The 69,841-nt window shown below is 56.4% G+C and overlaps 2 protein-coding genes across 3 annotated transcripts in view; one reads left to right on the top strand and one right to left on the bottom strand.

Annotated features, from left to right (window-relative positions):
• The window catches only part of PPP2R2C (protein phosphatase 2, regulatory subunit B, gamma), a 139,896-nt gene extending 133,408 nt beyond the window's left edge, over positions 1-6,488 (top strand). For both annotated transcript variants that reach the window (XM_012665112.1, XM_012665113.1), the window contains exon 9: positions 5,868-6,488. In XM_012665112.1, coding sequence (XP_012520566.1) covers positions 5,868-6,159 — 292 coding nt within the window. In that variant the 3' untranslated portion in view covers positions 6,160-6,488. The remainder of the gene's footprint in view (positions 1-5,867) is intronic.
• A 17,556-nt stretch (positions 6,489-24,044) lies between these two features.
• On the bottom strand, positions 24,045-53,422 carry WFS1 (Wolfram syndrome 1 (wolframin)). Its single transcript, XM_012665117.1, has 8 exons — positions 53,276-53,422; positions 46,657-46,883; positions 38,257-38,339; positions 36,003-36,147; positions 33,941-34,111; positions 33,407-33,487; positions 31,155-31,300; positions 24,045-26,649 (listed from the first exon to the last, which is right to left on the bottom strand). Exons 2-8 carry the CDS (start codon positions 46,880-46,882, stop codon positions 24,838-24,840), a joined length of 2,664 nt encoding a protein of 887 aa, XP_012520571.1. The 5' UTR covers position 46,883; positions 53,276-53,422; the 3' UTR covers positions 24,045-24,837.
• Between the last annotated feature and the right edge of the window lie 16,419 nt (positions 53,423-69,841).

Here is a 69,841-nt window from a genome sequence, read left to right as displayed (position 1 = left end):
GGGCTCTGGGAGGGACGACTTCATAAGGCCATCGTAGAGCCGTCCCCAGGCAGAGGTCACAAGAGAAGTCCGGAGGGGAGAGGCCTGCTTGCCCTGCTCTCTCTGGGGCTGTCCACTCTGCCGCTGCCGCACGCAGTTGCGAAACTCCAGCACGTGTCCCGGGCCTGGCCCTCCACAGACACAGGAGTCCCCTGCTGACAAAACGGGGCTGCAAGCCTCTGGCCCCGGCAGCATACCACCCGTGCATGGTTTCCCGTGGGATCCTGGCAGGTGTCCCCCCACGCCCCACCACCCTGGACAGAGCCTGAGCCCAGTGGATGCCGTTGAGAAGCGAAGTTGGGGCCGGGGGCATCTGGCAGCCTCCAGACAGGTCCCCGCGTGGTAAGCTGCTGAGCCAGGCAGGCCTGAGTGGGTTGTGCTGGGGTCAGGAGGCCTGAGCTCATCCCAGCAGGTGGCCCCTGGGCCGTCAGCTGCCTGGGGTCTGCAGATTTAGGTCCCAGCATCCCTCAGCAGAGATGGGACCTGGCGCCTGCCCAGGAGGACCTGTGTTTGTGGGGTGCAGTCCTGTGAGGCTGGGCAAAGGGAGCTGGCACAGAGGGCAGCCCTGGGAGGAGGGGAGTAGGTGGGGCCAGCCATGGAGGGGCTTGGGGACAGCCTCCTGGAAGAATTTGCCCATAGGGTGGAAGGGCATTCAGACAGAGGGAACAGCATGTCGGAAGGCTCTGAAGTGAGGAAAAGTGAGTGATGTGGCCATAGCTTTGTGTTGAGGCAGAGGCAAAGTTACAGGGTTAGTAAGTCCTCCTGGCCTCCCCAGGAGGGTGTTGTGAGAGAGTCCAGTGTGGGGAGTACTAGGCTGAGGGAGTCAGAGTAGGGAGGCCAGTGAGCAGGCGAGATGGTGGCAGTGTGGACAGAGAGGGTGCAGGGAAGGGCTGGACAGGAGGAGGGCCGTCATACCTCGGGGTGGAGCTCCCTGCACTCTGTACCCCACATCATTGCCCACGAGAGCCTCGAGCCTTAGAGGAAACAGGAACCCTGTCCCAGGAAACAAACGATGCCACTTAGGGTTCCTTCTAAATGGCTGAGACGTGGCCAAGCAGGAAGGCGCTTGTACCCTGGGAAGACAGGGGCAGGTTTCCGGGGCTTTCTGCCTTGGCTCCCTACCCACAGGCTGTGGGATCGCAGGAAGTCAGCCCCACCTGCGCCCGTCTGCAGACTGGGGACACTGGCAACACCCCTCCATCGAACTGTGAGTCCCCAGCCTGGCCCCCCTGCACCACCCTCTCACCTTCCTCTCCTGTCTTCAGGACCCCAGGGTGCAGGCAAGGCACCAGGGTGGGAGGGGACTCCCTAAGGCCGGGGGCCCCAACCGCGTGCCTATCCCAGGCAGCTGCTGGTCGGACCTTCCCTGCGGCCCGCCCCCGCCCCCGCACACTCCCCCTCCCCCTCTCCAGCTCTCTCCATCTGTCTCTCACTGTCCCCTCTCATCCTCGTCCCTCTCTGCCTCTATCTCCCTGTCTCTTTGCCGCTCTCATTCTCTGTCCATTCTCACACACGCTGCTTCGGCCTCTCCTGTGCACCTCACCCAATGAACCGCAAGAGCACCCTGAGCCCCTGTCCCCCTCCCCCACCTCCCCCTCCTCTCTCGTCACTCAGCTCGGGGAGATGCCTGGGCTGCGCGGGCGTCTGCTGCCGCCTGCCTGGGTCTGCGCCCATGGACCCGTTTCCTCCCGGGGTCGTGCCTCCCGTTACCTTGAGCACAGGAACGGGGAGGCCTGAAGGCCTCTCGTGGTCTCTGGGTCCTGACCGGGGGCATATTGTTTAACCCTCCGAGCCTCAGCTTCCTGCCCTGCCCGCCTCCCTGCAGGCGTGTCAGATCCACGTGAACACACACAGCGCTGGGCCACATGTGTCCAATGTCCACTCCAGATTGCAGGGCTGACCCGAGGAGCCCTGAGCCTGCAGCCTCTGCTCCCCCGGCTCCGCCTTGCCCAGCCCTGGGACGCTGTGGGACACGGGGCGGCCTGGGCACCAGCAGCAGTACCAGCCCGCAGCTCTTTCCTCTTACAGAGCCTCGTACGGGGCGAGCGCACTGGCAGCTGCCAGGATGGTGCCGTCGGTCCAGTGGGCTCTGAACAGGATGCAGGCGCCCTCGTGCTGGGTCGTGTCGTTCTGCCATGAGAACAGCTCTCGTGCTTCCGTGTTTGCTGCAGGCTCCTTCCTTTTCGAGGCCTGGCCTTGGTCCCGAGCTGCCGATAAAGGTGTAGGGCGCTCGACCTGGCAAGAGTCACACGAGCCCGGGTGGCAGCCGCTGGGTGCACACCAGCCCTGGGGACGCGCCCGTGAGACTGGATTTGGGCTCATCCCTGGGTCCTCCCTGGGTCCTCCCTGGGACAATGACTTCAAGATGCCAGAGTGCTGGTTCTGGGGCGTTTGTGGGCTCAGCCCATCCCTGCTTCTGTGCCGGGGGTCACGTTGTAGTGAGGTCCCCAGGTCATAACGTAGGTGGCATTAGACCCAACCCCAGCCTGCCCCAGGATGAGCCAACTTCCAAGGACAGGAGAGGGCTCCACAGGGCCGAGTGGGAAGGCAGGACGCAGGAGGGCGCTCTCCCCCTCCCCCTGCTCCTGAGCACCCGCCAGGCCAGGCTCGGCCGGCCGTGGGTGTCTCCCCACCTGTCACTTAACTGTCTCTGCAGCAAACAGATCTGTTCACAGGAATTAAGGTTTTAGAGGCGGAATTTTAGAACAGAAAAGAATAGAGCCAGAAAGTACCTTTGAATTCTCCACCCACCCTCCCTTCACCTCCAGGGATTAGACAAATCTCTTCAGAAGGCAGAACCATCGGATTGACCCCTGAGGGCCGCCGCCACCGCTCTCCTGGGTGGCTTCAGAGAAGTCCCCGACTCCTGTCTCTGGTCCGCCTCACGTCAGCGTGCACAGGAGTGGCTGCACAAGCTCATCTTGTGCCTCGCTGAGATGTCGGGGTGGCTGTGTGTGACCCTCCCACGGCACCTGTCCCCTCACTCATTACTCCTGCACCTAGTGAGCACCTGCTGGGAACAGGCTCCTCTGAACCTGCAGGTCCAGCAGTGAGTGAGAGGAGGCTCCACCCTGCAGTCGACCCATTTCAAAACCATCTATTGCGACGTTCCGTGAGCCAGGAGCAGCCCTGGCCTGGCCGGTGGCTCTGCCCGGGTTCGGGTCTGTGCGGCTGCTGCTGGGGGTCCTAGTCCACTCACAGAGCATCGGGCCCGTTGGAGGCCGAGCCAGGCATGGGGGACACAGAGATGCGACACGCCCCGCCAGACGCCTGCCCCCCGCGGTGGGGGCTCAGGCTTGGTGAGCCCTGTGTGGGAACAGCCACAGTGGTGGCATCTCCTGCCTCCTGTACACTCTTCCCACGAGGGCTGCGTCTGTGGCCTCACGCCCCCGCGGCTTCTGGCTGGGCCCACCCAGTGGGGGCTGCAAAGGAGCTGGGGTGCGAGGAGGGAGGCCAGGCGCTCGTTCCTCACTCTGCTGACGCGGGCTGACTGCGGCCTTTGGTAGCAGCTCCCGACAGGCGCCTCTTCACACAGATGTCTCCCCGCTTTCTCTCCCCACCTCTCTCTGACCCTCAGTCTCTCTCTATCTCTGTCTTTCTTCCCGTGTCTCCCTCTGTCTCTGTCTCTCTCTGGGGACGCCTCCTTCCCCTCACCCCTCAGGCCTGGGGTTGGCAGGTGACAGAATCCCCAAACTTACCAGCCCCAGGGCATTGCTCTTTCCCTTGTGGTTCCCTTAGAACCTTCCAGAACTTTGGTAAGTAGCCTTTTCATGGAGCTCTTCAGCCCGCCGCCGGTGTGCGCTCCCTGCCCTGCGGGCCCTGATGGACTCCCCTGCCTAGGTGAGCCTGGGTGCCTCAGACGCCGCCTAAGAGCCCCTGATGGAAGGTGTCTGCCTGTTGGCACCCCCCGTCCTCCCTCGCAGAGGGGCCAGCGTTGCAGACCCTGGGCTCCAGGAACCACACGGGGCGGGTAGGAAGCCACCAGAGCCACTCTGGGCCAAGCTGAAACCCTCAAATCACCTCAAGGGACTCTCGGCCAAAATTTGCCGGTCCCTGAGCTGAGGAGAAGGTTCCCTCCGTAAGGAAGTGAGCAGGCCAGAACTCCGAGCACAGACCTGCCAGGGAGCAGGGGGATTGGGCAGGGTCCCTTTCTTTTCACGGTGCTGTGCCTTCAGCCTTAGGAGATCGTTGGCCGTCACCCCGCCCTCTGCCCTCCGCCGGGGAGACGGCCCTTCCGGAGCAGCTCCGTGAGCCGGACGGCAGAGGGGCCTTTCCCCGGCACGCCACCGTCCAGAGGGCAGATGGGAAGAACCGGCCCACAGGCAAGATGAGGGGGCACCTTCTCGATAGCCTGCCATCCTCACACTCCCGGGAGGCCGACCTCCCCCGAGAGACGTCATAGGCGGGGCGTCGGGTACCCTGCTCTCCAGACGTCACTTCCCCCACAGGGAGGAAGCGCTGGCTGATGACACAAACATGCAGCTAGGGGAGCAGTAAGCTCCGCGCTCCATGGCACGGCAGGGGCTACAGTGAACTCTAATGTTGTGTATATTTCAAAATGGCTAGAAGAGATTTGAAATGTTCCCAACACAAATGATGAATGTTCGAGGTGATGGGTGTCCTACATACCCTGATTTGATATTGCACATCACGTGCCACGTGTCAAAATATCTCATGTGCCCATGAATACGTATAATTATTATGTGTCAATTTTAAAAGGAAACATCGTTACAAGGGGATGTGTCCCCTTCAGCCTGTGACAGGGCATCCTGCAGGGTCCCCTGAGCTGGTCCTGGAGCATCTGACCCCTGTGGGCCCAGATGCCTGATAAGACGCCCTCTACTGTCCTGTCCAGGGGGCCACGGCCTGCTTTCCCCTCCTCCTCCTCTGTGCGGTGTGGCTCCTGTGTCACTTGGGCGGCGCCGAAGCCTCGCCAGCAGTGACCCTCATCTGTGCATAACCCTTGTCAACCTGGGGATCCACGTGGTCCTGCCTCGAGCAGTGTCACCCTCAAGAAGCACAGCTCGGCTCCAAAAGGAAAAAAAGGATTTCCGCTTTCTGGGGACCTCCGTGAAGGACCTTAAACAGAACCACTTCTTAACCTTCATTTTTGCTTTCTGGACCCCTCTTCTTCAGCCCCCCCAGCTGCCTTGCACCCCACAGCTGCTCAGGGCCTCACGGGGGTCACACCCCAAGACCCTCCGGGCGCAGGCCACGTGGCTGCACGTCCTCCCCCACCCTTGTGATGCACATTCGCTTACCCTTTCTCCTCAGGAGAGGAGTGAGAGGCGGCGCAGGGACAAGTGGGAGACCCTCAGTGGGACGGGAGGTCTGCGAACACCTGCACGGGAGCGGTGTCTCCCTCTCCCGCGGGTCATGCGCATCCACTCGTCTGTTCAGGGGACAGGCGAGTCCTGAGTTCCTGGAGGGAAGGATGGGTCCTGCTGACGCCAAGGCCTGCCCTTTGTCTGCCCCGGAGCTTCTGTCCCAGCGACTTCTGTGTTTCCTTCCCTCTGAGGTTGCGCAGTCTCTTTGAAAGCCTAGGGCCATCTCTCCTGGGCTAACAGGGAAGTACAAGAGGGTCTTTTTATGATTTTATTAGAGGCAGAGCACTAAAGGGGTCTTAGCTCCTGGCCCCCAAATCTGTGTGGTGATGGCAGCTGGAAGGTGAGGGACACAAAAGACTGAGAGGAAGGGGCAACCGAGGCAGGTGTGGGCTCCCTTTCCAGGGAACGACGGCCCTGCGGGCTCTGGGGTTGTTTCCTGAGAAGAGACAGGTGTCTCGCTTTCTTGGTCCTCCTGCCTGATGCCTCTCCTTCTCCCGCCAGCGTCATCATGACAGGAGCCTACAACAACTTCTTCCGCATGTTCGACCGCAACACCAAGCGGGACGTGACCCTGGAGGCCTCTCGGGAGAGCAGCAAGCCCCGGGCTGTGCTCAAGCCACGGCGCGTGTGTGTGGGTGGCAAGCGCCGGCGCGATGACATCAGCGTGGACAGCTTGGACTTCACCAAGAAGATCCTGCACACGGCCTGGCACCCGACCGAGAACATCATCGCCATCGCGGCCACCAACAACCTGTACATCTTCCAGGACAAGGTGAACTCCGACATGCACTAGGTGTGCAGAGGCCCCGGCCCCAGCGTCAGCCTTGTGCACTTGTCCCGACACAACCTTCACAACCACAACACGAGGAGGGGAAGAAAATCCAGTGGCAGTAAGGACAGTGGCAGAGGTGGCAGTGTGCAGGCATGGGAAGCTTGGGCCCTGGCCCTGGCCAGCTTCTCTGGGCCAGCATTGCCTTTGGCAGTGATTGTTTAGCAAAAAGGAAAGGAAGGGTCCACGGCCACGAATCATAAAATGGACTGTCGAGGCTCACAGTTCAGGGTTCCTTCATTCACGTGCCCTCCAACTCGGTCTGCGGTCTTTCCCACATGAGCGGGATTTTTACGTGCCCTGGTTAATTTTTCACTCCGGCCGTCCTTGCGCGGCGGGGTTGCAGGGTGGGTGTGGAGCTGCTGGAGTCGCTTCCCCCGCACGCCTCGCTGGTCCCAGATCAGGGCTCCGGGGACGGATAAGGAAGCTCAGCCAGCCAGGGGTTCTTTGGATTATAAATGGAGCTATTCGCCCTGTCTCTGAGTGGATTTCGTCACCTTTGTTTTTTGGATGGAGAATTCACGCTGAGAAGTTGCAGAGGGGATGCAGGCTTCTCGCTTAGGTTTCTGAATGTCTTTCAACGTCCCAGGGCCCAGGTCTGGTACAGTTTCCTGAGAGGAAGGGGTAGGGAATGGCTCGGCCAGCGTGGCTGTGGTCCTCACCTGGTTTCACCACTGTTCGCTGAGCCTCTGCCAGGTGCCGGGCGGGGCTCAGCCTAGAGCGGGTTCACTCCATCCCTGATGCTCTCTGCAGGAGCTCGCCCGCCATCCTCGGCGCTCACTGGGCACCTTCCGGGAGCTGACCCTGGCTCCCGTCCACGACCTCTGCGAAGCCCTCTCACGACCGTGTGATGGGTGTCCACGCATCTCCATACACACCAACTGCTCGCTCCTGCCGGGCTCTGGGCGAGCGCCGGGGTAAGAGGTGAACAATTCTTATCCCCCTGTCCGTGTGCGGAAACCAAGGCTCTGAGTGGACAGACAAGTTGGTGGGCAGGCACCAGCCTGGAGTCTGGAGTCCTGCCCAGGTCTTCACACAAGGCTCTTCCCAATCCAGCACGTTGGTGGCTCATATTAAAGCAACATTATAATGGAGGGTTCTGGAAGGGAAACGTTTCTTTGTCTTGTGAAGTGCAAGGGTCCTGGGAGAATGGGAAGATGGAGAAGACCCCCAGGTGGCTCCTCTCTCAGCTTGGTGACCTCAGGAGCTCAGCCCTCTCTGGGACTCCTGGCTTCACCCTGTGTCTGCACCTGGCGCTCCTTTCTCAGATGCACTGAACTGCCCCCGAGAGGAAATTGCATGTTGTGATGATTTTAGGATACGTTTTCTTTAAGGACCACGTAGTCCCAGAGGATGTCGTCGTGTGGGAGCTCTCCCCTCTGACACCGAGGGCCGCAGAGAATGTGGTATTTCCACAGTAGATCTTCTTGTCCTGGTAAGACCAGGCCGCCCACCCCGTGTCGTCTTTGCTCGTGGAATCGCGGCAGAACCACCTGGCTTGGCACTTTGATTTGGAAAGCAGAGTGCGGAGGCCCGGCCGAATCCAGCTTATTTTATTTTTTTTTTTTTACAAGATGAAACATAACCCAGGAAATAGACCCAACTGAGAATTTTCTCAGTGGATTACAGTATACTTTGTGTGTGTAAAAGCACAAAACGCATGTGCACTCACTTCTGGCCATACAACACTCACACAGGGAAGTGGATCCATTTTTTTTTTTAATCAACATGAATGAAGAATGTTTATATGTCACTGTAAAATCCAGGTGACCTGGACAGTATTATATGTACATATCTATTCTAATTAAATTTAACAATCAAAGGATTGGATCACTTTTTCCCCCTTGTAAAGAGGTTCAAGAATGTGGTAAACTGTATAGAAATCTGTTGAAGCCAAAATCCAGCTCTGAGGGCCTTACACAATTTCTTGGATATTTGGCACGGTCTCTCTTTGTGAGTCAAATTTGTTAAGAGAGGAAACCTGCATTTGCAGCTAGAGGTTACTGTCAAATTGTAGCTTTAACATTTATCATCTTCAAAGTACAAAGCTCACACGGTCTTCAAAAGGAGTTCCTAGTTCCTTACTTCAGTTTTAAACTTTGGGTACCAAACCAAAAAGGGAAATGAAAAGAAAGAAAGGAAGAGATCTTCTCTGAAGAAAAGTATGTCTTTGGACTTTGGACTCCTGGAAAATAACGGCGTCCAAAGCAAGCTGTGAATAGCAAAACGTGTGTCGAGAAAAGGTGTAGCAGGGAGGGCAGGACTGGAACCGCGGAAGGGCCAGGATGTGGTCGCAGGCTCTGCGTCCGTGCTCTGCTTAAACTTTCTGGTCTTCTTGAATGTGCGGGCATTCACACAGTCATTGTGAGCTTGTTGGGGTTTTCTCGTTTCTGTTTTAACTTAGCTTACCGCGAGGATGACGAGGATGATGCTGTCGGTGGTGGCGGTAGGGGGCGTGGCGGTAAAGTTGTCAGAGCCGATGGTTCCCTCCTAGGTGCATTCTTTTTTCTTTGGTGTCTCACAAGTTATTCAACTGTTGAATAAAACTATAAATATGTTAATACCAGCTTTTTCCAATAAAATAACAAATGTTACATCTACAGTGAGGCTCCGAATGCTGTTTGTGTTCAGGGAGGTGGCGCCCTCGGAGGCAGCGGGGTGCATGGGGACGCACATGGCCTTTGTCACTGAGAAGCGGGGCTCACATCTAGGCTTTGCTGCCTGTAGCTCCTGGTGCAACTCACAGCCTTTCTGAGCTCTGAACTCTTGCCTGAAGAAGTGGAACTGATGGTCCCTCCCACTGCCAGGTTTGGGGTGCAGGGAGTGGCAGATGCACACGCCAAGCACAGCACCTGGCACACAACACTCAGCAAGCAAGAGCTGTGTTGCTTTGACACGGTGTGAGAGTCCCTGTGATTTCCCAACACTCACACTGTCCACGGGAGCGTGGCCCCGATGAGGATGCCGAGGTTCAGAGAGGGTAGAGAAATAGCTCAAGATCACACAGGTAGGACTACTCAGAAGTGGGGCGTTTCCACCTTGGGCCAGCTCACACCTAATCCAGTGTCCCCACCCAGCAGCACCACCACGTCATGCCTGAGGTCCCAAGAGGTCTGGGAGGGGACACAGGCCCCGATTCTCCAGACGCCAGAGAGGGTCCACCACTGCTCCGAGTCACAGGGTGACTAACGACGTCACGAAACCCACTTGGCTGGACCACAGCGCCACCGTGCTGGAGGTAACAAGGCATGTGCGTGGAAAGCACCGCCTCGTCCAGGCTTCATGTTGTCTTTTCTGCAGGACGCGGGGGTAGTACTATTATTATACCTATTCCACCTACGGAGAAACTGAGGCTCAGAGAGGTTAATTTAATTTATGCAAAAGCTCCAAGCACATGGCAGATGCTTGGGACCGTGATAGATACTGTGGCCTGAGCCCCACCAAAGCCAGCTGCAGCAGCGCCGGTGGAGAACAGCCCTGGGGTTTGCACGTGTCATGGAACTGTGGACTAGACACGGGGAGACAGAGTACCCCGACTCTCCGGGTGGGACCCACCTAGTCACATGAGTACTTGACTGTGGAGAGCCATTCCTGGCTGTATTTGGAGGGAGATGGCACAAAGGAAAAAGGATCAGAGAGACGTGATGTGGGGATGTGGGGACCTGACCGGCCACTGCTGGCTTTGCAGATGGAGGGCGAGGCCGAGAGCCGAGGAGTTCAGGGCCTCTGCAAGCGGGAAACAAGGGAACGGTTCCCCCGGCGCCGCCAGAAGGAGCTCAGCTGCCAACGCCTTGTGTGTCCCAGTGAATGAGACCCATGTGGGACTTCCAGCCCATAGGCTGTAAGGGAATAAATATGTGTTCTTTCAGGTCACTAAGTTTGTGGTCATTTGTCATGGCAGCCTTAGGACCCAGTGTCCCTGAATACCCGCATTCTGATCACAGAGGAGCAGCAGCCAAATGGTGGCCAAGGGGGCGGGCAGGGCTCCTGGAGGGCAAGATGCAGAGCGCGAGGGGCAGTGGGGAGCAGGCCTCCGGGCGGGGGTGGCCAGACCTGCTCCGGCCAGGTCCACATGTGGCCGGGGCCCCTGCTGCGTGCCAGACCCTAGGCCTGTAGCTGCGACAGGCCCCAGAGGGGGCGTCCAGGTACCCGGGTGGGCTGCACGAGATGCTGCTTAGGCTCTGCCTGCCCCACCCCTGGGTCTGTCGGGCTCTCACTTCTCCCCGGTCCTGCGAGTTCTGAGGCTCCGACACCTACCGGGATTTTACAGCGAGGCCTCGTCCTGGCACGGGGCCCCTCGGTGATGGCCCACCTGTCCCTCCACGCGCCGCATCATTATTAGCATCAGCAGGGGACGCTCCTGAGCTGTGGCCCACACAGGCACTGTGCCTAGCTCTGGGCATCCTCTCCTTCATCCACAGTCACCCTCTGAGAGGGTGCTGCGAGTCCTCCCAGTTTATCAATAAGGAAACTGAGGCACAGAGAGGAAAGTGACTCACCCAGGGCCACACCTGTCAGTGCTGGGGCCAGGATCTGAGCGCAGACATCGTGTCCCCCGAGCCCACCATGTCCTGGACTCCCTGGCCACCTGCACGCTCCGGGTCCCGCAGGCAGTGTTCTGGTGGGTGTTTCCTGGCCGCTGCTCATGCGCTTCCCCGCCTGGAGCCACTTCCCCACCCCGTTTCCCCAAGAGACTCCTGAGTGAGTCTGGCCTCCCCTCCTCCCACCCTCAGCCCTTGCTCCCGCTGCAGCACTGGCCCCTGGTGCTGACACTGACAGGAGCACAGGGACCATCGTTCACTCGCAGCCATGTCCCCAGGGTCCAGCACAGACCTGGCACTGACTCCGTCCTTGGGAAGCACTCGCAGAGTGTAGCCTATTTGGACTACATACTGGGTTCTGTGTAGGAGCCCAGAGAACCGTGTTAAACATCGTAGACTGAACACCCCTCACACCCATCAGCCTGCTGAAGTGTCAGTTAAAAGGATGAAACAGAAACCCACGGAGGCAGAGAGAACAGGACGTGGACTGTGGCCTTTGAGATTTTGGAAGTCAGAAGGCAGGAGGGGGCGGGAACGGCTAGAGGCTAAGGAAGCAGAGCCCAGGCCAACAGGGCGGGCATCCAAAGGAAACTGGTGTGCACCGTGGGACCCAGGGCGGCTCTGCAGCTGGAGGCACCAAGGCCTCTGAAGAGGGGGTGCAGACAGGGAGCAGACTGCGGTTGTCTGAAAGTCTGTCTCAGATGCCACTGGGAGCAGGTGACCCCTACCCGTCCACACCAGCTAGACGATCAAAGGCTGCCTCACTAGGAACTGACCAGCCCCAGAGAAAAGACCGAGATCTGACGCTTGGAGGTCCTCCAGGACACGGACGGAGCAAGGCGTCTTACTGGGAAGCTCGCCATTTGCCAAGCAGCCCCTCGCCATCACACACAGCTTCCGGCAGCCACGCTCTGCGCTGAGACACCAGCAGGTAGCAAGGACCCTGGACGCTGGAGGATGATCAAGATAAAAACAAGCATAACAGCAGAAAAAGAAGCTGGAATCTTCAGATGCAGTGCAAAAATGGAATGAAGTTTTTAAAAAGTATTTTAATGAATATCTGCATAGAGATAAGAGAATATGGGAAACAGAAAGGAGAGCCCTCAGAGAGTAAAAAGAAACCACGGAAATGAGAAGCGTGATTGCAGATACAAGGATTTCTGCAGAGATTGGAAGATAAAGTTGAAGTTTCCCAGGAAGTAGAACAAAAAAAGTCAAAGAGAACCTCAGAGAAAATAGGTAAGAAACAAAGGTGAGCTGGCACAGAGGTCTCCGCGTGCAAATACGAGGGCTTGAGGGGCCACAGCAGAGGAAATCGCTAAGGAAAATGTTCTGGGCCTGAAGAATCGAACTTTCCAGATTAAAAGAAACCATAGTGAGTGGGATACCCATTTCAAGGGCACCCCATGAACATCAGAGTCCTGGGGACAATGAGGATGTTGTAAAAGATCGCCCAGGAGACCCGGGATGCCACCAGCCTCCCAGCAGCTACAGGGGAAGTGAGGAAACGAGGGAGCCCTGCTCCCCGATTCTGAGCAGAAATCATTCTGACCTTGAGTCTATACCCTTTCAAACCGTTAGTCATAAGTGAGGGGGAAATAAGACACTTTGACACACGGAAGGTCGAGGTCTTGTGTCAGTTAGCTTTTGCTGTGTAACAAGCCACCCCAAAGTTTGGTGGCTCGAAAACAGTTTACTATTTCCTACAATTCTGTGAGTGAGCTGGGAGGCTCGCTGACACTGTGTATCCTAGAACGGCGTCACTCACGTGTCTGGCGGCCGACTTGATGTCAGGTGGGGCGGCACAGATGCCCCCAGCATGCATCCCTCTCATCCAGCGTCTCTACCAGCCATTCCTGTGACGGCCTCAGGGTTCCCAAGAGCAGCAAGGCAAGTCCCAAGGCACAAACTTCCCAAGTCTCTGCTGGTGGCACATTTGCTATTGTCTCATTGGCCTCAACGAGTAACATGGCCAAGGCCAGGTCAGTGTGGGAGCAGACCACCTGCGGGATGATTTCTCAGGAAGCTACGGGGAAGCACTCCACCACGGACACGGAGGGCGTGCCGGGAAAGGAGGATGTGCACCGAGGCCGGCACTCCTAGTTGCCCTGGTGTCTGACCTTCCTTCTCACGTGGCGCACTGTTGTCTGGGCACAGGGCCATCCCTGCAGCTGGCGTGGCCACCGGAGAGGAAGCAGAAGTGACGTGTTCTGGGCACTGCTCTGGGAGGAAAGCGGCAGCCTTCCCTGCCCTTCACCCTCGACGCCGCTGGGTTGCAGAGGGTGGCGGAAGCTGGAATGACTATTCTAGATCTCCAGATAGCAAATGTGGGTCATGAGAGAAAGAGCAGCAAGACAGAAGGGAGCTGGCGTTCAGCCAGCACACCAGCCTTGGAACACCCTCTCAGATGTTGACCTGAGAGAGAAACAAAATTCTGTTTTGCATGAGCCACTGTACCGGGCGTCTCTTGTTATGGCACCCTAACCTGTTTTCTAGCTAATCCCATGGGGTCCCAGAAACGGGGATCCCACACAGGACAGAGGCCAAAGGAAGTCCGGGGGAGGGTGAAGGAGACCCCAGGCAATAGCGGTGCGGTGGGCCGGCGGGGAAACAGTTCAGCTCGAGGTGGGAAGAGGGAAAGGTGCAGCGGGGGCAGGGAAGCAGAAATCGAGCTTCTCTGATGATTTCAGCACATTCAGAGGAGTTTTCCACTTTTGGCAAATGAATTAGTGATCAGTATAGAAAAACAAAACTAGACAAACAAAAAACTTACTAAACCCAGGGTAAACAAAAAGTTCACTAGAAAAAAAAGAAAATGTAATCACAGTGCCTTACATGTCCCTGCGGTGAACGCTATTTGCACAGCACAAAAATGCAAACGAGGAACTTGGTTTAAGGAGATCTAGGAGACAGTCCCTGGAGACAGGGAGTGAACTGATGTCTGGCTGGGGGGCGAGGCGGGCGGGGGTTGTTGAGAGCTGGAGATCTTTCTTCCCTGGGATCCATGGACATTAGTCACTCAAACTGGAAAATCAGAAATAGCACATGGATGTGTTATTCTGAAATAGAATAGAAGAATAATTAGAAGAAACAGCAGTTGCCTCTGAGGTGTGGCAGTTGGGGTGCGAGTGACAGGACAGGATTTGGAAAACATAAACATTTAATTTGACTTTAAAAGAAAGTCGTGCTGCCCTACATCCCCTGACGGGTGGGGTGGGGAGTGCGAGGGGCCCAGGGGCTGGCAGGCAGGCCGGCAGGGAGACGGAGGAGCCCCTACAAGTAAGGGGTCCTGGATCCTGACGTGGGGGAAAGGACACGTTTGCTGATGGCAGCCCCTGCGCTTCCCCAGGGCCCCACTTCCCTACCCCCACGGACACGGAGCGGGTTCCAGCCACGCCCAGCACAGGGCTGTAGAACTGGAGAATGCGTGACTGACTGAACCCATGAGTGAAGGAATGAATGAATAAATGATTGAAAGGTGAACGAGCCCACAAACGAATGACTGTGTGAACGGTGGCGTGTGGATACCTTACTTCGCACGGACTCGCGGCAGCCCTGAGAAGCAAGCCTTTCTGCTCCCGATTGCACAGAGGACGTTGGGAGACGGGCCCAAGGCCTGCCCGTGGCAACTACAGTATGGCCACAGATTGAGACCTGCCGTGTGCCAGGCATCGTGTCGCACGACCCGCACTCCAGTTCATTTTACAATGAACCCACGAGGGAGGTCCTCTGACTGCTCCTGGTCTAGAGGTGAGGAACTTGAGGCTCAGAGAGGTTAGGGAACCTGCCCAGGGCCACACAGCAAAGGGAAAGGCCAGACTGGCAGTCGGGTCTCAGCCTGTGCGGTCACGGGTTCTAGAGCTGGGGACTGACCCCAGCCTGCCTTGAGTGAGCACTCCTGTTCTTGCTGCATTGCCACCCTGGAGGCAAGTGGTGGTCAACGTCATGCAGCCTGCCCCATCCAGGCCTGGTTTTCTGGTTTCTCCTGGTGCCTGTGGGATTTTTTACTCCCCTGTGAGAAGGGGCTGTCTGGAAACTGCTGCTGCCTCGGGAAGGGGACTTACCGTAAACAGAAACCCTCCCAGGTTGCAAATCCCTGGAGAAGGAGCCTGGCGGTCAGAGCAGGGGAGTGGGGGAGGCACCAGCTGAGAGGGAGGTGTATCACCTGCTCTGTTCCCAGGAGGAATTGAGACTCAGGTTATCTGACAAGCCTTCCAAAGTCCGGTGACTGATGGCTGCTGGAGCCAAGGCTCAGGTGGCACCCAGACTGCCTCTCCAGCGCCCCAAGCAGGGATCAAGGAGCTTCAGCCCAGGGGGACAGACAAGGACGAGAGTACACACAAGGTCAGGCCAACAAGGTAACAACACCACAGGGCTGTTCAGCTTGGCTTCGCTTTGGGGTGACTTTGAAAATTGTTGCAGCCCTGGAGGCAGAAAGTGGGCACCTCCCTGAAGGCAAAAGCAAGTCAGGAGGGATTGAAACATCTGCACGAGCAGACTGATTCGAACCGTGGTGTGTCCCCCACAAGTGTGACAGCCTTGGAGATGTCGCGAGCACGTTCCAAGGCTCCTGGGGACTTTCAGAGGGGTTGGGGAAAGAATTCACAAGGGCCACGATGGCTGGCCTGGCGTGGGCCAGGAGCAGACCTGGGCTTAATCCCAGCCTGTCCGTCGCCCGTGTTAGGATTGCATCACTTATCCAGTTAGCAGCTTAAAGCAGTACCGCTGTCCCCCATGGTTCCTGGGTGTCGGGAACCCAGGCCCAGAGCAGCCTGGTGGCTCCAGTATGGGGTCTCCCGTGAGCTGCAGTGAGACTATGGCTGTGGCTGCCACCTGCCATCTCACCATGTGGCCGTGGGCTTGTGGCCCCTCCAGGGGGCTGTTCATGGTGTCACTGCCGACAGGAGAGAGGGCAGCCAAGCCAAAGCCCCGAGCCTCGGAAGTGACACAGCAGCACTTCTGCCGCTTTCTGTTGGTCACACAGACAGATCCTGCTTCAGTGGGAAGGAGCAGCAGGAGGCGGCGGGGACCCCTGGGGGCTACCGTGGAGGCCACCTACCACAGGCACCGTAGGCAGCACACCGCCCTGCCCTGTGCCCAGGGTCCCCGTGTGCAATATCAGCCTCATGAGGTTGTCGTGAGCCTGAAGTGTGAGGACATCCACAAAGCAGCCCCCACAGTGTCGGGCATGGGGTAGGTGCTCTGCGGGAGGCAGGCAACAGGCCCGCCTTTCCTAGGGCCCCAGCTGCCTGCTGTGGCAGAGCTGGTCTCCTCAGGGCCCGTGCAGCTCCTGCAGGTCCGGGGCTGGGGATGGACCTGGCCACCTCGGCGCTGGTCTTGCCGGCTCCGTTCCTGGTTCTCAGCTCTTGGTGCACGTTGGACTCGCCAGGGGAGCTTGCGAACACCGAACACCGCAGCGCCCAGGCCCCATGGGGGTCAGCACAGGAGTTCTAAAGCTCCCCACGGGGCTCCACTGTCCTAAAAGGGCAGGTTATTCTGTGAATTAAATGGGAAGAAAAGGGCCTTTCTGGCTATTTGCAGAAAAAGTGAATTATCCAGTTAGTTGGAGAAAAGTTAGAAACAGTGAGTTTGGTCAATTGATCTTATCACTTCTGGAAGGAAGAAGAGGGAGGCTGAATCTTTCTTTCTTTGGTTTTGTTTCACCCAGATGACTTTCCAAAGCCACACTGCAGGAGTTCAACCACTTGATGAGAAACTTTAACAAAGGTCTGCCAACCTCCGAGGACTGGTTTCCTAGCAACAGGGAAGCTTTTAGAGCTGGAAATAATTGCCGAAATCCTGAGTGATTCACACAGCCCAAGGTCCTTTTTAAAAACACAAAGCACCTTTATCTTTACCTGGATGCTGTTAGAATTACGCAGGGGCTCACTCAGTCAAGTGACGTGATGACTTTCAGAGAGGGACTGAAAATCTGCAAAAGACAGCAACATTAGGGGGAAAAGTAAAAATGAAAACTCTAAAGACCCCATTACTAAATCTATGTCCCCCAAAAGTCCAAACATGCAAAATAGAGACGGATATTTGGAGAAGTGAAATTTTCATTTACTGTATTTGCAAAGCCTCGGAAAGATCACCATTTACCTTTGCAAATCTGCTCATCTATTCAGTCAACAGAAGTTTTCTGAGCACCTACTGTGTGAATGGCAACACCCAGATTCAAACCCTGGCTTTGATACTGTGGATCTTGGGGGTCAAGGTTACCTGACATTGTTGTGCCCCAGTTTACTCATCTGCAGAACGTGGGGAATAACAGTACCGTTCTCGTGTTGTTGTGCGGATTAAACAAGATAATCCTGTACCCTCTTGATTTGGCCATTGTGACACAGTCTGCTTCTGGTTTGGTGGTGAAACGCCTGACAGATGGTTCTCCCATGGATAACAACTACACGCTCAGGACAGAATGCCAAGCCATGGCTTCCTGCAGGCACTGGGCAGGGGACAAGAGTGGACACTTGGGGATGTCCAGGCTCAGCCCGATGGGAGGCACAGCTGCGGCCACAGGGGCAGCTCAAACTCCAATCAAAGACTGCCCAGGGGGAGCAGGGCCCGAAGTGTTGACCCGGCTTGAGCTAGAGGGCCACACACGTGGGAACCATTGCCTTGGGGCCTGTGGGTGTCAATGACCCGCCCAGAGGGGCCCTTCAGACCTCGTGCTGTGGCAGGACCTCCAAGGGGGCAGCCCCTCCCTGGGTGGGGCAGTGGCAGATTTTGATAAGAACCCCACTTTCAGGGATGATAGGCAGAGAGCAGGAATCCAAGGGTTTTCCAGGAGGCACCTCCCAGAGGGCCTTAGCAGCCACACAGCAGGGCCATGGTGTGGGGATCTGGGGATCTGGGACTCTGGGCCTGGCATTGGCCCAGTCTGACACCGAGTCACTCTGGCTGTGATACTGCGATATAATAGGAACTATATATTGGGTCTCTGTCCCTGGTTCCTGGCAAACAACTCCTAAGACCCTTGGAATCTGTAGAGTAATAAGAGAGTCTTGTTTGGTAGTGAGACAGCTGGTGACGGGTGACCCCTAGACAGCATCAGGATGGGCTGGTCACCAAGAAAGACCAAGGCAGGACCAGAGGGCTCAGACTTGCAGCCCCACCCCCAGTCTCCAGGGAGGAGAGAAGGGAGAGGGGCTGAAGGTGGAGTTGATCACCAATGGCCAGGTGGTTTAATCCACCGTGGTATTACGTTAAAGCCACAGTAATGGCTTTAACATGTGGAGGTTCCTGACTGGTGGTACACCCAGAGAGGGCGGGGGAGCCCCACACACCATCCCATATACCCTGCCATATGCGTCTCTTCATCTGTAGCCTTTGTAACAGCCTTGTAATAAACAGGTAAATATAGGTACGGTGTTTCCCTGAGCTGTGAGGCATTCTAGCAAATTGATGGAACCAGAGCGGGGTCAGGGGAACCCTGGCTTAAAGCCAGTCAGGCAGGAGCACAGGGCTCCTGGACTTGCGACTGGCATCCACAGTGGGGGGTTCCTGGGGACGGATTCCTCAGTCTGGGGGAGCTGAGGTCAAGGGCTGCAGACAGTGTCAGAACTGAATTAAACAGTAGGACGCCCAGCTGGCGACCGCTGGAGACCTGCTGGGCTGGTGTGCAGGGAACCGCAGGCGACGCCTCTGTGCTGTGCTGCCCGCCTGAGAGGAGGAAAACACTTTCCTTTTCCTGTCTCTGTGACCTGCTTGGGGACGGGGCCTGGGCCTGTCTCATCAGAGCAACAGGGCGGGGGAGGCGGGAGGCAACAGGGATGGAGAGGTCTCAGGGACAGCTCAGAAGTCAAAAGAAAAGCAGCAGGAGTTCGGGCCAGGTCAGGGGAAACAGGTGAGAAGTGGGCCCAGGCAGGGAGGCGGAAGAACCACCCCCAGCTGCACTTTCCTCGGGACTGGCTGCGGGGTGGGGGCAAGGCCCCTGCTGGGACATGGTGGACCAGGCCAGCCTGCTGGGGGTCGGGGAGGCAGGGGCTGGAGAGCCATCCAGGCCCACCCAGGGCTCCTGCTCCACCCCGTGGGGGTGTCTACTCTAGGCTGGACACGGAGGGTGTGGGGGAGGCAGGGGCGGTGGGAGGAGAGCGGGTGGAGCAGTGAAAGAGCCTGCGGTCTCCTGGGAGTGGAGGGAATTCAGGCAGGCGCTCTGCGTGGCAGGGACAAGCACGCCTGTGTGTGAAGCCCAGGGGGAGATGGCGAGAGGCCTGACTTGGGCCCCACCGTGGGGGCCACCGTGGCTCGGGAGGCCGGAGCCCGGTCCTCCTGGAGGACCAGACTGGCTCACGGTGCTCGTGCGCTATTCCCGGCCATCCTTCCCTAGCCCTGGCCGAACGTCTTACCTGGCTTAGGTGTATAATAGGGAACCAAGGGGATGTTTGGGTCCAGGCTTAGGTCAGAGAATTAGAAGGGATAAAAGTCCAACAGCAGAAATTGGCCAAGAAGACAGAGCACTGTGAACAGCAGGTACAGTGTGTGGGGCCCCGAACCCACCTGGAGATTTATCCCACACAAAGGACAGTTCAGACGTTTTTTATTTTTAAGACAGTGAGTTAAATTCCCAAGGACGCTTTTTAAAATTTGGGTGGTTGGGTGTACAAACAGGTAAAGATAATTGGGTACTTCTCTTGCCAACATTTTATAAGAATGTGACTGAGTACCCTTTAAGAATATCCTTATATATTCTTTGCTTTCTAGAAGTGACGACTGTCCATGTTTTTTTCATCCATTCATATTTTCACATCATGTATTCCCCATTCCACCCTAGTGCCAGGAGAGGTCAGAGGCTCCTGAGAATCTCCCGTTCTCTGGGGACCTGCATCAGGACACACCTGTCACCTGACAAGTCAGTCGTGGCATCTCGGGAGACCAGCTTCACACCCCCTCGTGTTGACAGGCTATAAATGTGCACTCCAGCTTCAGTTGAAAACAAACTTTGGCCAAGGTGGAAGGAGTTTGAGACCAGCCTGGGCAACATAATGAGATTCTGTCTCTACAAAAAATTAAAAAATTAGCCAGGCATGGTGGCACACATCTGTGTTTCCAGCCACTCGGGAGGCTGAGGCAGGAGGATCACTTGAGTCTAGGAGTTTGAGGCTGCAGTGAGCTACAATGACACCACTGCACTCCAGCCTGGGCAACAGAGTGACACCCTGTCTCTTAAAAAAAGAAAGAATATTGGGCTCTGGGTCAGCAGGGTGGCTTGGATCCCACTCCCATCGACACTGAGGTGCCTGGGTGTCGGGGAGAACACTAACCTCCCCAGACCTATTTCATTTTGTACTAGTTTCCTGTGGCTCCTGTAATGAATGACCACAAACTTAGCAACTTAAACCAACACAAATTTATTCTCTTAGCAGTTCCAGAGGCCAGAAATCTGGTGCAGGTCTCACTGGGTTCCAATCCAGGTGCCATCAGGGCTGGCTCCTTCTAGAGGATCCAGGGGACCATCTCCTCGCCTTTCGCAGCTTCCAGAGGCACCTGTGTTCCTCGGCTCACGGCCCTTCCTTGGCTCAAAGCCAGCAGCGCGGCGTCTTCTGATCCCTGTCACTCCGGCCCTCCTGTCTGCCGCTTGCAAGGAGCTTGCGATTACACTGGGCCCACCCGGACAGGGGAGCCCAGAGTAATCTCCCCCATCTCAAGATCTTTAACTGACTTCCATGTGCAGTGACGTTTCTGCCATGCAAGGGAACATACGCACAGGTTTGGGAGATCAGGATGTGGATGTCTTTGGGGGCTGTGGTTCCGCCAGCCGCACTCTCCAGAATGGAAATGCCCACCGTGCAACGGTGCCGGGATGGTTAACCAGGAAGATGGCTTCCTCGTGTCCAGCATCCCGTGGGCACTCCATTAATGCTCATGACTGGACGAGCATCCAGAATGCTCCTGGTGGACACCGTGGCACTTTTCTCCAATCACCAGGTCCCCAGAAACACCCCCCAGGGAGGGACCCTGCCCTGCTCACTGCCACGCCCTGCGCCCCGGGAGAGCAGAGCACACCGCAGGCTCTCGATAATTTTAATGAACGAGCGTTGTCTTTGCATAAACAGGAAGCACCAGTCACCACGGGCCTGGCCGCTGAGCCTGATGGGATGGGAGAGGGACAGTGACAGTTGGTGTAATCCCAACACCCCGTCCTGCAGGTCAGCAGGTGGGATGGTTACAGATCTGTCTGCAGGCCCTGCGCGGTGGGCACCTGCAGAAATGAGGGTTTCTGTCCCTTGGGGGTGTACCCGTATGGCGCGGGATGAGGGAGTGGCACAGCGCGTCAGCGACTGACCCCGAATGACTGGTGTGTAGAGCAGGCCAGGCAGGTGGGCTCTGAGAACCCACCACCCAAGAACAGATGGTGCAGGCTGTGAAGCAACACCTCTGGGGTGCTGGGAAGGGGAACTTCCAGAGGACCTCTCCCAGTGCTCGAGACGGCGCCGCTCAGCCGGGTCTTCCCTGAGCTGCTCAAACGCTGCCACTTTATGGAAGCGAAGTGAGATTCCCACACGTGCCACAGACCCTCCCTGGGTGTCCCACAGCCCCTCGGGGTAAAGGCCCAGCCCAGGGTGCCCAGCACCTGGTGTCAAATGATGGCTGTCCTCAAAGACAGCAGGTTCTTTCCTGGGAGGTCCCCGAATAGCCTCTCCGTAAGACCCAGGAAAATGCTGATTTCTTCATGGCCCAGGAGAAAGAACAGGCTTTGGTCCCATCCCAGCCCTGCTACCTCCTAGCCATGTGACTCTGGACAAGTTGCTCACCTCTCGAGCCATTAGGAATCTTCATTTGTAAAATGCCAGGGGGTGGGGACATGGGACCCAGCTGTGAGGGCCAAATGACCCAACATAAATGAAGCGCCAGACCCACTGTGCACTCAGGAACCTGAGTCCCTCCCCCTGGAGGGGACTGGGGTCGCTCCTGTAAGCACGAGCAGGGAGGCAGCGGCCGTCCGTCAACAGGAGAGGACGCTACAGGAGCACAGGGCTGAGGGCATTGTCCCCACTCACTGCTCCATCGAAGCTGTCCACAGAGGCTGTCTCCAGAACCATGGCTCCCAGCGTGTTCCTCCCCGGCTCAGCCCTGACCTTCCCAGGGCCCTGGTTTGAGTCTACAGGACAAAGGCCAAATTCCTTAAGTGCCTCCCCAGCAGCTGGCCTTAAACACTAGATGTCCTCATCCTTCGTCACCTCCCCAGGTCCCGTTCCTCCCCTGGCTTCCCGGCCTCTCTCTCGGACCCCAGGCAGGACGTCTACTCCCTCCTCTGGGCTCCCCCAGCATGGTCTGCTCTGAGCTGGGGCCATGGGGTCTGTCTTATCTCCCCACCCCCACCCTGGGCTGTGATTTTCCTGAGGCTGGGACCTGGTTTGACTCACACGGGAATTAGCGTCTTGGTAAATATTTGTTCTAGGATGGCAGTGGCTGCATTTGAGGCTGACTAGTCAAGGTAAACAAGGAATGCTTTCAATGGTAAGTCCCAGGTGCTGGCCAAGCCTTTCTGGATGTGTAGCCATCAATCCCTGACGCAGGCGAAGGGCAGGACCATTGCATTCTGGGGGTGTGGGGGGTTGTGTGGACACCACAGTGCAAGACATTCAGCCCTGTTTGGACTCAGCCACTCCGATTAGGATCGGTTCCAGCCTAAATGGGGTTGTCATTGCAAAATTTAAGTTCTTCCACAGCTAGCAAGGACTTTACAGTTCCTTTGGGGAGAGACTGTCTAAAGGTTCTTAGTTGGATCTTAAGTTCCGCAAATGCTTTTTTAAAATTAGCAAACGTTTATAGAGCATTTACTAGTTCCAGACACTGTTCTTACCACCTCATTTAATCCTTGAAACAACAGATGAGGTAGCTCCTGTTATACCCCCATTCTATAGGTGAGGAAGCCGAGGCCTGGAAAGCTGGAACTTGCCCCAGGTCACGGAGCTGGGAAGGCACAGAAGTGGCAGATTCAGATCCAGGCAGCTGGAGTCCTGTCCTCACCTGTGTATGTCGCACTTAACGAACAGCCCTTTTCTCACTAGAGACTGCAGCTCCGTGCCTCTCATTTCTTTAAAAAGGTGTTATTGCTAACGAGTGTTGAAAACCACTGACCCAGCCCAGACTTCCCACTGTACAGATGGGGACACTGAGGCCTGGGGATGGGTGCTGAATGGCTCCTGGTCAGGCTGGGGTGTGTGGCAGAATGAGAATTAGAACCTGGCCCCCGTGCTCAGTCCAGAGCTCTCCCCATGAGACTGCAACATGAGAGCCCACCCTGGCCCTGCTGCTAACGTGCACCTCCCCTCTGGACCTATTTTCTCCTCTGTGGACGGGGCTGCCGGGTACCTTCCTCCTCTCCGGATGACCAGTGGGGAGCCCAGGGCTGGGGGTGGGGGAGAGTCCAATGGGGACCACCATTCATGGCCTCAGGTCTGCAGGACAGGGAGAGAGCATAGAGCTGAACTTTAAACCTCATCTCACTGCCTGGGAAAGAAACCCAGGAGCAAATACACAGCACAGAGCGATGACACCTCCTGGCACCCAGCACACGGGACTTCACACAGACCCCCAGGCAGAGGGGCAAACCGGGGTAAGTGAACAGGGCGGGGTGCAGCTGCCACCCACTAGGTGCCATGAGCAACGTCCGAGGAAAATGGAGACAGCCATATGCTGAATGGTCAAGGCAAGGTGGCCAACTGCAGCAGTGCGACAACCCGAGGTTCCCAACCACAGCAAAAAAAGGAGCTGTGGTGGGGCAGCAGGGGTGCCAGCGTATCCTCGCCCCAGGGAAGAAACTGAAGACCTGAGGGCCTAAGGCGGACACACAGGCCCCCAAGAGGGGCGAAGTCTACTCAGGGGCCCCAGCTGCTCCAGCTCCCCCCAACGACAAGTTCTGATTGTAAGTCTATAGGGCCATCACTGTACGTTCTTGAATGAATGCAGGAGACAGTTTCACAAACACGTTCCTGTACACCGTGGCAGCCCCACACTGCCCATTTCATTAGGGATTAGAATTTCAAAAATAACTGTGACTATGTACTTCCCATCCAGTAAGGTCCGAGTCTACAGCCGGGCTGACTGACAGTGCATGGCGCCTGCAGCACAGACGTGTCGCCACGGGCAGCCGCCACAGGCAGCCCAACGGTTAGGGCAGGCACCGCGGGGCCCCTCGTGTAGGACGTGGAGGCAGGGGGTGTCAACTACATGAACAGCAGTCCTGCTCTTCCGTGACCCAAACTGTACTTGTGTTTCATTCAGTATGTGTGTAGACAGTGTTGATTCTCATGGATGTATGAGCCTTCTTTTAAATAAAGAAAAGAAGAAAAGAACTATAGATTTCACCAGAGGCTTTTATTTCAACCACTTTAGGACTTTCTGCTCTATGGCACGGAACACGTAGGCTCCTCCGCGTGCTGGACAGGACGCCCCAGGGTTGTTTCCCGAGTCCTGGTGGATTCAGGCAAGACCCTCACAAACTCACCCCTGCCCACTGCAGAGGAGGCCCCGAGACAGCCTGCGGTGCCAGAGCTCAGCTCGGACACACTCTGCCCAGAGCCCCCTCACCCAGCCTCCAACTGGCAGGATCGGGCCAGGCCTTGACCATGTGACAGGCTCGGGCAGCTGTGCACATCCCCCAGGAAAGGCCAACAGTTGTCAAGGCTTGGCAGTGACCAAAGAAACAAGAAATGCTGCTGTGCAGTTTACACAGACGCATATTTGGTTCTTAAAAAAACAATCCAACACAGAAGTAAACAGGGACAGCAGAGTGCGTAGAGGTTGGGGGAAGGAGGGAGAAACTTGTTTGTAAAGTGCTTTTCGGGACGCAGGGATCTTTCTAGTCTAGCCTGGCACGCCTGCTTCACTCGTAAAGCTTGGGGTTGGGGTGGGCACGGCATGCACTTCCCAGCCACGCCTGGTGTCCAGAGTGGACGGCTAAACGGTGTCACCCTTCACTGGTGGGGTCTGAGCAGTCCATGCACAAGCAAAGGTCTCGGAAGCCCTGGGTCTGCACACTCGAGCACACGCACACACACAGCATCAGCGTGCTCCCATCTGGCTGGGGCCACACTGGGGAAGTCCTCACAGCAGCATGCACCGGGACCCCCTCCGGCCAGTGGACGCGTCCTCACGCTGCCGACAGGAACGGGAAGAAGAAGAAGTCAAAGGCGAACTTGACGGCGCCGTGCACAGTGCTGCGCCAGTCGCGCTCGATCTTCACGTGCCGCTTGGCTGGTGAGAGCTGGGCCATGCAGTTGAGACAGCTGATGGCCTTGAGCTCGAAGACGGGCCACTTGCTACCCAGGCGGCCCTCGAGGATGGTGCTGAACTCGATGAGGCTGCCCTGGCGCAGGTTGAGCAGCACGCTCTTGAACTCGCTGCTGGCCCGCAACACGATGTCCTTGGTGACGTCGTCCTCCTCCCGGCTGCGGCTGCCGTTGGCGGCGCTGCTGTAGGGCATGCCCACGGTGATCTCGAACTTGTAGCGGTCGAACCTCTTGATGTGGCAGGGGTGCTTGGCCAGGAGCTTCAGGCGGCAGAGCTCCTCCTCGGCCGTGGAGGTGTTGCCGGGGCTGCAGGCGGGGTAGGCCTCGCCATAGAGGCAGCGCATCCAGTCGCCGATGAAGAAGGGCAGCATGTTGATGGCTGACTCGGCGCTGTTGTCGATTTCGGTCACCCGGACATACTTGAAGCGGCCCGTCCATGTGACCCTGTGGCCCTCCAGGTGGCTGCAGAGGATCTGGGTGCGTGCCATGTTGGTCTCCTTCCAGGCCCGCGGCCCGCACAGTGCGCCATACTGCTGCCAGGTCAGCGTGGAGTTGTAGACCTTCATGCCCTCCGAGCGGTACACGTAGAACCAGCAGAAGAGCATGATGGCCGTGAGCCACACCAGGATCAGCTTGACGACGGAGCTCCGCGTCAGGGACTTCACCATCCCCACCACCGAGAAGTTGGCCTTGGTCCACCAGCGGACCAGCAGGGGGATGCTGCAGACAGCCATGGTGACTGCGATCTTGGTGAGCTCCAGGGACACGAACCACCGGGCGAACTGCAGCACGCCCACGAGGGTCAGGCCGGCCACCAGGATGGGCAGGGCAAAGAGGAAGAGGAAGTAGCCGACGGACGCTCGGACCAGCCCCAGCCCAGTGGACTCCAGCAAGATGACCACGGAGAGCTCGCACCACATGAAGCAGACCAGGTAGGGCACCAGGTAGCAGTAGGTGCCCTTGAAATTCCGCAGCTGGGCCATGCGGAAGAAGAGGTAGAGCAGGTAGACATACAGCAGGCAGGGGACGCTGATGTTTAGGACGACCAGGTGGCCGATGGGCACGGTGAGGAAGGTCTGGCCAAGGATCTTCACATAGTGCCCGTCCAGGGGCACAGAGGGCAGCAGGGACAGCAGGCCAGCAGCCACCTCGGTGACCAGGGCCCTGCGGGTGTAGGGCTCTGCGTGGGTGCTCAGGCTCAGGTAGCTGGTCACGGTGAAGAAGGTGGCGATGACGGCCAGCTCCGAGCAGGGGATGCAGTCCTTGCTGGCCAGGGGGAAGGAGAAGATGACGAAGAAGACGGACAGCAGGAAGTGGGCGTAGGGCTCCAGGTGGTTCCAGCCGAAGTTGACCTCGGCCTGCTCCACGTCCAGGTTGGGCTCGAAGCGCAGCAGCAGGTCAGTGAGGGTGCGGAAGTTCTCCCAGGCCTTGCTGTCCTGGAACACTTTGAGGGTGCAGATCACCATGGAGATGAAGGACAGGTAGAAGACCACCAGCGGGATGAAGAAGGCGAAGAAGTCGATGGTCAGGTTGCTGATGATGAAGAAGAAGATTAGAGCGTTGATGTGGTGCGTGGGGACGATAGTGGACAGCCAGTGCATGCCCGCCCGGGAGGCCACGTCAATCAGGTACTCTTTGATCTCCATGATGGCGTGCAGGGGGTACTTGACCACCTGTGGGGTGGACACTGCATTGGAACCAGGCCGGGACACAACTGCACCCAGTCATGTTCAGCCGCCCCTGCCACATGCCTCCCTCCAGCCACCCTGGCTCTGGGCAACATGGACCCGCCTCTGCGTTCCCCCACTGCCAGCCCTGTCCCAGTGGTCCTCCCACCTGTCACACCCTTCCCCAGATGGCCCTCCCCATGCTCTGCAGTCCTTACAGCCCTTCCCTCAATCCACCCCACCCTGCAGGTCGGCCCTCCCGCTTCTGGGCCGGAGCCCTTCTCTGACCCCTCCCCATGCCTGGCTCCCCACCTTCTGCCAGGGTGGCCAGGCTCATGAGTGCTCGCCTCCCGTGTCAGACCTCCAGTACCTGGAGGGACCCACCCAGCTTCCGGCTTCCCTCCCCTCAGGGCCTCCTGCTTGAAGAGACAACAGAGCCATGTTGGGCGCCTGTCTGGGCGCTGGCTTTGCATCTCAGCTGTCCACTGCAGCAAGGATGTCACCTCCCTGGCCCTGCAGTAAGGGGCACGGTGACCATCACTGCACAAGACTAGGCCGGTCTCTAAAGAGGGGCAGCTGTGAGCAGTCCCAGGAGGGCAGGCAGAGCAGGCACTGGAGGAAGAGTTCAGCGCAAACGTGGACGGCGCGAGGAGATGCTTTGGCTTAACAGGGCAGCCGGATGAGCAGCAGCCGCCCACCACTGGCCACCGCTACATGCACATGCACGCTCACAGTTACACACCCACCCCTCACACTTACACGATCACGCACACATACACGTGTGCACACCCACCCTACATACATGCACATGCACACGAGCACATGTCCCCCATACTGCTGACCTCAGACACACAGCCCCCCACAGCCACAGTCAAAGGTGGCCCTCCCCTCCCTACCTGTGGGTCCCCCTGCCCACCCTGTAGGCTGAGCAAAGGTCATTACCATGGCAAAGGGGAACGAGGGGCTGCAGGGAGCAAGAGGGGAGCAGCCTAGGAAGCAGGTGGTGATTCTGCACCCAGGGCAGCGCCCAAGTCCACCTGGTCTGTGCAGAACTCTGGGGGCTGTTGGCCTTGCCAGGGCATGGGGGAGATGGGGAGATTGGAGGGGGCGAGATAAGAAAGCAGCGTGGAAGGTGCCAGTTGTCATGCTGTGTGGCATGTAGTGCAGGGTGGGGTCTGAGTGTCTCCAGAGGGTGAGGAGCCTGGACCAACTCCAAGTGGAGCCCTTGTGCATCCAGAGCCCACCGAGGGGCTGTGCGACAGAGCCAGGCCTGAGCACCAAGGCACAGGAAGAGGCAGCCGGACACCCCATCAGTGCAGGGCCAGGGGCAGCCGGCCTCTCCCACCCCTTGGGCAGGCTCTCTCCAGCCCATGGAGGGCTAGGAGGAATTTCAGGTGAACAGTAACCAGTGACAACACCAGAATGTGGCCTCATTTGCCAAGAGCCCTGGCCGCCAATCGAGATGCCTAGAACCCCTGGAAGCAGCTGGAGGACTGGGTTTTCCGGAGACGAGAGGGGCTGGGCTCGTGAAGGAGACTGAGATGTTTAGGGACGAGTGTACGTGCACACGTCTACACATGCGTGTGGCTAAATAGCTTTGCTGCTTCTTACATGCAGTCCACTTAATCCCTGCTTACAACCAGCAAATAGATGACTCAACCAGCTAACAGTGCCCCAGCTCTCTCTGGGGCCACCAGTCTCCATGAGCAGAGCTGCCCACGCCTGCGAGGATGTCTGACGAAAACCAGCCTCCTCCAGGGATTCTTGGGGAGGAGCCCCTTCGCTCTGACGCCAGGCCAGACGGCTGAGATCAACAGCTACGAAGTGAGTCAATGTGTGCGTCAGCCGGCCGCCTGCCTGGTTAATCCCTGTAACGGGGACCTTGCTAACAGCAGAACAACCGGATGTGTCCCCAGCCTGCTGTTAAAGTTATCTGGAATCCTGTCTTACTCAGAGCTGTGCACCAATTTGACTGTGGGGCCACAGAACCACCCGATTAAAACAGCGTTTAAAAGGAAGCTTCTAGAACATGATGTCCAATGGCGTCCACCCTTAGACACAGTGGGGGGCCGGCCCCACACCTGGGCTCGATTACCAGGGAGCGGTCTCCTTTGTAAGGGCCCAATCTCTGCATCCTGCAGCTTCCACCCAAGCCCTGCCTCTTGGGCTGCACCAAACTGCAGGATTAAAAGGCTTCGTCTCCTTTCCTGTAGAGAATGTCCAAACAAATTGAAATACACTCTTCTTGGAGATGGAAGAACAATGAAATTAAAGGAATCTGAGTAACGAATCTGGTTCCACGAATAGAACAGTGAAGAGCGGTCTGTCCAGGCCCGAGGTGACCACCCCTCTGCCGACGAAGGAGACCAGGGACAGAGTGTCACCGCGGGCGGCGGCGGAGCAGGGCCTGCGTCAGCTACCACTGGGGCAGGAAACTTAAACAAGATGCTCCCAAACCTGTTTGCAAAATGCTCACATGTTCAACTTTCCAATAATTTAATGTAAAAAATTTCAGGATTTTAAAACATTACTGAATTTATTTCTCAGAGGGTTTTATCTGTCAAGGCACCTTGCACTTCAGGCTTGAGAAGAGCACTGCCTGCAGTCTGGAACATTCTCTGTGGGCGTAACGTTAGCTCGCTAAGAGGCGTCTGTCGTTCTTCACTTGGGTGAAGAAGACCTCTCAGAAGTATGTTCCCTGTTCTTTGTTCTCAGAAAGGCTATTAAAAGCTGGAACAGCTTTCAGCTTTGGGAGACGCTTGTGATGATTCATTATCTCCCTTTTGCAAACGCCTTTTAATGAGACAAATTGCAAAATGAATCGAAGTGCTCTGACAGTTTCAAAATCTGAAAGGAAACAGAGCCTTGTTTGTTGCTTGTCAGAATACTTTAAATCTCTCCCTTCTAAAAAGGACTTTCAGATATTTCACAGCACTGAACTCATCGCCCGTCAGTGGGTGACATAGAATTTACCCTCCACGCAGGATGCGTTTGGAAGGAGGCAGTAAGAGTACTTACGCCGGATGTAAGGGGACACCTGGGCCACGGCCTCGTGTCCCAAGGGTCTTCTACAACTTACCCTTTTACCTTTGGCCCTCGCTGGCAAGTGGGGCAGCACGTCCTCTTTGCGAAAACCATGGCAAGTGTGCAGCCCCCTCCTCTCAAGTCAGTAAGGAGATGGCAGCAGCTATCTGTGAGGGCGCCTGTCGGGGCCAGCTCTGAGTGGACCACCGGAACGTCCGCCGGCTCCCTGGCTTCACGTTCTTGGCCATCCTGGCTTGCGTCTCAGAACCCCACAACGAGGCCAGTTTCTCACCCTGGACACAACTGTCCTCAGTGGGAAGGGCGCGGCTTTTCATTTTCTGCTCCAAGGGAGCTCACGTGCGGTCCTCAGCTGGGCTCCCAGTCCCCGGCGCAGGGCGTCCGCCCGCTGCTTTGGGCTGCGGCCTTTCCCGAAGCACTGTGGTTCCTGCCCTGCCCGCTGGAGTGCGGCCTGCCTTGACCCTCTCCACACTCCTGGCTCTGGCATGGCGCCCTTTCAGCCATCTGTCCCCGACCCTGACTCACGTGCCCATCGGACACCGACGGTAATTCCTCCAGGGCCTCGGTGAGTTAAGAAGACGCAGAAGCCGTGAAACGCTTGCACGACTACTGCTCACAGGCAGTGTGATGACTGTGCTAGGGTCCCCTGCGCTGGCCTCAGCCTTCTTGGCCACAGTGTGCTGACGCACCGATGCACCTGTCTGGGTCGGGCGGCTGAACTTCCGAAAATCCCGATGTTCTCCAGAGAGTCAGATACGGACACGTGTAATTCATCCAGCTGAGCTGAACTGGGGTAACTTGTGAGAGGCCGTGGGGCCACATCACGTGCTGCACCTACAGCCCAGCCACGTGGCCAAGAAAACAAGCTAGCAAGCCTGGGGCAGGGTCCGTGCCTCTGGGCATTCTGCTCCTGCCTCACTCCCTGCTGCACGGCTACTCGTGTCCTCCAGGTGTGCCTGTCGTCACCCCCCACAGGTGCTGCCTGCCATCTCCCCATACTTGGCCTCTCTCCCTGCACCTCCACAGCCCGGGGGTCAGCAGGCGCCTCCACATGTCCTCCCTGGCCTGATGGACACCAGCACTTTGGGGTGAGGGCATCTTCGAGGCACTAACCTCCAGTCTGGGTCATAAATAGGTAATTTTTCTAAGTGACAAAGTCCAAATCAAAGTCTGCCTCTGATCCTCCCAGCCTGCCCCCAACGCTGCTTTCACGGGAAGTTCAGAGGGCCCCAGCGCTCGGCACCCCAGGTTTCTGGGCCTGACTGTAAGAAAGGCCTTCCTCCTGAGGATATGTCCTTACTCGGGGACAGAGGACCTCTCGAGGGACAAGAGGCACAGTTCCAGGACACTCTCTTAGGCAAGGACCTTCCCACCCACAGCTTCCAGGAAAGCTCCAGGGGTGCCTGGCAAGGACAGGTGCATGCACCCTGGGAAGCGAGGGCTGGCGCTCCAGGGTCTCACCCACTCACCCTCAGGCGCAGCGGCAGGTCCTCGGGGCTCTTTCCTGCCAGCTCATCGTCGTCATCGTCCTGCAGGAACAGGTTGGTGGGGATGATGCCCTTAGCATACTTCTTGGTGACCTCCACAAAGTCGTCCAGTGCGATATAGTTCTTGGCTGAAGCACAAGAGAAACAGCATGGAGTCCCCCTAAGTTGCAGGCCCCTGTCACACTCACGTGGAGGGATGGGGTGGGCAGTGGCTTGAGACCAAGCTAAGGAGGAGCTGAGTGAGTTCAGGTGGGGGAAACCTTCTCTGGGTGGCCTGATGGAGGGGACCAGGCTGGTGGGGAAAGAAGGGGCAGGTCTGCCAAGCTCCAGCCTCCCCCGCCACGTCCCCAGCCCTGGAGCCCCACCTCCAGCACCCCTCCCTCCCTAGCTACTGACTCCCGGGCCAAGCCTTCAACAGCCTGCGTCTCTAGCCCTTGCCGACACCTATCTCTCCCTCGAGCCAGCACTGGTGACAAGCTGCCCTGTTGGCCAGCCACCTGCTAACCCCTCCACCCACCAGGATCTACCGAGGGCCTACTATGGCCTTCTAACCCCTCCACTCAACAGGATCTACCAAGGGCCTACTATAGCCTTCTAACCCCTCCACTCAACGGGATCTACCAAGGGCCTACTATAGCCTTCTAACCCCTCCACTCAACGGGATCTACCGAGGGCCTACTACGCGCCTACTAACCCCTCCACCCAACAGGATCCACAGGAGGGAATGGGGCCCTGGCAGGCCCCCGGCTGCCGTGGGTGAGAGGATGTCCCAGAGGGCCTCTGTGGGAAGGATGTGAAAGAAAGGGCGGTGCTGGGGTGGGGGGCGGGGCACAGGGACAGCAGTCCGGAGTGCTGCAGAAACACTGGGAAGAGGTTACAGGCTGGGTTCACGACAGCGGCAGTGACGATGGGGAGCACGTGCAGCTGACAGGACCTCCTGAGGGATCGGGGTGGGTGCATGCAGTATGCAGCGCCCACAAAGAGGCACAGAAGCCTTGGGGGCCCACTCGGGTGGCAGGTGTCGGGGGAGGCCTAGGCGGGGCTGTGTGCCCGGGGGTCACAGATGACATCTGACACATGGGACTGGTCACCAAAGCAGCAAGTGTGGATGTGTCCCTGGGTGCAGTGTCCATGTCCAGAGGGTCAGGAGACAGGAAATTGGTCTCAGGACACTGAGGAAGAGCAGCCAGCATGGCAGCAAGGGCCCTGGGCCAGGAACCCTGCAGGCCAGACTGAGAGGGCTTTAAGGAGGAACGGTGGCCACCTCTGCCCACAGATCAAGTCAGATGAGGACAGGAAGTGACCTGGCAAGGGGGTCACTGGTGGCTTGGTCAGGCCATGTGGTGGGACGGCAGGGGGAAGCCCAAGCGAGTGCAGGAAGATAGAATCTGAGATGGTGACACAGACGGGCCTTCCTGGGCGTTCACTGGAAAGCACGGCAGAGAACATGGTGGCACTGGATGGAAACGCTCCCGTCGAAGGGAACCCAGTGGGGTGCTGGAGCCATGTCCTTGAGAGTGGGGGGGGTAGGGGGAGACCCACAGGCTGGCGGTGCTGATCCTACCAGGGCAGGAGGGCTGATCTGGCCAGCTCACTGTTCAGAAGGGGAAATTGAGACCCAGAGACAAAAACGAGACCTGCCCAAGGTCACAAGAGGAGTCCATGGCAGGCCTGGTCTTTCCCACAGGTCCCCTGTTAATGCTGAGTAAATCCGGAGGTCCCCCACCTGTTTTCTTTGGGATGGAGCCCGGAGTCCCCTAGACCAGAGCCCACCCGACATGGGCGGAGCGATGCTCAGGCTGGCAGCTACACATGGAGGGTGTGAAAGTCTCCTCTAATTCTTTGACCCCAGACATCCCAAAGGCACCCCAGTTTGTTGTGCCCCCAAACCTCTGTCCCCCTGATACGTGCTCTACCCTTCCATCCTCTGCCCCATGAAGGCCCACAGGGCTGTGCTCCTGCCATTCCCTCCACCTACAGCTCCCTCCCCTCGCCATCCACGGAGCCAATGCCCCCTTCCCAGCACTTCTCTGTCTAGCAGGGACTGTCATGCCGTGGTCCACTATGTCTGCCTTCCCTCCAGCATGTGCACTCCCAGCAGGCAGAGCCTAGATCCCAGCACTCAGAACACTGACACCCAGATGGACTGAGACCCTGGTGGGGCCCAGGCCTGGGACGCACAGGAAGGAGTGGACACTGTGTGGGTGGTGGGCGGGGTGGGGGGCCGGACTCACACTCACTGCTGACCAGGCGCTCCAGCATCCGCCTCTGTTTCTGCAGGGACTTGGGGACAGGGCCTGGCTGCGCCCCTCCATCTGCAGGGGACAGGGTAGACTGAGAGTCAGGCAGGCTGTCACCTTGTTGTGCCCTGCAACCCGCCAAAAACTGGACTGTAGGCTCCTGGGGTGTCCTGAGTTCTGGGGACCACAGGCCTGGGGCCTCTACTGCATCCCTTGGCAGTGCGAGGCCACTCCTCTGGAAAGCCACCTCTGTGCCTCCAGCAACTACGCTGGATACAGTGCCGCCTGGGTGCTCCCACTCGGTGACGGACTCAGTCCGTCCATCTGTGGGTGTGGTCAGGGCACCGGCGTACCACCCTCTTTGGTTTGTTCGATGAATGAGCACCTGAGCCAGGCTGATGCCGACCTACTGTCAGTGACAACTGCCCAGCTCCCTGCAGGGGCCCAGTCCCTATGGGAAGGACCCAGTCCCCAGGGCAAGGCCCTAGTGCCCACGGGGCAGCGCAGCACCGAGACCTGGCTGCATACCATGCTCATTGACCTGACCGACGTTCTCCAGCAGCTCTGACACGGCCACCTGCTTCTTCTTCTTGGGGTTGAGTTTCCAGTACATGACCAGGGCTGCCTTGCGCACGGCCCTCTCCAGGTCGGTCTCGGAGGAAAGCTGCCGCACCTCCTGCTCGTTCTCGGATGTGATGCCTGCCAGACGGGAGGCAGTAAGGACCTTGTTCCCCTGCCTGCCGCTGTCAGTGCTGCTCCAGGTCCCAGCCAGCTCTGTCTGGAAGGACTTGGGAGGGAGACTCATGAGAGGTCTGTCAGGGCCTTTGGTTACCAGGGTAGGATGGACATTTGACCCAACGGGACATCTGCGCAAAGCCCCTGCCAGTGCCCACGCCCCAGGCTGGAGGCCCAGCTGGCCTTGCAGCGGACGCCCGTGTGTCCACTGAGTGTGAAAGACTTGCTATGTCTTCCGCTCACATTCCCCTTTCACCCCCATGGGACCCTCACAGGAGCTGCTGCCACCCGCAGCGTGTAGGCGCAGACATGGAGGAACAGTGGGGAACTGGCTCCCCAGGGCCAGAGGCAGTGCTGTCTGCACCTGGCCCAGTCTCACTGCAGGGACCACCCAGGTGCAATGGCGGGGCTGTCCCTGTTTCTAGCACGCTTCGTGGGCTTGGGCCCTCCGCATAGAGACCGGCCACGGGGGGAGAGGGTGACCAGGGTCTAAAGCGGGTCAGCAGCCATCTTCCTTGCTTCAGCTGCAAAGGCCTGAGACGTTAGCACAGCTCGCCCCAGAGGGCAGTAAGACCTGGCACGGAGGACTGCATGTTTTTCTCCTTTTCAACACTTTCCCAAACTTTCCACATGAGCATATTACTTGTCTGATCAGAAAGCGCTCGACGTAAGAGTGTGGGGCTGTGAGGAACGTATGAGGCCCGCCCCTGCCTTCCCCCTTGCACCCTCGGGCCGTCTGCCCAGCACCTGCGAGAACCACCGGCTCTTCCCCCTTGCACCCTCGGGCCGTCTACCCGGCACCTGTGGGAACCACCGGCTCCTGACACCAGCTGCGAGGGCCGCTCCAGCCAGCTCCACGCCATTGCGCCTGCTCCGGAACCGGGAGGCTGGCTTGGTGGGAAATTCTGGCTAATGGAATACAACTGCTCTCTTTTTTCAAAAACATCATTCTAATTCTCAAAGAAAGAAGATTCCATGTAATGAATGTAACTCCTAAAATATTATGACACAAAACCAGAAGGAAATATACCAAAATATAGAGAGCTCCTCTCTGGGTTTCAAGGTTATGAGCAATTTGTATTTTTACGTTTTCTATATATTCCAAGTTTTCTATGATAAGCATAAAATACTATTACAATCTGAAAAAATACACATCATTTAAAAAAAACCACCTGGGTGACGCGCACTTTCATCTTTCCCTGAGGCTTGAAACCGTCAGGAAGCACAGTGCTCCTTGGCCCCAGGGATGAGCCACACCCTTGGGCAGGATGATGTCAAAACTGACCGCATGTGGCCAGGGCTGCATCCCCCCACGACCCTGTCCCCTGCCCCTCAGTGGCCTGCTCCCCTCTCTTCCTCCACCCACTTTTGAAAGGTCAGTCCACTTCATTCCATGGTGCACACACCTGCACAGGTCTTTGTGGGCCTCTGGGTAGTCTGTCCAGACTGGATGGAGAGCCAGCTCCAGGGTATCAGCCACTGTGACTGCAGGCCACACCAAAGTTCCCAGCTTTATCACTGTGAAGCTGACCCTCCTCAGCTGGCTCCAGGATCTATTGCTCAGTTTGGACCAGAACCCAGTGGAAAAGAGAGCTATAACTTCTTGTGTTGGAAACACCAACACAAGCCAAAGAGAATGACAATAGCTTAGTTTGTTAAAGATCCCAAGTTAGGCTCTAGAACATCTAAAATGACGAAGCCAGTAGCAAAACAGAAAATGTGCTCATTTCCCAACAGCATCGCCAGCATTAAGCTTTCCTGTTGTTAATATTTTATTGTTGTTCAGTGAGTAAGTGGCATTACCAACTGCTCGTCCCTCAGGTGGCTGCTCTAAGTAAGCCTCACGCAGACTCACCTTTTCTGTCCGCCAAGCACCGGCGAAGCAGCTTGACGGCCTCCCGCCGGCCCTGCTTTGCAGCCACGATCAGCCAGTCCACGGCAGTGCAGTTGTTGAGTTCTTCATCTGCGTCGTTGGCTAACTGCAGGTAGTGTTTCCCCACCTGCAGGCCAGACACCGTTCTACCTCCAGCTTCTCGGACCCTCTCCTGCCCCTTGATCCCGGCCGGCCCACCTCCTTTCACCCACCACCCTTTGTCACTCAGACAAGAAGAAAGGGGCAGGAATGGGGTCCCACTGGGCATCTACATTAGGCTGGGCCCTACCGAGCCTCTGGATACTTGTTCTTGTTTTAACGCTGTGACGCAGGCGTGGCCACCCCCTTCCTCAGAACAGGGGACTGCAGGCTCCAAAGTCTATCGATTTTCCCCCTTCAGCAGCTCCTGCCCACCACTCGCTGAGGCGCACCGTCAGTGGATGGAAATTCAGGTTACAATGGGCCCACTTGCCACCTCTCAAGATAGTCAGGGGACCACAGAAAGTCAGGGCTGCAGAAAGGCCAGCATGCCAGAGGCTGGAATGGGCCCACAACTGGCCCACTGCCTACTGTTGTAAATAAAGTTTTACTGGAACATGAACGCAGCCATGCTGCATGTGTGCACTCCATGGCAAAGCTGAGGAGTCACAGCAGAGACCACATGGAGTCCAAAATATGTACCACCTGGCCCTTTGCAAAAAAACACTTGCTGACATGGGCCAATCCTCTCATTCTACAGATGGAAAAAGTGAGGCCCAGAGGAAAGACAGAGCCCACCAAAGGGCTGTGCTCCAACTGCTGAATGCCTGGGCAGGCTGTAGGAGGAACTTTCAAGTACAATATGGCCATAAGGTAGGAAAAAGAAACTTCTTCATTTATGGTTCTACAGGAAATCCTCCTCCTTAGGACAAAGAGAGGGTGGGAAATTGCTCCAGATGACTGTGGTCACCTGCTTGAGCCACATACAAAAGCCACTCTGACATACAGAGTGACGTGGCAAGAAACGGCTGCTGGGGACCTGTCCATACAGCCTCCGAGTCCTCTGGAAAGGTGGGCATGGTCACCCTCCCCAGGGCTGGCCCGGAGGTGAAAGCAGAGGTGGGACGCAGAGGCATCAGGCACAATGCTGCTGCCTGGAGCTCACCCCTTCCTCCTCCTGGGGTCTCAGGTTCCCCACATGCCACATTGGGGGCTGGACTTTGGGGTTCCCCCACCCCCTCTGGTATTCTAGACCATAAGCTGAGAAATGCAGCAAGAGATCTGCACACGGACGCGGCTAGAAGGTGGTGCCAGGGGCCCGTGAAGTGGGTCCTGGAGCCTGCGAACTGGGCCTGAATCCCGGCTGCACCACCAGAGCTGTGTAAACCAGGGCGGCAAGTCGCTGAAGCTCTCTTTGCCTTAGTTTCATCCAAAAAGTGGGCGTGGTAATTACCACCTCTGAAGACACGGTAAGGGTGACATAAGATGATGATGACCGTGCTGAGGTTAACACCTCTCCCTCCTCTCTCCCCGTGCACTCGGGTTCCTGAAACCCACCAAGCTCCCCCTGCCTTGGCCTCTGCTCTTCACTCTTCTGTCTGCACTGCCGGGCGTGCAGGGTTAGCCCTCGGCTGGGATGGCCCCCACAGAAGGCACCAGGCCCTCTGCCACCTCCTGGCTCAGCATCCTGTTGGGTTTCTCTCCTTACCATGATTCAGAACAATTTTATTAATGTGTCTGTTCACCTGGTTGTGTCTGCTTCTCCCCCTAACCTGTCACCCTGTGAGGACGAGGCCCACGTCCATGTGGCTCACCACTGCACCCAGCACTGGCACAACCCTGGGCCCTGGCAGACGCCCAAGTAAACAGTCACTGCTCTGGGGCCCCATGCACACAGCTAATGGCCACGCAGGGAGATAGGAGCGAGCAGCATACACAGTGGCAGGGGTGTGTGCACCAAGCAAGCCAGGCACAGGGAGGACAGGCAGGAAGCAGGGTGGGTGACCAGGAGGAGGTAATGCCCAAGACAAGGTATGAGCTGAGCAAGGGATGAGCACTGCTTCCCACAGGAGCGTAGGGAGAAGAATCAACAGAGCAAACATGGGAATCCGGCACGGAGCTCGGTGCACCGCGGGGCACACAACGCTCCCATGCCCGCTCCCAGGCACCGACTCTTCTCTGTGGGCTGCAGAGCTCCCGGCCAGGCCCGCCGTGCTGGGGGCTAGTCCTGAGTTCCCTGCCAACACCGCGTCCTCACCTCCGTCTGCGCCTTGGGGTCCCCGGCCTTGGCCTTCTCCAGGACTTCTTCAAAGGGGATTCCCGCATCTCCCTTTACAGGCCCTTCGACATGGAAGAGACAAACACAGTGTCACAAGCCAGACCTTGCCACATGTCAGAGGAGTGGCGGGGATACCAGCAGAGGTCTCCAGAAGACCTGGCGCCACTTCTCCCTCTAAAGTCCAGGCCAGGAGCATGAGGACAGACACAGGGACAGAAAAAAATGCCTAGAAAGCAACCATCTGCCTTCCAATTGACAAACATCCCCAAAGCAAACAGCAAATGTTACCCAGGCGGGGTGGTTTCCAACGGTAACTCGGAGCTCTTAGGGTGGGAGGCACGGAAAGGAAGGGCACAGAGCCGAGTCCCACCATCACCCCCTGGGCTTAGGCCTGCTCTAACCAAGGCTCTAGAAAGATCCAAGGGCTCGTTTGAAAGCCCATGACCTAAGTAATAAGAACCTGAACCCAATGCCCAGCACCCCAACTAGTCAAGTTAATGTTTTCCAGGATCGTGTCGTTGACAGACATATGCTTTTTGGAGGTTACAATCAGTGTACATACATCTTGATATTCACAGTTTTTACTTAAGAGTGAACGTCTTCATTCGTTTGGGTGTTATAACAAAAACATCATAGAATGGCTGGCTTAGAAACAATAGAAGTTTATTTCTTTCAGTTCTGGAGGCTGGGAAGCCCAAGATCAAGGTGCCAACAGATGCAGCATGTGGTGAGGGCCCCACTTTTGGTTGATGGGGCTTCTTGCTGTGTCCTCACACAGTGGAAGGAGGAGGGTGCCCTCTGGGGCCTCTTTTTTAAGGGCACTAATCCCAGCAAGAGGACGCCACCCTCGTGGCCTGGTCACCTGCCAATGCCCCGCTTCCTGACACCACCGCATTGGGGCTGAGGATGTCAGCACATCCAGACCATGGTGGTGAACTATTCTCAGACTCCCACACTGCACTGCAGTCAGCTCGCCGCCTCAAGGCCCGTAAGACCCACTGGGCGACACAGTCAGGCTGCTGGGCCTTTCCTCCAACAGGGCTTAATGCTGTTCTCCATAATCCTTTACTTTATAAAATGGTGCCACAAGCCGTTCTGTGTGTATACTTTTCTTTTGGGAAGTCATTTTCCTAGCACAGGTTCTCCAGTTGGATGACTAAGCCAAGCACCCAATATCACTATGGCTCACGCTCAATTTTACTTTGTAAAAAGTTATCCCAATCACAAAAGCCTCATACAACCACACCAGCTGCACTAACCTTCCTGACAACAAGAAATGACGTATGATCCCCAGGAACAACACACCAAGGACCATTCCTCTGTGTCCAGTTCATCCATGGCTTTCCCAGAACCAGCCTGTGCCAGGCTCTGAGCCGGGCTCTGCAGCACCGAATGGCACCCGGTCCCTGCAGGGCACCTAAGTCTGTGAGGGACAGGACTCTAGTAGGAGGCGGCATGGGAAGTGGCCTGGGGCAACACAAGCTCGCCAGGCTCAAGGCAGGAGGGGTCACATCTGGTTTAGAGAGGGGAGAGGGAGGCTGGGGTGACTCAAAGGTGCAGGCGGCAGGTGAGGCCCCCACAGGTGAAGTGTGTGTTCCGGGAAGGAGGAATTCCAAGCGTCCTTCACAAAGCATCCTCACGCGTGATGCACACACACCGCAGCCCGGTGGTGGACACCTCGTAAACAGGGAGGGGTATAGGGCTTGACTTCCTTGCACATTCGGGGGCGATGGCTTCAGGGCCCACAGAGCAGCACTGAGGACACCCTCCCTTCTCAGCGGCCCCAGACCTTGGTGCTGGTGCTCCCAACCCATCAAGGTCAGTCTCCCTTCTGGCTGCCATCGCCTCCCAGCCCCTGCAGTGTGCCTCCCGGCACGGGCTCAGCAACAGGCTGCAGCGTCCTCAGACACAGAGCCTGCAGGCGCTGAGCCGCAGGAGGCCGCTCCTATGGGCTCACTGAGGAGTGTGTGTGTCCAAAGTAACACGGACACACTCTCATTCCACGCATCCGCTCAACAGTAAGGTGCTGTGTGACCTAGCACAGGTCCTGTCACCTCTCTGGAGCAACTCCAACCCAGTCGTTAACACCAATCCGACAGGACGGTTTACGATGAAACGAGATACTCTGTATTAAGCGAGGGGTCTTCTCCCTCCCTACTCGCATCTCTCTCAGCTACCCCCAGGGCTGCTGCCATCACTGGTGCTCTACGTTCCGGCACCTCTCACGAGTTCAAATTTCTTTTCTTAACTAAATTCATAAGTCACATTATTGTCTCTTTTTTAAAAAAATCAGAACATAAGATTCAAGCCTACATTTGTTGGCTGAAAAGATTCTTCTAGTCCGTGATTAATTTTTCACAGAAGTTATTCATAGCCTGACATTTCAAGAAGTCTCCCCGACATACTGTCTGTCTGAGACATACGAACACCTTCTCCGTTATTCCAGCTTCCATTTGGCAGCGGCAGAAATGTTTCTACAGCCATCCAACACTGGGCTCCTGCCACAGACCAGTTAGAGGGGCCTGGCTTTGTCCATCCACGTAAGTAGGAGCCTCCACATGGGCAAAGGCAAACCCCAATGTGCTTACTGCCCAGTGCCAAGGTCACCTCCAGATGCTGGCTGAGTCAGTGAGGACCACTAAGGATTACAAAACACATACTTTACATGCCCAACCTCCACTCCTTGATGCTCCTTGCGGGGAACCACCCACCCCTACTCTCAGTCCTTGTGGCCTCGGTGGCACTGCCCCTCTCCCAAATGCTGCACAGAGGGCACGCAAGCCCACGTGGCCAATCAGAGGGCTCTGCCAGCCTGTGGGGAAAGCCCACCTGAGAAAGAGGGCAATGCAGGAAAGCAGTGGCACGGGGGGAGGGGAAGAGCACTTCCTGATGACATCACCTGAGCCCTGGATGCGGCCATGCCTGAAGCAAACTAGTCTAGACTATGCAGATACATGGACTCATTAGCCCCCTCTGCCTCGTTTTGCTTGTGCCAGTTTACAGTGAGTTTCTGCCTCTTGCAAATGAGAGGGTCCTGAATCTAACTTGTTTTTTGAAAGTCTTCCTATCAATCCCAAAACAGCAGTCATCAGAGCTGTACAACCAGGGACAGGTCCTTATCGCTGAGGGAATCCATGGAGAACACCCCCATCTCTTGAATTATTCATCTTCCACAGATCCATGCATTTGAAGGCCTCGCAATGCCACGCTCATTAGTAAACGGCCTGCGCTCGTGCGTGAGCTCTCTAGGTGAGGAGCGCCTGCTCCAGGACGCGGCGCCTCCGGGCAGAGCCCGCTGCCTTTTCCTGCTGGAACCTGGTTCATGCCTCACAGGCGCCACCAGCCTTCGTGGGCACCCTCTATGCCCACTGGGCTAGACAACCCACCTCGGTTCCAGCTTCCAGCACCACGCTGGACTATACACAAGGAGCAAATGGAGGGACAGACGGACGGGAGTCCCACGAGGAAGCCACCCCAAGCAGGGCCTGCATCTTTCCTCTCTGTCCCCCTAAACCCCAGCACAGCCCAGAACACAGCACACGCTGGGCTGACTGCCAAGTTCACCTCCCCAATTTGAGCAGATATTCTGTAGAAATGGAAGGGAGTGGAGTGATGTCTTCCCACACACTGAGAGCATCAGACCCACCCCGGGGAGGGGGCTGGGAGGCCTCTGGCTTCCGTCCCAGCACCAACGATGCATGAGACCCTCCCGGAGCGGCTGGGAACGAGGCAGCTGGCTTCCGTCTTCACATTGCTGCGCCATCTAGATGTGCTTCAGGCATTTTTTAGAATTTTTGGATGCATGTCAAACGCTCTTAAAAGAAGAGTGCAATCTTAAACATGTAGTAAATAAATATGACGTAACCCTCCTGTCTCCAGGGTGCTGTGCCCCTCTTGCATCCTTACTCTCTGGCCCTGGGCACTTCCTTGGCCTCCAGAGTCTCCGTTCCTCTGGTGACAACCATCCCCTGGGGCTGCGTTGAGGGGAAAGGCAGAAAGAAAGGAGGTGTGCTGTGTGCCGCCACCATCCCTGGGCTGGGCACAGGGCACTGGCCTTTCACCAAGGGGGTGTCACACACATGGGGTGGCTGGGATCAGCCTGCACCAAGGGGTGCCCCCTAACTTTCGAGATGGATGCTTGTTCTTGTGACCAATCCTCATAATCCTCGCTCTTCCTGGGCCCGGCTGAGTGCTGAGGCAGGGCAGAGGCAGACAGTGGTCTGGGGGTCCAGGCCAGGTCATCACCCTTCTACCAGCCCCTAGCAGGGGCCGTGGACTCAGCCTCCATCACCCACTGAGCACACACTTCCTGAGCACTGGCCCCACGCCGGTCTGAATGCCAGGAGCCGAAGGCACCGAGCTGGGTGAGGTAGGACCCCTGCCCTGGGACCAGGGGAGGATGACTGCGGTCCATCCATGCAGGGTCAGGAGCCGTGCAGCTGACTGGAAGCATCAATCCTGATGACAGGAGGCTTCCTGGAGGTGATGTCCAAGGCTTGGTGCCCAAGCAGGAAGTTAAAGGTAGTACATGACAGGCACGTGGCCAAGTTTCTGAAGGACTCAGAAAACCATCTGCGTGAGCCACACCCGACCTGCCGCTAGTTCTCACGACAGGTCGGCCTACGGTTTGGGGGTCACAGCACAAGCAGCGCAATCAGATGGACCAGGTCAGGACAGAATAACAGATATAAAAAGCTGATTCCTGGATTATCAACGGCCTGGCCCCCTGACCACACAGCACAACTAACTGTGTGCCACTCACTGCCATGCCTGTCGCAGGGCAGTGTGGCTCAGCATACCAGCCCATGCACTCCCACGTTCGCTTCGGCACCCCGGCCCCTCCTTGGCACCCTTGCACCCGAGTCCTGACCCACTGGGAACTGCCCCCAGGCCCCCATCTCAGGCTGTGCCACCACCACCCACCCAGCGGGTCCAGCCAGAAACCTGGACACCACCCTCACTTCCTCCCCTCCCTGCCCAGCCACCCCTCCCTCAGCTGCCACACAGACCAGCTGCACCTCTCTCCCTGACCGCCTCCTCGCTGGCTCCCTTGGCCTCCCACCAGCCTCTCCACACAGCACCAGGTGGTTTCTCTTTGATGTAAAACGATCTCCCAACCAAATCCCTTTAACAGCTCCCATCCCATGCACAAGAATCCCCACTCTCCTTTCCCTGACCCTCTAGGCCCTGTTTGCCCTAGCAGACCTCTTGGCCCCACAGCGGCCCCCAGCTGAGCTCCCTCCCCTGGGTCTAGGAGATACAGACCCGGGGTGCCTGGCAGGTTCTGCCCTAGGCAGGCCCTTCCTCCCTCCCTCGCCCAGTGGCTGCCTCCTGTCCCGGCCTGCTCAGCCAACACTGGGGAAGTGCTTCCCGAAGGCCACACCTCTCCACCCTAGGGCTCCCGATGGATGCTGTCCTTAATCGTGCCAGGCACCGACGGCCAGGCAGATCTCAGTGCCAGAGGTGCATGCTTAGCACATGCCAGCCACAGTGCACCCAGCCTGGGGCTGTGAGTTCACCAAACATAGTTTTTCTTCCTCCCACCTGCAGCAGGCCAGTCCCTCTGTGGGCCCACGAGGCCCTGGTGGATCACAATGTGCCTACCCCCGGCCATGAGCACTTTATGTCTGCCGCAGCCCTTTATCCCCAGCACTGCACAAAATGGCTCTCTGCCAGGTGCACAGACTTGCAGAACACTGCGATGGCAGCTGAGCATGGCTCAGAGTCACGTCCACCCTCTCTGTGCCTGCTGGGTCAGCTAGGACTAGGTGTGAAGAGGCCAGCTTTGTTCTTGTGTTGAGCAGAACAGGTCCCTCTGGGCTGAAGACACCGTGGAAGGAGAAGGGGCACAGGACTCTACCACAACCACCTGTGAAGAAACGGCTCCCTCACCCATCAGCGGGGTTGCGAGCTGGCCAGGCAGGCACTGGCTCTGGCCCAGGGACATGTGACTTGGGCAGCTCAGCCCTGTCAAAATCGGAATCCACACATCTCGTCTATGCTCCAGTCAGGCAGCCTGGCACCTCCCTGTGGTCTCTTTCTAGCCTGTGTCACTGCTTTCTTCACCCATCTGGTGAAGCATCTCTAAGTTCTGACCTACTTCCCACATGGCAGGTGACTTGCCAAGGCCACAGAGCCAGGATGGGAAGTGTGAGGTTCCAGCCCAGGGAATTTTCCAGTGCAGCTCCTGCCCCACTTTGCTTAAGAGGAGAAGGGGGATCCTGGAAGGCAGCCAGAGAAAGGGGACCCCAAGGCAGCTCTGGTCCCATTTGCCAAGTGCACAGGCCAATGGGCGGCTCCGGCAGTGCTTTATTTGGGCAGCCCTCCTGCTGCCCCAGGAGTAACTGGGCTCTCTCCTGAGTGCCCCCGATGGGGCTGCAACATGGGTGGTCCCCAGCACTGCACTCAGCCCCAGGCCCAGGACTGGAGCCTGCCACACGGGGCTCCCTGGGCACAGCTGACCTGAGGCACCAGGCGACGGTCAGTGCTCTGCCCCAGGTCATGGGCAGCCCATCGGGGAGCACATGGTCTCTGTGTTCAAATCCCCACTTAACCCTCACCAGCTGCACTCCCTGGGCCCCCTACTCAACCTCTTTCCCTCGGTGTGCTCATCTTAAAAATGGGGTGGCAACAGTGCCTGCCTCCTAGGCACAGGCAGCGAGTGGGCTAATGACCTAGACGGTGCCTTGCTGGGGCAAGCGTGATTTAAATACGCGCTCTCGTTGTTACCGAGTATATTTTAACTGATCCTCATTCCCCTTTGTGGGGCAGACAGGGGAGCTAAATAATTAAACTTATCACACCAGCTGCTCCGGGCACATACTCTGGGCCCCGCCCTCCCCATGGCCCTTGAGTGTGCAGGGCCGGCAGGGCTGGCTGTCCCTACATCAGTGACCAGTGACCAAGACAGGTCAGGCCCACTGCCCCCACCAGGGGGGCAGAAGCCACACCAACCACACCAGCCACATCAGCTTCCCGACTTTCATCTGAAACTCACATAGTCACAGACTCCGTCATCTGTGGGCTGCTCTGCATTACCCAGATTGAAAGCAAGTGTTTTGAGCCCTGGTCTCTGACCCCCTGGGGCATGAGGCAATGGAAAGGGGGCAGCATTTGGGGCTGGGCCCGATTCTGGGGTTAGGTCCTCCCTGCCCAGGGGCCTTGGAGGCAAAGCAGAGGAACTCAGTGATCTTCTAAAGAGACGGCAAAGACCAAAAGAGCCCGAGGACGGGGTGAGGTTCTGAAGGTAGATGAGGCTGGCCCAGAGCGTTGCACCCAGAGCTGGGAGGCCCTTCCGGCTCTTGCTAGTGAGGTGGCTGGTGTAAGAAAGGAGAAGGGTCACTCACCAGCAGGTCACCTGGGCAAGTCACTTAGATTCTGTTCCTCAGTTTCCCCTCATGTGGCTGCTGTGAGGAGTCACAAGCTGGCATATGGATAGGGCTGGTGCACACAGCAGGGGCTCACCATGGGTTTGGGCCCTCTGCCAGGGGGAAGGGGCATTGCTGAGCTGGGGTGAGCCCCTCTTAGCCCACCCGCCTCTCTAGGGGAAAGGCGGAGGATGACGGAGGCCTGGGTGAGCTGCAGAAGGTGCCAAGGGGCTGCCCGGGGCAGGGGGGCTGAGACGCCCCTCACTCAGACTCACCACCCACCACCTGGGGGACAAACAAAGCCTCTTGCCAGCTCAGCCTGTGAACACTGAGGATCACGGTGTCCTGCCTGGGGGGTGCGATAAGGGACATCCACACGCCTCCTCAAGAGAGAAGAAATCCAGCACTGAGGACTTCGCCCAAACCAGGCCTTATCCCCAACAGTGCAGCTGTCTTCTTTGTGGCCGGCCACCCTGGCCAGGCACAGCCCAGGGAATTCACTCCACAGCAAATGGAGCACGGCCTCAAGCAGAAACTGCGAGGCCAGGCTCCTTGCTCACTCCTGTAATCCTAGCAGTCTGGGAGGCCAAGGTGGGAGGATCACTGATCCCAGGAGTTCAAGGCTGCAGTGAGCTACAATGATGCCACTGCACTCTAGCATGGGTCACAGAGAGAGACTCTGTCTCAAAAAAGAAAACCAAAAAGCCAGAAATGGTAAAGCGCTGCACAGGAGCCGGGGCGGAGGAGCGATGGGGGAGGAGAGGTGCCTGCTCACCAGACTCCGGCAAGTCCACTGGGGCCCTGAGGAGCTGCACCTGCCGCACAGGTGAAAGGTGAAAGGCCCTGAGGGAAATGGGTGGCCGCACAGCGGACCTTTATCGTACATGCTAGGAGCTGCAGAGCCCTGAAATGCAGGGCACCGGGCGGCAGGAAGCCTCAGGGGTGGCTGGGCTCCGTGCCCAGCCTGCCTTCACTATATAGCCCTGCCTGGGCTTCCCGCCCCACGGCTTACCGGTTGCTCTGTCGCGGCTCCTGGCGCGCTGGGCCCGGGGCTCGGCTGGGGCAGCTGCATCTCCCACATCTGGGCCGGGGCCAGCCTGGGGCCCGGGAGCTTGGGGCACTTCGCTGCCCTCCTGCTCCACTGAGGCAGTGGCATTGAGCCGGGAGCGGGCCTGGGGCTTCGGTGCCGGCGGGGTCTGTGGGTGGGAGGGGCCCAGCAGAGGGGCGCTGGAGTCCATCCTGTAAGAAAAGCCGTGGTCAGACACATGCCAGGGCCAGCAATGCCCAACCAGCTCCAGCTCTTGCTGTTTGGAAAAGAGAGAGGGAAGCAAGGGGACACTCCTAAGGGATCTCATGTGAGCCCACCGCAGCCCGTCCCCCAGGCCCAGCCCAGCTCTCCAGACGAGGAAACCGAGGGAAGACACTCACTCCAGGGCATCCAGCCCGACAGACTGCACAGCAGTTACGGTCTCAGGCCCTGACATCTTGAGGCCTGGAGTCCCTGCCTCACTGGGCATGAGCCATGTGACCTTGCTTTGGTGTCCTTGTCTGAGAAATGGGGATGATGACAACACTCACAGGTCATCCACATGGAGCCCTGAGCATAGCACCTGGCTGTGGGGGGCTGAGTGGGGCCCCCAAATGATGTGCCAACCAATATCTGTGAACATGACCTTATTTGGAAAAACAGGTCTTTGCAGATGTATTAAGGACCTTGAAATGACATCATCCTGGATTAGGGTGGTCCTAAATCCACTAACTGGTGTGCTTACACAAAGAGGAGGGAAGCAGAGGCAGGGAGAAGGCCGTGTGAAGGCTAGAGTGACACAGCTATGCCCAGGGCTGCCCGCCACCACCAGACGCCACAGAGAGGAAGGGACTGACCCTCCCTCGGAGCCTCTGGAAGGGACCAACCCTGCCTACACCTTGATTTTAGACTTCTGCCTCCAGAACCAGGAGAGAATAAATTTCTGTTTTTTTAAGCCACCAAGTTTCTAGTAATTTCTTATGGGAGCCCTAGGAAATGAATCCATGGGTACAGAATAAAAGATAAATGTGAGAAGGGGTTGGGAGGGGAGGCTGGGGGAGGGAGGGGAGACTGGGAGAGGGGAAGGAAAACTGAGGGAGGGGAGGCCAGGGGAGCCAGGACTGAAAACTAGATCGGCCCCGTCCAGGGCCCTCCACGCCAGGCCCAAAACACAGGACAAAAGTCACAGAACTTCGATGCCCCAGATATCAACACATACTAAAAAGCAAACTAAGGCACGCAATACGTTGGGCTAGAACAGACTAGAGTGCACAGAGATTCTGACACGTGTCAGGACAGGGGAAAGGGCTTTGTTTTATTCAATAGAGGGCCCTCGCGTGCTGCTTAGCAACATGGAAAAACACCACCATCCACACAATTAAGGGCAGAAGGGCAGCCATGGGCCACAGACCACGCAGCTGACAGCTCTGGAGGACCCCCAGCCCCAGGCCCCCGATGCTCTGGTGGGGGGCAACCCTCTGAAACTGTCAGACTGCATGCATGCTGTGTGGACACAAGGAAATTCTTCCTCAGATTCCCAAATGACCCTCCCCAAACTCAAGGCCATGTCCATCCTTGGTGGTGCAGAGCAAGGGGAGGCTGGAAGTTAAAAATCTGCTCCTAGCCCCAACCTGCCACAAACCTGTGCCCACCAGCTGTGTGGGTCCTGACAGGCCACGTCCCTCTCTGCCCTCAGCTGTGATGGGGACCATCACTCTTAGGGGCAACAGTGGGCCTTGAGACCAGGGACCGTGAGCTGCACCAGGGGGCCAGGGTACCGGCCGTCTCTGAATACCCAGACCTAGCACCGAGCCTTGCCCCAGCAGGTGCCTAGGGGACGTTTCTGGGGACCTGCCTAGGGGACGTTTCTGGGGACTGTGGCCACTGGAAGAACCAGGAGTGGCCCCAGGCTCCCTACACAACAATTTCTGCTCCATTCTAAATGTGTCCTAAAGATCAGATCTGTGCCCACTCAAGAACTCTGCAGATTTCAATCTGGACATTCCTCCCTTGGAGGGACTCAGCCCTTATTTTAAAACATCCCCCAGATGCAAACCAAAAGCATGGTCAAGCCCTGTGAGCCTCCCGGTCTGTTCCCTGAACAACACTGGCCACTCGTCAACACCCACGTGCCGCTGCCGACTCCCACACTTCGGTCTCTCGGTGCCCTCTGTCCGGACTGCCCTCCTGTCCCCCTCCTCCAGTCCAGAGCCTAAACATCCTTCAGGTCAAGAGCTCAAGAGACACTTTTGCAGGAGTTTCCAAGCTGCCTAAGTCCTGGGTGTCAGGCAAACACAGCACTCAGGCTGTCACCTCCTGGCCCGAGCCCTCCCTGCGTGAGAGGTGTGTGAGCGGACCTGGCCAACAGGATGCAATTTTACAGCCAGAAGCAACATGGGGAGTGGAATACCCCTTACTAGTAGCTACTGGACCATTGTGTCTACTTCCCCACCTGCAAAATGGGGACAACACGTCCGATGTAGAGGTGCTATGCAATTAGGAGCATGATGGAAGAGAAAGCAATCGGCAAGCTATAAGGTGTTAAAAAAAAAAGCCCTAAATTGATACTCCCAGGTGTTAAATAAAGGCATGCTCAGTTGAAAAACACTTCATAAAAGGAATTTCAGGAAAACAGATTCTATTATGGCTGGCCTGTTGGGCTAAGTACTATGCCCATCACCCTACGGTCAAAATAAAACTGTTTAAAGTAAAATCTCTGGTTAGTAAGAACAGATGAATACAGGAGGATTAATTTTCAGGCTCCCTGAGGGTTGGCCAAGCCTGGTTTGGATCAAAGGGCTTGTTATTTCAGAACAAAATGACTCCTGGCCATGGTCAGTCACAGGGACAATGAAGATTAGAAAAGATCTCCCTGGGCAAGGGCCTGCAGGGTGTCTCGTCCTTCTCAGAGCCTTGCCTATGACACGCAGCCTTGAGGGCAGGGACTGCTTCTCTTAATGCCTGCTATCTTGCTAGGCACACATTAGGCACTTGATGTGTACAGGGTGGAAGGCCGAGGCAGCCTGGCCTAGGAGCACTATCTGGGGAATGATGTTGCTGTGTGACCCTAAGCAAGTCCCTCCCCCATGTCACGGCATTCGGCATACCTGGCCGCACCCAAGCTCTGCACCACCCTGCCCCAGCTCCCTACTTGCTGGGGCAGTCAACCCCAACTGCCCCCTGACGACCAGAGCAGTGACTTGGAAGCCATCATTGTGTGAGATCCAAAAAAGCAGAGTGACCAGCATTCTTCCCCCATGAACACCAACACATATTTTTATCCCATCCAATCACAAAGGCCAGCACCAAGGAGCTCGGTTTGGGGGCTGCCACCCCGGGAGAGAGCTGCACAGACCACATATCCACTGTGGCCAGAAGCAGAATGACCTCATGTGGCCTTCTGCCCAAAGTGCTGACCCTCACCCAGGCCGACCCCATTCTGCTCTCCTGGGGGCAGCCCCGCCTTCCCAGCCAGTTTCTCAGAAACAGGCCCCCAAGGGACGCTGAGATGTCCATGCTCCCTTGGACCAGTGCCTCTGCCTTTGGCAGGATGCCAGCCCAGAGGAGTCACCAGAGACGCCCTCGGGGCTCGCACACAGGGTGCCCATCACAATGCACTTTTTGGCACTGTCCAGAGATGGGCTGGTTATAAAGCTTACAGCCCTCTATGTGGCACAACACTATACAGCTGTTAAACATGATCTTCGCACATGAATGTTTAAACACAAGGAAAATGTCTGCATAACACTCTTAAAGCAGGATTTAAAGCAGCTTAAGATATTATCCTGAGTCTGTTTAGGATGAAAACAAAAGTTATTTGCAGAAGGTGGGAGAAAAGGTCCTCCAAGAGATACTTCCTATCTCTGAGTAAAGATTATGGGTGGTTTTATTTATTCTTCTTTTAAATGTATTTCCCTAATTGTCTATAATGAGTGTGCCATGTTTTTGGAATTAAAGCAAAATGTTATTTTAAAATCCATCTGTGACCAAGCCCTAAGGGAGTGGGGCCCACTGGGTGCTGGGCCTGTGATGTCTGCTCTGGCCTGGCCTGACCCAGCTCCCTGGCACTGGGCTGCTCCTCAAGATAAGGGCACAAAAGCCCTTGGTGGCTTCCAGGTACCTATTTTTGCCCAGAGTATTAAGGGCCAAACGAAGGAACATTCCAGCTCCACTCACGTTCACGTTCCTTGTGGCACGTTAACAGGAACACAGAGGGAGTCGATCTGGGAATGCCCCAGATAGCAACGGTGACAGCCAGCGTGGCCAAGCCCCGACTGCACACCTCGCACTTGCTCCATGCCCGGACTGAGGGTCTGTCTTGTGCCAGGCACTGTACTGGCTACCTTGCCCTAGAGAGGACTCATCCAGGGCTGCTGGCCTTAGAGCAGTTTGGTCTAGGCTAAGGGTGGGCAACATTCAGACAGACACCCACAAAGACCAGCAGAGAGGCCTCACTCAACCGAGCAAGGGGCAGGCCAGGAATTCTGCAGAGACCTCGACCGAGCCTCAGGACAAGCAGGCAGGAGCAGGCAAGGGCCAGGGGGAGGCATCTGGGCATTCCAGCAGGGGATGTGCCCAGAAGAAGATGTAGCAGAGGGACAACGAACTAGCAGTGTGGCCAGGAAAGTACAGGTGGCCAGGATGTGACCATTGCGGAGGGGACACAGGAAGGAGAGAAGAGGGTGAGTGAGCAACACAGCAGGTCCCCAAAGGCTGGAACACATGCCAGCTTAGGAGGCAGATTTGACCCTATAGGACAGAGGGAAGTGGCAGTTAAGGAACCATCAGGGCCGTGTGGGGACAGGAGGGGGTTGGGAAAACCAGGGAGGGCTGGTGGCCCTACAGGTCTGAACAAGAGCAGGCATCTGAGCGAGGCTTGGGAGCCAGCAGAGAGCCAGGTCACCAACTGAATGTGAGGAATGAGGAGTGCAGGGGATGGCCTGGTTTGTGGCTGGGGGCTGCAGTGGTGGCGCCACTTCCTGAGGCGGGGATGTGAGAGGAGAAGGTGCTGTACAAAGCACAAAGCCCCTACCTATTAGGATGCTCATCACCACCATTATGGCCAGGTGTTTCGGGTCCATCCTGCAATGCAGGCATTTCTGGCGTTCTCCTCTGTGACCAGCCTCCAAGGCCTGTCTATCCCTGGCCTGGGATGGGCAGGGGAGACCCAAGTCAGGGAGCCCCTGCCCGCATACTCTCCCATCCTGGGGAAGGAGGTGAGATGGGTCTCACAGCCAACCTTTCCTGTGCCTAGGGGAGGACAGTAGGGAGGGCAGGAGGAAAGGGGCTGGAATATAGAGCAACTTTGCCCTAAATCCTAGTCAGACACAAAGGCACTCACGTGGGGGATCACAGCCCCTTGGAGACAGAAGTAAACAGGAGGGGACAGTGGAAAGGGTGGCCTCTGGGCTTCCCGTGGGGTCCCTCATGGGGCTGCAGAGAAGAGGCAGCCAGCACACAGGGTACCCAGGGCACAGCTCTGGGAATGAGTGATGGATCCTGACAGAAGGGAAAGCCCTTTACAAACTGTAAAGCCCTGGGCCAAATGCCAGGGGTCATCGTCCAAGGTGAGGGGAGGCAGGGCACTCTGGGGAGAAGGGAGGCAGAGGTCTGGCACCAGGCTCTGCCCTGACCAGCTGCGTGGTCCTGGGCAGGGACCAAACCTTGCTGAGCTTCCTCAGTAACTCCTACTCCTAAGACTACTTCCAGGGTTAAATATTCGCGGGTGGAGGGGGGGGCGTTATACAAATGCTAGTTCCTTGGAATTTCATAACATCAACTACAAAAAATGGGGAGGGAGGACCGGACTCCATCACACCCGAAAGGGCTGGGTCACACTCTCCAGAAAGTTTCCACCTATCAAATCAAAAATTAACGATTCCCAGGGTTAGGTTCATACCAGGGCGGGGTTCACACCAGGCAGGGTCTAGGGGCTGTACCCGCCCCCCATACCGAGAAGCAGCCTGGAGCAAGGGAGGAACTGTCACAGGGCTCCTAAGTGTGCTGTGGGGGTTCAGCGTGACCCAGAGGCTGCCCCTCGGGCGGGCCGTGTCCTCCCCTGGCGGACTGAATGCCCATCCCCACGCAGCCTCAGCTGGGGGCCCAGGCACCTCCCAGGGGCACTGCGGGCACGGAGGAGGGGCAGCCCTGGGTTCCGATGGCCGTGAAGGAAGGGCATGACGGGGCAACTGGCGGGGCGGGCGGGCGCCGGGGGGCGCGGGAGGGGAACCCGCCTGCGACCCACCCGCCACCCGCCTGGCCCCAGCCCACCGGCCGCTCTCGCTTTAGGGCTTGTTTCCCGCCCGCACGGGGCTTTGCGGCGAGGCTTGCGGGCGTGGACGTGCTCGGGGTCGCGGCGTCCACGACCCCGGGCACTGGGCTGGGGATCCCCAGGGAGGACCCGGCCAGGCATCTCCCTCGGCGTCGCGCAGCGGGCGGGACTCCCGGCCCTCCAACTTTGGGGAACTTGCCGAGGACTTTGGGACCAGCCACTATCAGCTCAGAATGGGAAACTGAGGCCCGAGGCGTGCGGCAGCTCTCTGCCCAGCCCCCTGTGCGCTGCCCACAGCCGCCGCGCGACTGACCTCTGCCCCGAAGTACTCACCGGCCCGCGAGTGGGCCGCGCGCGGCCCCACGACACTCTCGAGCCTCCGGGCCGACCGCAAAGTTGCTCTGGAGCCGCCCAGAAGCCGCCGCTCGGGAGCAGTCGGAGGGGCCGGGAGAGGAGCGATCACTGGGGCCTGGGAGCCGGCTAGCGCGGACCCCAGCGCGCGGGGGCGGGGCAGGGGCGGGGCCGCCGGCTGCCGGCCACTCCGGATACGGCCCCAGGGATGCAGTGTCGGATCGGCCCGCTGAGCGGCCGGCGTGCCCGCCAATCACCGCGCGACTCCACCAATCGTGGTGCGTCTTGCCGGGCTGCGGCTCACTAGGCCCCTGCGCCGCTGGGCCCCGGAGCGCCGGGAGGGCGATACGGCCCGCCCACGGCGAAAGTTTCCGAACGGATTCGGGCGCCGGCCCCGCCCCGCCCCGCCCCCGGGACGTCCCGCTGCTTAGAGAGGCGGGTCGCCGCATTCTGCAGCAGGTGGTTGGACACCTGGACAAAGCTCCGGCCGCCTCTCACCCGCCACTCCGCACCGAGGGCCCCAGATTGGTTCTATTTGCTGTGGTAGTATTAACAACACGTTTGAACGCCTACTATGTTCCGGCGCTCCTAGGTACAGAGGACTCCCCTGATACAGCGGCAGGGATGGAAAAATTGGCCCATTTAAGTGTGTAAGTGCAGCCGAGTGCTGCTTTGAATGCACAAAATGCAACGTAGCAAGCTTTTCACAAGGTAATTGTGGGATTCGTTTAAAGGTAGATGTTAGCCCAGAGAGTGACGCGAGGCTCAGGCAGTTTGGAACCCTCTTCTTTCCGTCCTGTTGGCGTGCCTGAGAGGCGTGGTTTGGAGATAAGGGTGAAGGTCTGTCCTGTGACAGGCCTTCGGGTATGTGAGGCCCTGTCTGCTCTATCTCTGGTCCCACAGCCAACCTGAGATACCTGTCCTAGGTGTCACTGCAGAAACTGCAGCTCAGAGTGACTGCCAGGGATAGCACTTACTAACATGTTGGGAACAAATATTCCAGAGGTTTTTGGAGATGAGCTCTGTCCACTGAACACACTACCTTGGGAACTTTTGTCAAAGCGGCAGTCCCCTCATTCGATTGTCCAGCTGCCTCCATGGCCCCTTCCCCTCTTCTCATGTAACACTCTGAGGCTCACAGAGGAGGAAGGAGTCCGGCGCTGGGCAGCCCCAGCTCTGCCAAGGTTTGGTCTGAGGGCTTTCACATGTTTCACACATCCAGGTTTTCCATTTCAACCCTAGCGACCCAAGGAGGCAGGTGGCATTGGACTCAATTAATTGATAAGAATATTGAGGCTCAGACATAGTTATTTGCCCAAACTTCAAAAAGACTTCTTAGGATCCAAGCAGAAGCCCTGGATCCTAATGGCTTGTCCAGAACTGTAGTTACATTCTTCCGAAACGAGTTTCTCAGTGTGGTTCCCTCTGAGAGGGCACACACTGCATTGGGAATTCTTTTTTGCTGTTGTTTGTTTAACCCTTTCGCAATACGGAAAACTACAAGTGGCCTCTGCAATTGTAACCTGCACTTCTGTGTTAACCAATGAGATTGGATATCTCTTGTTTCTTAATCTTGAGAAGGATTTGCTGTCTTATTTATCTGGTGAAACTTAGAGGCTCTTTGAAAACCAATTAGATGAGTTTCTTTTATTTTCAAACTACCCATCATTACCCCCATCCTCTCCTTTGGCTCGAGGGCTGAGGGCTCACCTGAATGGCTCCCTCAGCCCACCCTGGGAGCCGGCAGCCCTGCTCAACCTGTGAGTCTGAGGGTAGAGAGGCCCCTTCAGCAGCCGGGCAGGACTTTGTCAACTCATCCTTCCTCATCCCCAAGGGCACATATAAACTTGTCAACCACCACCTGCTGGTTGGCCACTGCCCAGGAGCCCACATAGCCTCGTCCTCAGGGCACTGAGCACACAGTCCCAGAGAAGCTAAGACTCCTCACAAACCCCTTCAGGGGCCTCAGTAAGCAGAGGAAGAGGACAGATTGAACAATTCCTCTTGGAGAAGACTAAAAGAAGAGAAGAAACTTAACAAAAATGCACAAAACTGCTTGCGGACCCTCAATCAGAACACAGCATTTCACATCCTCCGTGGAGCTTAAAAACTAAAAGAGTAGCCAGGCAAGGTGGCTCCTAGCACTTTGGGAGGCCGAGGTGGGAGGAATGCTTGAGGCCAGGAGTTCCAGAACAGCCTGGGCAATGTAGTGAGACTCTGTCTCTACAAAAAAAGTAAAAAACAAAACAAAACAGAACAAAAAACTGAAAAAGCAATAGCAAGTTCAGAAAGAGAACAGTGGAGGCGAGGACCAATTAGCAAACTGGAAGCTAATATGGAATAAATACCATATAGTATGTAGAAAAAACACATGGACACCATGGGGAAAAGAAGGAGAGACCCAAAAGACAGTTCTGGGAGATGAATCATGCAAAGAACAGGAAGTCCAGAAAGAGCTGGAGGGGAAACAGAGATGAACAGAATACTAGAAGAAAATGCCCCTGGGCTGAAGCTGTGTGCGAAAGGCAGAACACAGGGATAAAGAGAAAATCTCGCAGGGGTGGAGATGGAACAGGTCACCTACAGAGATGGGGAGTCTGAGTGGTACTCAGCTTCTACAGTACCCTTTTCTATCTGGTGGGACTCATCTGTCAGCACAAAGGGAAGAAAACATCCACCGTGGCAAGACAGAGAGAGGCCCGCAGCCACGCTTCCTTTCAGAGGAAAATACCCACAGAGTTCCCCTTTCTCCAGGATGGTCAATCACAGCGGAGATCTCAAGCTAGAGCAGATGCCCAGAACAGGAAACTGTGGTAAGCAGTTAACCTTGAAAAATATACAGTATGGTTTCCTCTGAATGTACCTGTGATTTTCTACTATAATTGCCAAGTAAGGATTCGTGAAGCATAAACTGCATACTATAAGCAAAAGTCTTTTTAGCCTGCAGGAAAGCCTTGTGGGGGACATCGTTACATTTACTTTTAACGCATTCACAAGGAAATATCGGTTTACCTGTGACTGTCAGGAACTGGAAAGCAGCAGCTGGTGGAAAAGGAGCAGAGCGGGACTTCTGAGTTAACGGGTAGAAGTCAGGGTTGGGGGAGGGAAGCAGTAAGGAAGTAAAATTGAGGAAGGGGAAATAGCAGCAAGAGCACAGCTTCATAAAATTACACATACAATGAGGTGAAATGAGTAAGACCATGACTGTCAGCTTTCATGATGCGAATGGACTGAATTCCCCATCCAAAGGGGTAAAATTGGGGTAAAAATTAAAATCCAGGTAAGTGCTTATTTACAAAAAACACATCAAAAATGTTGACAAATAGAAGCTCAAAGTGAACATTCACAAAGTCGAATTTTAAAAAATGGCAAATTAATATTGGATAAGGCAGGATTCAGGGCAGAAAACATTCACAGGAACGAAAGGGGTGTGAGGTAATTGTGCCAGGCACAGTCCGCAAAAATTTAATCATCATAAATCTGAATGTGCCAGAAAATCTAGAAGCCGAACACTTACAGCAATAATGGTTAGAAATAGTAGGAGAACTCTGTAATCCAAGCACTCTTGGAGGCCGAGGTGGGAGGATCGCCTGAGGCCAGGAGTTAGAGACCAGCCTGAGAAAGAACGAGATCCCGTCTCTACTAAAAATAGAAAAAATAGCTGGGCATGGTGGCACACACCTGTAGTCTCAGCTACTCGGGAGGCTGAGGCAGGAGGATTGCTTGAGCCCAGGAGTTTGAGGTTGCTGTGAGCTAGGCTGATGCCACGGCACTCTAGTCTGGGCAACAGAGTGAGACTCTGTCTCAAAAAAAAAAAAAAAAAAAGGAAAGAAAGAAATAATAGGAGAACTTACAAAAACCCAGCTCTGGTGGGAGAAAGAGCTAGCTGTTCAATACCATCTCTTCTAGGAAACCTGTCCTCAACCCCCCCACGGAGCCGAGCCCTGTACATTGCTGTCGAGTATAGAGTGAATGAATGAGTCATCCTGTGCAAGGACCTCATACAAGCTCTTTCTTGCCTACAGGACAGTGTCCAACTTCTTTAACGTGACATCCAAATATGTCCCCCACAACTTCAGTCTTCTGATTCCGTCCCACAATTTTCAGATTCTGTGTTCATGTTCTTGTCCTTCTTCCTTCCCTACTCCTAGTTAGAGCCACTTCCACTTACTCAGCAAACGTGTATTGACTTCCTGACTGTTCCAGGTACTGGGCTACATGCCCAAATGCCTGGAGAAAACAAGACAGAGGCTTAGTGAGTTATCTTCTGAAGGACAGCAGAGTTGGGGGCATTTGGGCCAAATAATGTCCCCGAGAGATATCAGGTCCTAGTTCCTGGAACCCAAGGATATTATCTTATTTTGACAGGGGTTTTTGCAGATGTGATTAAATTAAGGATCTTAAGCTGGGCAGTTAGCCTTGATTATCCAGGCGGGCCCTAAATCTAATCACAAGGGTATTTGTAGGAGGGAGGCAGAAGGAGATTTGACCACATACAGAGGAGAAGTGGGTGTGAGATGGAGCAGAGAGAGATTTAAAGACGCTGGCCTGAAGATTAGAATGATGTGGCCACGAGTCAATGAATGCTGGAAGAGGCAAGAAACAGATTCCCCTTGATTTTGGCCCAGTAATAACGATTTCAGAGTTCTGAGTCGTGGCAATGTGTTACAGCAGCCACAGGAAAGTAACATCATCAATCAGTGATGATGTGTTGGGACTACAGTCTTGCCTGGTCTGGTATCCAGCCAAGGTCCACCGTGGATGGGTCGTGGAAATCCCAACTCTTGGCAGGGGCAGCCTTGGGGTAAACAAGGCTTGGCATTTAAGTAGATACTTATCAAAATCAAGGAATCAAGGTGCCAAATCACCCTTTTTTTGGTCCCTAGAGGATAAACAAGCAGCACTGAGAGTTGGGAAAGTGGCCCCCAAATGACCAGGTTGAATATTGCAGAGACTCCCACGGCAAGGCATTCGCAGCACTTGGTGACCCCGCACAGGAGTTTTTAGCCAACTGGGTTAGTGAGATGAGAACAACACAGTGGGGCCATGTCAGCCACACTGTTGGACTCCTAGGACAGTGCAGCCCTGAGACCAGGCCCAGGAATCTGCATTTGAACAGGCTCTCCGGGGACTCTGAAACACAGGGACATTTGCAACCCATGGCTGTCAAGCAGGGTGGTTCACAATGTGATGGGTCACCACACCGGTGACATCAGCACCCATAAGCATCCGCCAGACACTGGGGTGCATATGAGAAATGCAGAGTCCAGCCGGGCACGGTGGCTCACACCTGTAATCCCAGCACTTTGGGAGGGCCAGGCAGGAGGATCGCTTGAGCCCAGGAGTTCAAGCTTACAGCCATGATCAGGCCACTGCACTCCAGCCTGGGTGATAGAATGAGACCCTGTTTCAAAAAAAAACCAAAAAATGCGGAATCCCATGCCCCACTCCAGACCTCCCGAGTCGGAATGTGCACTTTAACATGACGCTCCTGGGATTGGCTTGCACAGTAAGGTTGGAGAAGCCCTGCTCGGAGCCAGAGGCTCTCCGCCCAGGGCACACACATGTAGAACTCAGAGAGCTTGTCCCACCCAGGCCAGCTGGGCCAGAAGTGCGGCTTCAGTGGGAGAGTCCTGGACAGAGGTGGAGCTGAAGAGCTGCATAGGTGCCTTTGGGGACCTCTTCCCAGCCTCCCTGCCTTGACCAGTCCTAAAGTAGGAAGCTCTCTTTGCTGTTGCATCTCAACGGATCTTTCTAGCACCATGGGACCCACAGGATGACCTCCCTCCATTTCTGAGGTGATGGAGGCTTCCTGGGATCACACATTGCACGGCTGCCACCGGGCTCCCCGGCCCCCTCCATCCTTTCCCCCACCTCCCCTCCCATCCCCCGCTCTGGGCCAGCGGCTCCTGTTTCCTCCTTTCCCATGTCCCCTTTACAAACCTAGCTCCCTGCCTACTCTGTAGTTTCCTTGGAATCACAGCACAAGTTGCCAGGGTTCTGAGGGGGTATGGGGTGGTCTTGGTGCTGGTCACACGGCTCTGTGTCACCGGGGCTGGTGCTACCTTGGGGCCCATGCCTGCCACCACCTCCACCCACACTGCGTGCACACGCCCACATGCCCGTGCCCACACGCGCACCCACTGCATCGTCACCAGGTAGCTCCGAGCCCTCCCATGGATCTGAATCATGGTGTGCTCATCTCTGAAGGCAGAGGGTGAGTGCCACTTAACAGCCCAAGATGAGTCACCAAGTGCATTGAGAAGTTTCACTGGGGGGAAAAAAGCATCCCGGTTGCAAAGGCAACTTTGAGCCAGAAGAAGGACAAATGGGGAGAAGCGGCGCTCTGAGACCTCCCTGCGTCCCAGTCGTACCACGAAGTCACTAAGAGTGCCAGGCAAAGTCCTCCCTGCCCCGCCAGCCCTCACCCGTGAAATGGACCCTGCCTGCTGCCCTGGATGGGGGAGGAGTGACTGTGAAAGCACCCAGGGTAGGTCTCGGGCCCCAGGGCCGTGTCACCAGGGCTGGACACAGGACACGGGTTGTATCGTTAGCTGGGAACGGCATGTGCCCAGCACCGTGCAGTTATCATTTCATGTGAGTCCACCTCATAAATGTCAGTTGTCGGCAGGAGCATGAAGGCGTGTTTGTTAAAACCTACTGCATCTCTCAGGTCTCCCTGGGCACCACGGCACATGCCCCAGGCCCTGCCCTGCAGGGGCTTGCGGGATTGTTTGGTCCAGAAGCTGGAAATGCCAGCCACCTGTTAGCCTGGGCAGGGGTAACCCGGGGAGAAGCGATGCCAGCCTGCAGATTCCTGGCAGTGGTCAGGGAAGGCTCCCTGGAGGAGGTGCTGGCTTTCTTCTGCTCCCTCCTTTTTTAAAAAGACTTTATTTCTTAGGGCAGTTTTAGATTCACAGCAAAATGGAGTGGAAAGCACAGAGAGTTCCCGCATACCCTTGCTCCTCCCAGGCAAGACCTCCCCTACTATCAACACCCCACGCCACAACTGCACACTCGTTATAGCCGAGGCCTTCATTATCCCCCAAAGTCCACGGTTTACGTGAGGGCCCACCCTTGGTGTTGCACGCCGTGGGCTTTGACAAATGTACGATGACACCCGTCCACCACTGTGGTACGGCACAGAGTAGTTTCCCTGCCCTAAGGGTCCTCTGTGCGGCGCATACATGCATCCGTCCCCCCCTTACCCCTGACAAGTGTTGACCTGGTTACTGTCTCCATAGTGTTGCCTTTTCCAGAACGTCACGTGGTTGGAATCGTGCAGTATGTGGCCTTTTCACATTGGCCCTTTTACTTAGCAATGTGCATGGAAGCTTCCTCCCCGCCACTTCGTGGCTTGATAGTTCATTTCTCTTCAGTGCTGAGTAATAATTCACTGTCTGGAGGTACCACGGCTCATTTTTCCACTCCCCTCCTGAAGGACATCTTCTTTGCTTTCAAGAGGTGCCGACTTTAAGTCAGAGCCAGGCACGGAGGAGTCATTAGGTAAGTCCGGCTCAGGTGAGGCCGTCAGACCTCGAGCCACTGACTGGGCCTCTCTCAGGGTTTATCCTGCAGCCCCGGGGCTGTTGGGAAGGTCTGGGAGCTAACCATGTGCAAGTGCCCAGCATGGCACCAGTGCCCAGGGGGACCGGTGGGCGCCAGGTACCTCCGTACTCACAGCAGAGACCAGTGCCACCCCTTCCTGAGTGCTTGTTACCCGCGGCGGCTCAATAAATCCACGCAACAACCCCGGCAGGTGGGTGCTGTCCCCAGGTTACAGACCAGGAACCAGAGGCTCTGAGGTGTGAAGGGATGTGCCCAAGGCCACTCTGAGGCACCCTTCAGTATGACTGTCCCCAGTCCCTGCTGCAATGCCAACACACACACACACACACACACACACACACGCCCCTTTTCTGAAACCCAACAGGCGCACCTCAGGGGCTTCAGGTGGGTCTTAAGAATAGAACATACATGTCAAAAAGGATGTTTTTATACAAACGCACCCACGATGTGTGTGGGGGGCATCGGGCAGTGCCCCCTCCTCGCTTCTAAAGTGAGGCACTCTCAGCCCCGCGTCCCTCCTGTCATCTTTACAGAACCCAGAGCTGGTGGGAGAGGGAACTTCTTGCCCAATTTAGCAGGAAACAACAGAACAAAGTCGTAGGCATCACAGCACTTAGGAAACGTCAGGAGCAGCTGGAAACCACCCCACTCAGATTCCTCCCCAAGCCTTTCCGGACACCTGCGTGGCTTCGTAGCAGCAAGAACAGCTCAGATCCATGTTGATGTGGAGATGGGCAGAGAAAACAGGGCCCAAGGAGCACTTTTGATGTTTGTGGGAGCAATTTGGACAGTTTAGCAAAGGAAATGTTGTTTTTGACAATCTTTAGAAATGTAAATTACCCAGAGGCTTACTGTGATCCCAGATCATTGTTTTCCTTAAACTTTCAATACAATGCAAACCTACTTCAGTTGCAACTTGCTCAGTGAAATGCCAAAGAGCTTCTGGCAGGAGAAAGGGAAGAAACTTGGGTGTAGGAGTTGCCTCTAGGTACTCACTTTGGGGTGTGGTCGGACACAAAATGCCATGTGAATTACTTAAATTTAAAGTGTTCTTAGAGAAAATACAGTACTGGTGGCCGCTCTCAATCCTGCTTGCCTGTGTCCTGTCCCCTGCAGGGACAGGCTGCCACCTTGAGAGCTCATCTGCCCTTTGTCCCTGAGCAAAGGGGGACACCTGGCCTGACCTCAGTGCAGAGATCCCGCCTGGAGAGACGCTGGGCCGAGCCGTGCGGAGCCTCAAGGGCTGCGCACAGTTATTTTCAGAATAAGGTTTGGGGTACCCCCTGCACAGGAGCCGTCTCTGCGAGGGACTGTGGCTCCTAGAGGTGGCCTGCGGGGAGCTGGGGAAAGGGTGACATTTGGCTAGGTCTTCAGGAAAGAGCAGCTACTGGTGGGCACCATTAGTCTCCCTGTTGTGTGGCTGGGGAAACAGAGCCCTTAAGTGACTAGTCCCGGCTCACACCGCCTAGGGGGCCGAGGTGGGACTCCTACTCAGCAGCCCAAGCCAGTCTTGACAGCATGGAGCCTTCTTTCTCGGCCTCTTGTGAGAATCAAATGACATCCCTACTTTGAGGCTCAGAAAGATTAAGACACTTGCCCGAGGACACAGAACCAGGAGCCAAAGCAATATTGCCTTTTCCCTGCTGACAGGGGGCTCTGCGCTGGAGGCCACACCCTGACCGCCAGCTCTTTATCTGTTTGCCAGACTTCAGAGCGCTGCCCCTGTCCGCCTGGCTGGTACAGTTGAATGACGGTTGAACATCTCATGGCAGTGCACCTGGGCGTTTGTCTTTATGTTTGCTTTTCTTCAGAGCTTGCACGGCGGTTCTCTTGCACGCCTGGATGGAATCAGCCCTCTCTGTAGGTGAAATAAGATCGTTTGCACGTCTGCCTTCTCCCTGCACCTCAGGGCCCAGGGCAGGGCTGGGGAGCTGAGCAGCAGGGGGGGCTTTGTAAATTATGAAGTGCTTATAAAACTTTGTGATTGTAAAGACTAAGATGGGTGAGGCCTGGGGAACAGTTGAGCTCTTTCATAGAAAGCCGAGAGCATCACAGAGGAGGATTTCATCACCAAACGGAAAAGTCATCGTGAGAAGTGATTGCAGGGACCACCGCGTGCAGCCTGGAGGAGAGAGGACTCTCCAGGGCTTGATCGTGCCAGTGGCCTGTGCACTCGCCGCGGCCCTGCCTGGAGCACCCTCCCCGGCCCCTGCTCCAAGGTCATCTCCCAGTGGGATCCCCTGACAGCCCTGGCCACCCAGGCCACGCTCACTCAGCCATTTCTGTCCCTCCACAGGCCCGGACATGGTCCTGGCGTTGTTTGTATTCTTATTTGTTGAATGAATGAATGAACAAATGTTTCCAAATCCTCCCCGCAGCAGTCAAAATGACATAAATCTGATCGTGTCGCTTTCCTGCTTAACCCCCAGAGGCTTCCTGGCACATTGAGAAGAAGACGCCCACTGCCCCCCACAGCCTCTCCAAGCAACGGCAATGCCAGGCCCCTTCACACCCGCTTAGCTCCGTCCAGCCACATGGGCCTCCTCTCTGTCCCTTGAGGACACCGAGCTCCCTCTCCCCTTTGCCCAGGCCTTTTCCTCCTGAATGCAGAACCCCAGGCAGAACCCTGTCCCCAGCCCCGTGCCTGCATCACGCTTCTCTGGCCTGGCTGCAGACGTCTCAGCTCCCCTTATTTCTTAGCCGGTGGCCTGTCATCTGCATTTTTAATCTTTCTCCCTTGCCAGCCTGCGAATAGCTGGAAAGCACGGGCCCTGCTCCCCTCGCTGAGCTCCTGCCGGGGCTGCCGTAACAGAGCACCGCAGTAACGCAATAGAACTTTATTCTCCCCAACGGCTCTGGAGGCCAGAAGTCTAAAACCACGGTGTGGGCAGGGTCGGCTCCTTCTTGGGGCCTCTCTCCTGGTTTTGGCGGTCATTGGTGATCCTCGTGGCCGCATCACCCCGATCTCTATCCTTGTTGTCGCATGGGGTTCTCCCCGTGTCTCTCTTCACATGGCATCCGCTTCTCTGTGTCTGTGTCCAAATTTCCCTCTCCGTATAAGGACCACCTTATAAGATTAGGGCCACCATAATGACCTCATGTTAACTTGATTACATCGCCAAAGATCCTGTTTCCAAATAAGGTCACATTCTGAGGTTCCAAGTGGGTATGAATTTGGGGGGCACTATTCAACCCAGGACACCCACTATCCCTACCCACCAGTCCATGGAATTCATTGAATCAATCAATAAATGAAGTGATCAGATAATCACTGTGTCCTGAGGATAGGACTCAGATATGTTCCGGGCAGTGCTAGCAGCAGTACAAAGAGAGGAAGATTTTACCCCAAAACGAGGAAGAAGCAGAGGTGACTAAGGGGCCAGCACCCACATTTCCTCATTCCTCTAACCACTGGGCTTCCCTGTCAGCCTCGGGTCAGCCTAGAGGGCTGCTCTGCTCTGTCAGTAGAGTCCTGGAATGCTGGCCTCACAGCAGCAGCCTCACCAGGGGGTGACTGCAGGTCACCTGCCCACTGTAGCCACGTGTTCAGCAGAGGCTGGGTGACCATCTTGCCAGGGACTTTGCAGAGGGGCTTCAGGTGCCAGACGGAGGAGCGGAATCCGGGAACCTCTTTGACCCTGAGGCTGTGTGGTTTATTAACATCGTAGCTGAGATGCAGTCTGGGCATGCGCAGAGAGCCACGTTGCCTGCACCTTCTCCTAGTCCAGGGCACGGGGCATGGGGGAGTATGGCTATGGAGCCCCTCTGGCCGGAACAGCAAACTGTCCTCTAATGTGGTCCATAACGATGCAAGCTGCTCAGGCGGGACTACATCTGCCAGCCCTTCACCCCCTCCTCATGTGGCCACATGGCTAGTTCTCACCAGTGGCACGCATCAGAGATGATGCTCGCACTTCTGGGCTGTGTGTTTAAAGATGCCTGTGCCGTATCATCACACCCATCCTCCAACACCGGCCCAGAGGGAGGTCTCTGGGGCCCTGGGGAAGGTGAAGCCATGGGCTGGAAGAAGCTTGGGTCCCTGAGTCACCATGTGGATGAAGGCTGCCACCAACCAGATTGCGCCATTAGAGAACAAAACTAACTTCTGTTGGCTAAGCCACCGACATCTGGGGTTTATTTGTTATAGCAGCCGACCTTGTCCTGACTAACACACGGGCAAACCTGAGTCCGGTCCTGGTCTTACCCTCTGCTAGCCGTCTAGCCTTAGGCAAGTTCCTCCCCTCCTCTCAGCCTCGGTTTCCGAATCTGTAACATGGGAGTAATATCTCCCTCCAGAGGTTGCTGTGAGGAGTATATAAGGTAACTAACCCATGGAAAGTGATTTGCAAAAAGCTGGCATCCAGTAAGTAGCCTTACCCAAAGTCAACTGCTTCCTTGGCCCGACCCTAGGCCACTTAACAACCCCGACCACCTTCCCGCTGCAGGCCAGGCACCATCGACCCCTCACGTAGGGACTTTGCCAAGCAGACTAAGGTATTATCTGAATAATTCAACAGCTAGAAATAAACTGGAAGAGGTACTACCAGTTATTGAAAAGAGGCAGAAAGACACATTTGCTGGCATCTCTCTAGGGTGTGCTGAGCCCCCAAATAAACATCCTTCCAAGTCTCACACCAGCAGTTCTCAGACACTGACGTGCCAGCGCAGCACCGCGGTGCTCCGGCCCAGCCCTGCGCCGGAACTGCATCTTAACCAATCCCCTTGGAGTCCTGCTCAAAAGTGACTGAGCTCAGGCTGCTTGGATGAGACAGGGAAGGATTTTCACAGCTCCAAGAGGCGGATCTCCTGAGGGGACAGAGATGGCGTCTGCCAGGCTCGCGCACTGAGGTGGTCTGGGACACACACTCACACTCATTCGTTTCTCTTGTTGTAAAGCTTCACAGCCTCGCGCCCGCCCTCCTGTGGGACATAAGCTGTGCCTGGTTCTGCCTGACAGCCATCTTGGAGGGTGTGTGTCTGTCTCGAAGCCCAATTCAAAGGGGTGGCCATGGCCTGCAGCACACCCGTGGCTGTGGAAGAGAAACCTTGGCTCAGGAAGGTTAGGTGACCACATCCCACAGCTAATGGTCGGCTGCTGAAGGATTTGCATTTAGGACTGTATGTCTCCACCATAGTCATGCTGTTCTGTGTCAACCCAAAACTCCAGGCAGGTCCTAACAGAGTTGGGCGGCTCTTACCTTTAGCCAGGTATTAAAATCTCTTGGCTGGCCAGGCGCGGTGGCTCACGCCTGTAATCCTAGCTCTCTGGGAGGCCAAGGCGGGCGGATTGTTTGAGCTTAGGAGTTCGAAACCAGCCTGAGCAAGAGTGAGATCCCGTCTCTACTAAAAATAGAAAGAAATTATCTTGACAACTAAAAATATATAAAAAAAAAAATTAGCTGGGCATGGTGGCGCATGCCTGTAGTCCCAGCTACTCGGGAGGCTGAGACAGAAGGATAGCTTGAGCCCAGGAGTGTGAGGTTGCTATGAGCTAGGATGACGACATGGCACTCACTCTAGCCAGGGCAACAGAGTGAGACTCTGTCTCAAAAAAAAAAAAAAAAAACCTCTTGGAAAAATTTACAAACAGATGCTCAAGCCCCGCCCCTCCCCAACACACATTTTGGTTCTGTTGGTCTGGGTGCAGCTGCCCAGGAGGTCCTGAAGTGTAGCCTGTTGCCTGATGCCTCAGGGCCTTTGCACTTATGCAGGTACTGGCTTGTGCATAAAACCACGTGCTCCAGGTGGCAAAAACAGCCTGGGCCCTACTTTTCAAGGGCTCAATGTCCAAAACAGGAGCAGAAGAGAATTTCACAAGTGAGAGTTCTGCAGGAGTCTAAAAAGAAAGTTCTCAAAGGAAGTGGGAATTTAGAGGCAAAAGAAGGTACAGAAGGAGCAGCTGGGCTGGCCTGCTGGGGATGTGGCATTTGAGCTTAGCTTCCTTTTTTTTTTTTGAGACAGACTGTCATTCTGTCACCTAGGCCAGCGTGCAGTGGTGCCATCATAGCTCACTACAACCTTGAACTCCTGGGCTCCAGTGATCCCCCTGCCTCAGCCTCCTAAGTAGCTGGGAGTACAAGTGCACACCACCATGCCCAGCTAATTTTTAAATTTATTTTTTTAGAGATTGGGTCTTGCTATGTTGCCCAGGCTGGTCTTGAACTTCTGGCCTCAAGTGATCCTCCCACTTTGGCCTCCCAAAGTGCTGGGATCACAGGTGTGAGCCATTGTGCCCAAAGCTTAGCTTTATTGAAGGTGTGGTCGTCCTTTGAGCACAAGTTACTGAGAGGCAGGGCAGGTGGGTGGGACAGGACCCACAGAAGACTGGGGTCGGGGGAATATGGTTGTCTCCAACAGTCCCCCCACTTCCACCCCTACCTGCCATCTGGGCTCACCTGGGCAGCCAGAGTGATGTTGAGTCAGATTCTCACTCCTTGGAAAAAACCCTCCAGGGCCTTCCATCCCTCTCGGTAAAAGCCAAAGTCCTTGCAATGGCCCCCAAGGCCCTGCGTGGCCTGGCCGTGCCACCCTTTGGCCCTCTCCTACCTCTTTGTTTTGCTCACCAGCCTCAAGCTGGCCTTGCTGGTCCTGGAACATGCTGACTCCACTCCTGTCTCAGGGCCTTTGCACTTGCTGTCCTCTCTACCTGGATGCTGTTCCTGACACCTGCACAGCCTCTCCCACACTCTATGGTCTCTAAATGTGCTGCCTTCTCACTGAGGCCTTCCTGACCACCCCATGGGACACTGCAGCCCTCCCCTTCCTTCCTTCCCTGCTGGATGTCATAGTTTACCAGTCGATTTGTTTGCCTGTCTCCCATGAGGACGTGAGCCTGCAGAGGGCGGGGTTTTGTCTGTATGCTCACTGGTGTGCACAAGAGTGGGGAACCTGCAGCCCCAAGGCCACACGTGGCCCTCCACATCCCCAAGTGCTGCCCCTTGACTGAATCCAAACTTCACAAAACAAAGATTTGTTCCGTAAAATCTGGATTTGGTCAAAAGGCCGCACTCAAGGATCTAGAGGCCACACGTGTCCCCAAGGCTGCAGGTTTTCCACCTAGAGGCCTGGCACCTGGCAGGAGGTCTACGAACAGAGGTGAAAGCGGGAAGTGGGCAGGCGGGCTCGGGAGGCCCATCGAGAGGGTGCGTCTGGCAGGGTGGCCAGGTACAAATGACCAAGGAGGCTGGGTCCCAAGTCTGCAGCACACTGAATGCCATACTGAGTGTAGATGTCACCTGCCTCATTGCCCAGGCAATAGGAAGCCACTAGGGGCATTTGAGCAGGGGAGTGGCCTGGTCAGATCTGTGTTCCAGGATGACAGAGTCCACCACTGTGGCCCTGCAGGCTGGAAGGTCTCAGTTACTATGTCCAGAGCCAAGCAGGGGAGTGGATGAAGGCTGAACCTGTGCAGAGAGCATCCCTGCTCTTGTTACCCCTAGCAGAAAGCCTAGAACGCTAGGACCGTGGGCAGCCCCTGCAGGCCTGTCCTGCTCTGCTGGCCGAGTCGCAGAGCTCTGCTCTGGGCAGCAGGGGCCCATGAGAATGCCAGCAAGTGCTAACCCCCCAGAGACCCAGGCAGTGAGAATCCCTCCAACTCCAGGGCCCAGGGCCCTTGGAAGGATGCCTTTGGCATTTGGGCTGGTGCCCTTGGCTCTCAGGTACTTGGGTTCTAGTCCCAGCTCCCCCACTGCCTCTGGGCTGCATGCTCCCCCGGGCCTCAGTTTCCCCATCTGTGAAATGGTTGGGTCCGTGCCCTCAGCTCTGCCCTCTCTGATCTTACACTTCCCAACCCATGCCCAGAGCCTGCTGGACACAGAGACAAACGTGCCATCACCTCTCGATGCTGGGCACATTGACATTTCAGGCCTGCCACACACCCGAATCCTAGGGCTGTGAATGGCAGGAAGAGGGGGCACCCTACCATGGAGACAGGAGGTTGGAGCTTGGTTCTCTTTCCTTGGAAAATTCTGAAAGCTGTGACAGGAAGAGACCTGCACCATCCAACCTCAGGGCCTGCTGCCTGCACTCTGTGGACAAAGACACTGGGCCTAGAGAGGAGAGGCCGCCTGCCTGGGCCAGCAGTTCTGGGGACCCACTGTGGGCCCACTATGGAGTCACTTCTCTGACTCAGGCGGGCCTGTCCTTTGCCAATACGGATTTCCGACTAGGCACGCCCCGAGGAGGTGGGAAGGAAGCTGCGTTTGGGGCGCAGGGGTCGGGGGGGACACGACTGAGGCAGGCACCCCAGCCTGGGCCAGACCATGCTCTCCGCAAGGGACGGATTGCTGGGCTCTCCTGCCCTCTCGTGGGCATGCTCTGAACAGCAGGAGTTGGAAGAGGTGGCCCAACGCGCTTGGTCTGGGGCCCATATGTCCTGGTGGAACAGTACCAAAATGCAGATTCTGGCCCAGGAGGTCTGGGGCGGGTCCAAGATTCTGTGATCATAACAAGCTCCCGGGTGCTGTCTAGGTGGAGTGAGCTGGGATCCCCCCGTGGCCTGTGCACAGGTGGCAGGAGGCTGCCACGTGCTGTCTCACTACCTGTCGCCAGATCCCCAAGGACACACGGGGTGAGGGGGGATTTTCACGAAGGAGCCAGAGTCTCGCTTTGTTGCTCAGACTAGAGTGAGTGCCGTGGCGTCAGCCTAGCTCACAGCAACCTCAAACTCCTGGGCTCAAGCGATCGATCCTTCTGCCTCAGCCTCCCGAGTAGCTTGGACCACAGGCATGCGTCAACATGCCCGGCTAATTTTTTCTATATATTTTTAGTTGTCCGATTAATTTCTTTGTATTTTTAGTAGAGACGGGGTCTCGCTCTTGCTCAGGCTGGTTTCAAACTCCTGAGTTCAAACAATCAGCCCGCCTCGGCCTCCCAGAGAGCCAGGATTACAGGCGTGAGCCACCACGCCCGGCCTACGAAGGACTGTTGATTCGAAGTCGGTATCCACATCCGCAGTAGCGTTCCGGCAGACGCTTGAGA

This window comes from Propithecus coquereli, unplaced genomic scaffold, assembly GCF_000956105.1.
Source record: "Propithecus coquereli isolate 6110/MARCELLA unplaced genomic scaffold, Pcoq_1.0 Scaffold962, whole genome shotgun sequence".
Classification (NCBI taxonomy): Eukaryota; Metazoa; Chordata; class Mammalia; order Primates; family Indriidae; genus Propithecus; species Propithecus coquereli.
This window is presented reverse-complemented; position numbering and strand designations above follow the sequence as displayed.

What these genes read in the sequence shown, in the direction of transcription:
- WFS1 (XM_012665117.1), bottom strand. Translation starts at nt 46,882, where the DNA reads ATGGACTCCAGCGCCCCTCTGCTGGGCCCCTCCCACCCACAGACCCCG. An exon ending in CGGTCAGGTCAATGAGCATG is followed by an intron (nt 33,488 to 33,940) that starts GTATGCAGCCAG and finishes TGTCCCCTGCAG; the next exon opens with ATGGAGGGGCGCAGCCAGGC. An exon ending in ACCTGCCGCTGCGCCTGAGG is followed by an intron (nt 26,650 to 31,154) that starts GTGAGTGGGTGA and finishes TCCACCCCACAG; the next exon opens with GTGGTCAAGTACCCCCTGCA.